Source organism: Rutilus rutilus, assembly GCF_951802725.1.
Source record: "Rutilus rutilus genome assembly, chromosome: 4".
In the NCBI taxonomy this organism is placed as follows: Eukaryota; Metazoa; Chordata; class Actinopteri; order Cypriniformes; family Leuciscidae; genus Rutilus; species Rutilus rutilus.
Genome location: NC_140212.1, coordinates 2,209,909 through 2,281,997, shown reverse-complemented (window position 1 = coordinate 2,281,997; position 72,089 = coordinate 2,209,909). Strand labels below are relative to the sequence as shown.

Here is a 72,089-nt window from a genome sequence, read left to right as displayed (position 1 = left end):
AACCTCATAAACGTATCATAAAAATCTTGAACTGGTAGAGCAGATATTTTCCACTTTTAGCAGTGCTGTGGAGGCTACTTTAAAACTGTTGCTATAAGCGGCTCATAATTTTAAGTTTATGCCATTTTAGCATTAACTAGCCTACTTTTCATCCCAGATTTAACCCTTTCACGCTACAGAGAACAGCTAATTAAAAAGACATTCTTTCGTATGCATGGGTTCTAATGTCATCAGGGCAGTAGCTAGAAGATTCGGGCCACCTGAAAAAATATTGATGTGGGCCCTCTCCACCCTCCACCAATATCATATAGGCTACTGTACAATATATGAGCATGGAGGCCCACATATAACAGAGGATGGTGATGTTGTTGTAAAACCTTTATTTTAAAAGTTAAATGTTTATGTAAAAATTACAACTAAAAACTAACAAAAAGCAAGAAATTGTTAAATAATAATAAAACCAATTTTTTTTAAAATAACAGCAAAATAATGTTTGTTTTTTTTCCACATCAGTCTGTTATAATTCATAAATCAAAAAGTAAACATTTAGAAATTGACACGAATGCAGTCAAATTTTAAAAATAAAATCATTTATTGTCTTATTTTTTAATAAAGATAATATGGAACTGGTAATATATTATTAAATAAAGCTAATAAATGTATTCATCAAAGTGCAGTGTGTTAGGCTATTGGTGTTTTCTTGATGTAATAAAATACATCATCAGCCGGCAGGTCAGGTGCATAATGCAATGCGTCGTGACTCGTCTCAGTTATTTAACTCTATTTACAATAGAGTAAAAAGACAGGGATTGTGGAAACCGATAATGAAAAGTGACAGAACCCGGCAGGCTGTAGACTCTAGTTTTCTTATTCCCAGCGAAAAAAAACAATAGAACCGGTCTTTAAGAACGTCTTGCTCAACTGGGATACAACAACTTTCCCTCTCCTTCTTTTCATGCTGTTTCTGGTACCCTGATTTATGTTTTCTTTTCCCCAACATTTTTCAGTCAGTCAGTCTCTCCAAGTCTCCTGCTCTTCCACCAAGTTCATCGTTAACTTCAGGCACTCAACTCTGATTGGTTCTGTTCACGAGCTGGGGTGGGACGTACAATTGTATTGGGTCCATCTGATGTTTGTCACTGACTGAATAATTAATAAATACTTTAAATCGGACTAAACCATTTTTAGGGAGGTAAGAGAAGCAGATATTTGAAAAAAAAAATATATTTAACCAAATTGCATGTTTTTGTGGTTTTCATTTAAATCTCAGGCATACAACTAAAATAAATATTAGAATTAATCACACAACAGGGGCCTATATAGTATAACTGCTAGATTTTGTCTATAATTGTCACCACCTTTCACCCCACTAGCGACGGCCCTGAATGTGGACTCTAGTGCATCATCTTAAACACTGCCATCAAGTGGCAAGCCTTTGGATGGGGATTTTTTGTTTTCTCCAAACCAAGATGGCCGACGGCTTGTTGGAAATGCCAAGTTGCTCCCGAATATCCATTCCTTCTATTCAATGAGACTCTTGCAGGTAAACAATTTATTTTTATTTTTTGTAAAATCAAGTGACATCTAAGGAGTCATATGTTAAATTCTCCAAGTATTGGTTTTAGATTGGGAGGAAATTCTGATTAATCTGTCCACTAAATTGGACATCATGCATCCCTAGCTATATTTCTGCTACGATTTACTATTACTGTGACTGTATTAAATACTTTTTTGGCTGTAAATAAATGTATTTGTATTGTAATTCGCAGTAACATCAAAAAAGTAATCTGATTACGTAATGCATGTTACTTGTAATGCGTAACTTGAATATATGTTAGACCTTTACTGTCTTTTTTGTGTACAAAAGATTGTGGTCAGTAAAAAAAAAAAATTAACAACACTTTTATTTAGGAAGGATACATTAAATGATCAAAAGTGACAGTAAAGATGTTTATAATGTTACGAAAGATTTCTATTCCAAATAAATGCTGTTCCTTTCGATTCATCAAAGAATCCTGAAAAAAGTATCACTGTTTCCACAAAATTATGAAGCAGCACGACTGTTTTTAACACAATATCATACATAATAAATACATAATCATCAGAAATATTTATTGAGCAGCAAATCATCATATCAGAATGATTTCTGAAGGCTCATGTGACACTGAAGACTGGAGTAATGATGCTGAAAATAGGAATAAATTACATTTTAAAATAATCATATTCATTTTTATTTATATTAAAATGGCTTAATGCTCCTGAAGCATGCAGCAAATGCATGAACGTCGACAGAGCTGCGGTTATGTTCCTAATTAATGCCACGCACTGAATAAGTTCAGGGTCCGCGTTGGTGACGGTCACTCAGAGTTTGGCATTGGATCAATCCCCGAATAATGAGGTGCTCACTAGTTCTGGTGACTTCTGTGGTTCATGTTCGATGCTGCCTAAAGCTCAGAAAGGTCACCTAGCGAGTGTGGACACGGACCCTGAGGAATATCAACTCCCGGGAACATTTACAGTGTCCTTTTCCCAGAGGTTTGTCTGAAATGTCACACTGTGAAATTAACAATTAAGACATAGAAAAGCTATCATGAAGGGCTGGAGCTCCACTCATTTGAAACGTAATTAGAGCTTTTCTCAAGTGGTTTTGCAAGAAAAGGGCGTGTCGCAATTTTAAATCGTGTCATTGATAGCCTATGTGTTGAAAATAAACCCCCGGTAAGATGATAATTCACTTCACACAGAGCAAAAAAAACTGTTCAACCAGATGGTCACAAGCAGAATGTGTATTTATTAGATTTTCACATGTAGAATAGTATATTCTGAATCTTTTCAGTCTGACATTTTTTTTATTCATTTTTTTATTTTATATCAGTTTATGCACTATTTGTGATTTCAGATTGTCTTGTGCTACACCTCAAATAAAAACAAAGCAACGAAGCAGAACAAAAAACTTTCTCTCTCTGTCTGTATTTGTTTCTGTCATTCAATCATATAGTAAAATGTAGAAAGTTACATTGCACTGTTTTTTTTTTTTTTTTTGCACTTTTATTTATTATTTGACCACTTGAAGCAGTATTGATACTGAATGAAATAATTCACAACTTGTAAGTGTTTTAAATTTACATTACGTTTATTTCATCACATTGTTTTTAGAAATTACTAAAATTATTCTCTCTATAATTTGTGTCACATAAGACAATAAAATTAGATCTGCAGTCTTTATCAACCCATTTGTATTGACCGTCCACCTTCTCTATGGCACCACAGTGCTCGGAAATCTGATGTTCTGGTGGACTTCCCCCTTTCCAGTTGCTATAGTTTCCCACATGAAGCCCGTTGATCCAAATCCAGAATCCGAAAAGTCGACTCTGTCTGAGTCCCACCCAAACTGGCCCGGAGATATTCCTTCTTCTAAGCTCTCGCTCCGTTTCTTTCTGATCGTTCTCAGAGTGAATGGTCAGGGGTCCAGTTGTATTCGTGTGATTGTCGCAGTGATCCAGAGCTTCTTCCCAGGACATTTTCTTCTCACTGACATGAATGAAGCTCTCTGAGGAAAATAATTATAATAATACAAATAAAATAAAATTAGTTGCTTGTTTTGATTTATTGAAGCATATGGTAGACTCGGAAATGTTGGATATTAAAGCATAAAATATTTTGTTAACTTACTGTAGCACAGAGCAGAATATTCACCCGCGTTACCTTTGGACCAAGATCCTTTTGAAGGTTTTGAGAGATATGTAAAGCATCCTTTAGATGAACTATTCGGTTTGTAATCAGAATGTCCGCCATCAAACCAATAAAGGCTGTCACTGTATTGGAGGCCGATCCAGAAAGAGTTTCTCCCATTTCCTGCTTTCTTCACCTGATCATTTTCCGTCTCATTTCTGATAATGACTAAATCAATGTGATTCTCTCTACAGTAAAGCTGAGCCTCAAACCAGGTTCTGTTTTCACGGATTAAACTGTAGTTGTATGATTCTTTCCCTGTATGGATACAGACAATAATTTCACTTGGACATTTAGATATTTATAAGATATAAACAGCTCAGGGATCATTACCTTGACACATGAAGTACATTTTTGTTGAACTACAATTGAAACACTCCCATCTTCCACCAGTGTTTACGGCACCACAGCATTCTTCCTCAGTAATTCTGGTGATGTTGATGAATGTGGCAGGATCACCATTTGACCATTTACAGCTGCTGGCACCAATCCAACCACTCACACTAGTCATACTATTGAGAATTTTAACTAACTCCATATTCTCTTCTTCATCATAGATTGTGACGAGATCAGTGTAGTCTCTTCTGCAAACATTTAGTGCTTCACTTATAAGCATTTTTTTATCGATCCAGTAGAATTGTCTCAGTCGACCTGTAGCACTTGAAAGGGGAACACCTGAGAACAGATATTCAGTTTTTAGTGAAATACTCTTGACATCTTGACTGGAAAAGCATTCATATCTTTCAAAAACATTTACATGTGAAACTTAAAAAAAAAAACAAAGCGTAATAATTGGAGACTGTAGTGCCTTGCCTAGGACCTCATTTTGACTCGTAAAATTAAAAAGATGTATAATTTCTCAATAAAATAATGAGAAAAATACATAATATACTGCTACATTTTTAACATGCATAAACATTTGACCTTGCATGAACTTTTTTTTTCAAAGCTGCTCAAAAAATAATAAAGACCAGATTAAATACTCACCCCAGAGGAGAAGCAGGACACATAGAAGTACCATGAAGACTTTTGTTCATCTTCAGAACACAAATGAAGATCTTTTTGATGAAATCTGAGTGATTTCTGTCTCTCTATTGACAAACTACCACTTTGACGCTTCAAAAAGTTCTTAAAGAGATCGTAAAACTAATCCATATGAATTCAGTCCAACGTTTTGTCCAAATTCTCTGAAGAGACTCGATTGCTTTATATAATGAACAGATTTAATTTAGGCTTTTATTCACATAAAAACATTCACCAACTCATACATCAGTTGTGGTAATGATCAAATCATTTTAAAATCACCTTGATAAATCATTTTAGATGTAAAAATAAACCCACCTATATCAGCTCAAAAAGTGTACAATGCACAATTTAAGCGATCTCTATCTTAATTACACAGAGAATGTCATTAATATAAAAAAGCACTTTCACATTTTCACATGCAAAACATGCATAAAAAGCCTAAATTCAATCTGTTCATAATATAAAGCGATCTTCAAAAAAACAAAAAAATTGGATTAAACTGCTCAATTCATATGGATTAGTTTTACAATTTCTTTATGAACTTTCTGAAGCGTCAAAGTGGTAGTTTGTCGATAGAGAGACAGAAATCACTCAGATTTCATCAAAAGATCTTCATTTGTGTTCAGAAGATGAACGAAAGTCTTACGGGTTTGGAACGACATGAGGATGAGTGAATGATGACGACATTTTAATTTTGGGGTGAATTAATGCTTTAAGGGGGGCACATTCCCTCACATGTGCTATGTGAAATATGAACTTTAATATATGGACATTATAGACATGCGCCTGTCCATGACCTTGATGATAAAATCATTTAACCTGTTAATCGATCTCTTTCTTAATTACACAGAGAATGTCATTTACATGAACAAATACTGTTACATTTTCACATGCAAAACAGCTGTTGTTTTTTTTGTAGTTTTTTTTTTTTTCGCAAACTTGCTCAGCAATATATTATGTAATCATGGTTTAATACTCACCCCAGAATATGAGCAGGGCAGATAGAAATACCAGAGCAATGTTTGACATATTGGAAACCAGAATCTGATATTTTATCAAATGGTCTGAATCTCTTTCTTGTGATCTGATGAAAGAAAAATGAGAATTTGAGAAATCAAAATTGGCTCAATAATTACTTGTGTTCTTCAAATACACTGCAAAAAAAATGATTTGTTGAAATTAATCCATTTTTTTTATCGTAAGTGCTTGCATTCAATTGATTTGATCTACATTTAAACAAATGCATTAAGTTGAACTTAATCAATTTAAGTATAAATGTAGATAAAATCAATTGAATGCAAGCACTTACGATAAAAACATTGATTAATTTCAACGAATCATTTTTTCCAGTGTATGTACAGTACAGTATTTCCTTCATCTGTATGCTGACCTGAGAAAACAAGAGATTAAAAATATTCTGCTTTTACATAAAATGCATTCTTGACTGAAGGCAAACAGAGGTAGTAAAGTCCGTTCAGTCTTACCTGGTGAGAAGATGATTTCAGCTGATAATGTGCTGAAGAAAACCCGATACTTTTATAGATGACTTTATAGTGGGCTGGAGCAGTAGTTAATCAGTAGCTTCACTTGGGTGTTATACATCATATCAGTAATATTCAGTAATGTGTATGCATGTTCGGGGACATCACCATTAATCACTGATCAGTTTATTCATTTGATTAAGCTCAGTGTTTAGAGAAAATAAAATGGTGGTCAGAAAAGGAGCAAAATGGTAAAAGTTGTTTGTGTCATTTACGCAATAGGATGGTCCTAATGTGATGTGGTTGTGGTGTGAATGTTACATTCTCAGAACTGCTATAAAAAAAGTAAAAGACAATGATGTGTACAGTAAATAAACCCTGACCTCATCTGTGCATGTGTACTGTGCACTCCATGCATTATGAGTATTGCAGCCACTGCTTCTTCCATTTCACAATAAATTCAAATGTGCGGTTTGAATTAATAAAAATAAAAAAAGTTCCTTCCTCCTGATCCTCAGAGCCTGCTTTCATTCATTCAGTGTTTGCATAAATAACATTGCCTTAGTCAAATATCATGTATAATGTGTCCATATTCAAACTCACTGGGCTCTGCAATGTCCTGTTCTGATGTGCCTCAACTAACTAACAGTGTTAAGTTCACATTTGAGGCATGTGTATACAGTGGGTACGGAAAGTATTCAGACCCCCTTACATTTTTCACTCTTTGTTATATTGCAGCCATTTGCTAAAATCATTTGTTCATTTTTTTTCCTCGTTATTGTACACACAGCACCCCATATTGACAGAAAAACACAGAATTGTTGACATTTTTGCACATTTATTAAAAAAGAAAAACTGAAATATCACATGGTCCTAAGTATTCAGACCCTTTGCTCAGCATTTAGTAGAAGCACCCTTTTGATCTAATACAGACATGAGTCTTTTTGGGAAAGATGCAACAAGTTTTTCACACCTGGATTTGGGTATCCTCTGCCATTCCTCCTTGCAGATCCTCTCCAGTTCTGTCAGGTTGGATGGTAAACGTTGGTGGACAGCCATTTTCAGGTCTCTCCAGAGATGCTCAATTGGGTTTAAGTCAGGGCTCTGGCTGGGCCATTCAAGAACAGTCACGGAGTTGTTGTGAAGCCACTCCTTCGTTATTTTAGCTGTGTGCTTAGGGTCATTGTCTTGTTGGAAGGTGAATCTTCGGCCCAGTCTGAGGTCCAGAGCACTCTGGAGAAGGTTTTCATCCAGGATATCCCTGTACTTGGCCGCATTCATCTTTCCCTCGATTGCAACCAGTCGTCCTGTCCCTGCAGCTGAAAAACACCCCCACAGCATGATGCTGCCACCACCATGCTTCACTGTTGAGACTGTATTGGACAGGTGATGAGCAGTGCCTGGTTCTCTCCACACATACCGCTTAGAATTAAGGCCAAAAAGTTCTATCTTGGTCTCATCAGACCAGAGAATCTTAGGCCATGTCCACACGAAGCCGGTGCGTTCCCTATCCGATCATTTTTTTTCCTCGTTCTAAAAAAAAATTCTGTAAACACGGCGTCGTCTCAAGAAATATCTGCGTACACACGAAAACACTGAAACGGACTTAAAACGGTGTAATATATATGCCAGACCAGTATGGGGCGCTGTAATTCTGCCACAGATATACACTATACACGGAGAAGAAGACTTTGAGCATGCGCATAACCTTGCGCGCTGTAAACGAACCAGCTTAGTAGCTTAGTAGCTTCTGCAGCACGAACACAATCATGTAGAACCGCCATTATTGTTGTTGCTGTTACGTGTGACGCAGCCGACACGTGATGTGATGACATCATCGTTTCACAAAATATACGGATTGGCTGTACACACGAAACCGCAAGGGTGTCGTTTTCAGATTTATCCACTTTAGGACCCGGTTTAAAAAAATAGCGGTTTCAGTCTCCCAAAATGCCGGATCCGTGTGGACGAAACGCCAATACGATAAAAAATGTATACGTATACAGCGAAACGCGTCTCCGTGTGGACGGGGCCTTATTTATCACCATCTTGGAGTCATTCAGGTGTGCTTTCATGTGTCTTGCACTGAGGAGAGGCTTCCGTCGGGCCACTCTGCCATAAAGCCCCGACTGGTGGATGGCTGCAGTGATGGTTGACTTACTACAACTTTCTCCCATCTCCCGACTGCATCTCTGGAGCTCAGCCATAGTGATCTTTGGGTTCTTCTTTACCTCTCTCACCAAGGCTCTTCTCCCCCGATAGCTCAGTTTGGCCGGACGGCCAGCTCTAGGAAGGGTTCTGGTCGTCCCAAACGTCTTCCATTTAAGGATTATGGAGGCCACTGTGCTCTTAGGAACCTTAAGTGCAGCAGAAATTTTTTTGTAACCTTGGCCAGATCTGTGCCTTGCCACAATTCTGTCTCTGAGCTCTTCAGGCAGTTCCTTTGACCTCATGATTCTCATTTGCTCTGACATGCACTGTGAGCTGTAAGGTCTTATATAGACTGGTGTGTGGCTTTCCTAATCAAGTCCAATCAGTATAATCAAACACAGCTGGACTCAAATGAAGGTGTAGAACCATCTCAAGGATGATCAGAAGAAATGGACAGCACCTGAGTTAAATATATGAGTGTCACAGCAAAGGGTCTGAATACTTAGGACCATGTGATATTTCAGTTTTTCTTTTTTAATAAATGTGCAAAAATGTCAACAATTCTGTGTTTTTCTGTCAATATGGGGTGCTGTGTGTACAATAATGAGGAAAAAAAAAAGAACTTAAATGATTTTAGCAAATGGCTGCAATATAACAAAGAGTGAAAAATTTAAGGGGGTCTGAATACTTTCCGTACCCACTGTATATATGACAACTTCTTTATTCTTTCTAAACACTAAACTGAAGCTTATTCTCTGATTTCACAGCTAACAGGGAACGTTCTGGCAATGTTCTCTCAAAGTTATGGATAAACATTATTCCAGTAACGTTAATAGAATGTTCACTCAAAGTTATCTGGTCTTTAATAAAGCTCTCAAAACGCTCAGAAACATTATCAATATCTATACATCATTCATGGTGTTTTTTTTTTTTGTTTTTTTTTTGTCCTGAAATGTTTTAGGTGGATGTTTGTCCAGTTTTGTAAAAAAAAATTCTACTTGTTTTAGAACGTTCAGAGAACATTTAAATGTAACGTTCCCATAATGTTTGTCAAATGTAATGTTCCTTTAACGTTCGTAAGGGTTAAAATATAAAAAAAAAACTTTGAATCACGCGTGTTGCATTTAAAACACATTTTCATGACTTAATGAGAACGTTAGCAAAACCAACGGCAATTCGTAAGTATTTTATGAGGTGGCTAATTCGTACGAATTCATACGACCTCACTGGTACGAATTCGTAAGATTTTTGCTAAATCGTGTTATTTAATCACAGTGATCAAAGTGCATCTTTCCTACAGCCTCAGCGCTATATAGGATTGTCAATAAGTGCAGCGCTGAGTCTGCATTATGTGATTTAGGGTTTCTGTCACACAGACCAGCATCACATACGCCCAACTTCTCTCCCTACAGCGGTTTTTCTAACTTTATAAAGCATCTAAAAGTGTGACACTGATGTATAATGTCCCTTTTTGCACTGTAATGTGATTCAAATGCAATTTGTTGCATTTGTGATGTGTGTGTGTACCATGCATTTCTGTACGTTTAGAGACTGAGATCTACACAATATCATGTTGACATCATTTAAAATATAACATTTTATAAATCCTCTGACTGAAATTGTACCTGAATATGCACAATCACGTATATATGATATGCTTATAATATACTCTCATTTATCAGAAGTGGAACTTTGTCTCACAAAGACCTTTTTAATGGCAAATGTATCATCAAAGCACAACAAGTATGTGTAAGAAAAATGTTTTTACAGTGTAATGTTATAGTGTTTGAAAATGTCTAAAATATGTAAATGTGTTAACCAACAATCTCATTTATTATAAATACTATCAAAATGCAAAATCATTTGAATTCAGTATTCACTGAACGTCAAGAATTCTTAAACATTTTGTAAGTCTCTAAACTTGTTCATATAAATGGGTTTATGTTTTGGATCAACATGTCCAATTTTCAATGTCTATCCATCCATAGGAATAAAATGTGTGTTAAAATCACATTTGTGATTTAAGTTTCATTAACCACTTTTTCTGATTGTATTTTATAAAACTTCTCCAAACCCTTAAAAATCCTATCCTAAAAATACATTCCATGATTCATAATACATTCTTATGAGTCATAAATAGCCAATGTATTAAATTATAATACAGTTCTCTATTGTTACTTTGCCAAGTACAAAGGCCTATCAACACAATAAAAAGACTCAATGATATAATATGCACTCATAAACAACTTTTAATGTTATTTTTTTAGTATACGACATAAAGGTTTACAAAAGTAAAATGATCAAATAAATGAAATTAAAATCAAACAGGCAACAGGATAGCATTAGCTTTATAGGCTTTATTACACAAGAAATGAAGATAGAGCTGTTTACTGTTGAGCACATTAACTCTTTTTCCTCTTGTTTGGGAGGGGAAATGAAAACCGCATATGATAAACCAAAGGGCCTATATTATATCATCTCACATAAAACCCTATATGTTTTTCTGCAGTCTTTATCAACCCATTTGTATTGACCGTCCACCTTCTCTATGGCACCGCAGTGGAGGGAAATCTGATGTTCTGGTGGACTTCCTTCTTTCCAGTTGCTATAGTTTCCCACATGAAGCCCGTTGATCCAAATCCAGAATCCGAAAAGTGGACTCTGTCTGAGTCCCACCCAAACTGGCCCGGTGATATTCCTTCTTCTTAGCTCTCGCTCCGTTTCTTTCTGATTGTTCTCAGAGTGAATGGTCAGGGGTCCAGTTGTATTCGTGTGATTGTCGCAGTAATTCAGAGCTTCTTCCCAGGACATTTTATTCTCACTGACATGAATGAAGCTCTCTGAGGAAAATAAATATAATAATACAAATAAAATAAAATTAGTTGCTTGTTTTGATTTATTGAAGCATATGGTAGACTTGGAAATGTTGGATATTAAAGCATAAAATATTTTGTTAACTTACTGTAGCACAGAGCAGAATAGTTACCCGCGTTACTTTTGAACCAAGATCCTAAAGATTGTGTGAGATATGTAAAGCATGCTTTAGATAAACTATTCTGTTTGTAATCAGAATGTCCGCCATCAAACCAGCCAGGGCTGTCACTGTATTGGAGGCCGATCCAGAAAGAGTCTCTCCCATTTACTGCTTTCTTCACCTGATCATTTTCCGTCTCATCTCTGATACTGACTAAATCAGTGTGATTCTCTCTACAGTAAAGCTGAGCCTCAGACCAGGTTCTGTTTTCACGGATTAAACTGTAGTTGTATGATTCTTTCCCTGTATGGATACAGACAATAATTTTACTCATGTATGACATTTAGATATTTATAGGATATAAACAGCTCAGGGATCATTACCTTGATCATAACACATGAAGTACATTTTTGTTGAACTACAATTGAAACACTCCCATCTTCCACCAGTGTTTACGGCACCACAGCATTCTTCCTCAGTAATTCTGGTGATGTTGATGAATGTGGCAGGATCACCATTTGACCATTTACAGCTGCTGGCACCAATCCAACCAGTCAGACTATTCACACTTTTGAGAATTTTAACTAACTCATTATTCTCTTCTTCATCATAGATTGTGACGAGATCAGTGTAGTCTCTTCTGCAAACATTTTGTGCTTCACTTATATTCATTTTTTTATCGATCCAGTAGAATTTTCTCAGTCGACCTGTAGCACTTGAAAGGGGAACACCTGAGAACAGATATTCAGTTTTTAGTGAAATACTCTTGACATCTTGACTGGAAAAGCATTCATATCTTTCAAAAACATTTACATGTGAAACTTTGTTTAAAAACAAAGCGTAATAATTGGAGACTGTAGTGCCTTGCCTAGGACCTCATTTTGACTTGTAAAATTAAAAAGATCTATAATTTCTCAATAAAATAATGAGAAAAATACATAATATACTGCTACATTTTTAACATGCATAAACATTTGACCTTGCATGAACTTTTTTTTTTCAAAGCTGCTCAAAAAATAATAAAGACCAGATTAAATACTCACCCCAGAGGAGAAGCAGGACACATAGAAGTACCATGAAGACTTTTGTTCATCTTCTGAACACAAATGAAGATCTTTTTGATGAAATCTGAGTGATTTCTGTCTCTCTATTGACAAACTACCACTTTGACGCTTCAAAAAGTTCTTAAAGAGATCGTAAAACTAATCCATATGAATTGAGTCCAACATTTTGTCCAAATTTTCTGAAGAGACTCGATTGCTTTATATAATGAACAGATTTAATTTAGGCTTTTATTCGCATAAAAACATTCACCAACTCATACATCAGTTGTGGTAATGATCAAATCATTTTAAAATCACCTTGATAAATCATTTTAGATATAAAAATAAACCCACCTATATCAGCTCAAAAAGTGTACAATGCACAATTTAAGCGATCTCTATCTTAATTACACAGAGAATGTCATTAATATAAAAAAGCACTTTTACATTTTCACATGCAAAACATGCATAAAAAGCCTAAATTCAATCTGTTCATAATATAAAGCGATCTTCAAAAAAACAATTTCTTTATGAACTTTCTGAAGCGTCAAAGTGGTAGTTTGTCGATAGAGAGACAGAAATCACTCAGATTTCATCAAAGATCTTCATTTGTGTTCAGAAGATGAACGAAAGTCTTACGGGTTTGGAACGACATGAGGATGAGTGAATGATGACGACATTTTAATTTTGGGGTGAATTAATGCTTTAAGGGGGGCACATTCCCTCACATGTGCTATGTGAAATATGAACTTTAATATATGGACATTATAGACATGCGCCTATCCATGACCTTGATGATAAAATCATTTAACCTGTTAATCGATCTCTTTCTTAATTACACAGAGTATGTCATTTACATGAACAAATACTGTTACATTTTCACATGCAAAACAGCTGGTTTTTTTTTTTTTTTTTTTTTTTTTCGCAAACTTGCTCAGCAATATATTATGTAATCATGGTTTAATACTCACCCCAGAATATGAGCAGGGCAGACAGAAATACCAGAGCAATGTTTGACATATTGAAAACCAGAATCTGATATTTTATCAAACGGTCTGAATCTCTTTCTTGTGATCTGATGAAAGAAAAATGAGAATTTGAGAAATCAAAATTGGCTCAATAATTACTTGTGTTCTTCAAATACACTGGAAAAAAATGATTTGTTGAAATTAATCCATTTTTTTTATCGTAAGTGCTTGCATTCAATTGATTTGATCTACATTTAAACAAATGCATTAAGTTGAACTTAATCAATTTAAGTATAAATGTAGATAAAATCAATTGAATGCAAGCACTTACGATAAAAACATTGATTGATTTCAACGAATCATTTTTTTCAGTGTATGTACAGTACAGTATTTCCTTCATCTGTATGCTGACCTGAGAAAACAAGAGATTAAAAATATTCTGCTTTTACATAAAATGCATTCTTGACTGAAGGCAAACAGAGGTATTAAAGTTCGTTCAGTCTTACCTGGTGAGAAGATGATTTCAGCTGATAATGTGCTGAAGAAAACCCGATACTTTTATAGATGACTTTATAGTGGGCTGGAGCAGTAGTTAATCAGTAGCTTCACTTGGGTGTTATACATCATATCAGTAATATTCAGTAATGTGTATGCATGTTCGGGGACATCACCATTAATCACTGATCAGTTTATTCATTTGATTAAGCTCAGTGTTTAGAGAAAATAAAATGGTGGTCAGAAAAGGAGCAAAATGGTATTTCAGTATAGTGGTGCAAAAAGTTGTTTGTGTCATTTACGCAATAGGATGGTCCTAATGTGATGTGGTTGTGGTGTGAATGTTACATTCTCAGAGCTGCTATAAAAAAAAGTAAAAGACAATGATGTGTACAGTAAATAAACCCTGACCTCATCTGTGCATGTGTACTGTGCACTCCACGCATATATTGCCTTAGTCAAATATCATGTATAATGTGTCCATATTCAAACTCACTGGGCTCTGCAATGTCCTGTTCTGATGTGCCTCAACTAACTAACAGTGTTAAGTTCACATTTGAGGCATGTGTATACAGTGGGTACGGAAAGTATTCAGACCCCCTTACATTTTTCACTCTTTGTTATATTGCAGCCATTTGCTAAAATCATTTAAGTTCATTTTTTTTTCCTCATTATTGTACACACAGCACCCCATATTGACAGAAAAACACAGAATTGTTGACATTTTTGCACATTTATTAAAAAAGAAAAACTGAAATATCACATGGTCCTAAGTATTCAGACCCTTTGCTCAGTATTTAGTAGAAGCACCCTTTTGATCTAATGCAGCCATGAGTCTTTTTGGGAAAGATGCAACAAGTTTTTCACACCTGGATTTGGGTATCCTCTGCCATTCCTCCTTGCAGATCCTCTCCAGTTCTGTCAGGTTGGATGGTAAACGTTGGTGGACAGCCATTTTCAGGTCTCTCCAGAGATGCTCAATTGGGTTTAAGTCAGGGCTCTGGCTGGGCCATTCAAGAACAGTCACGGAGTTGTTGTGAAGCCACTCACTTCGTTATTTTAGCTGTGTGCTTAGGGTCATTGTCTTGTTGGAAGGTGAACCTTCGGCCCAGTCTGAGGTCCAGAGCACTCTGGAGAAGGTTTTCGTCCAGGATATCCCTGTACTTGGCCGCATTCATCTTTCCCTCGATTGCAACCAGTCGTCCTGTCCCTGCAGCTGAAAAACACCCCCACAGCATGATGCTGCCACCACCATGCTTCACTGTTGAGACTGTATTGGACAGGTGATGAGCAGTGCCTGGTTCTTTCCACACATACCGCTTAGAATTAAGGCCAAAAAGTTCTATCTTGGTCTCATCAGACCAGAGAATCTTAGGCCATGTCCACACGAAGCCGGTGCGTTCCCTATCCGATCATTTTTTTTTCCTCGTTCTAAAAAAAAATTCTGTAAACACGGCGTCGTCTCAAGAAATATCTGCGTACACACGAAAACACTGAAACGGACTTAAAACGGTGTAATATATATGCCAGACCAGTATGGGGCGCTGTAATTCTGCCACAGATATACACTATACACGGAGAAGAAGACTTTGAGCATGCGCATAACCTTGCGCGCTGTAAACGAACCAGCTTAGTAGCTTAGTAGCTTCTGCAGCACGAACACAATCATGTAGAACCGCCATTATTGTTGTTGCTGTTACGTGTGACGCAGCCGACACGTGATGTGATGACATCATCGTTTCACAAAATATACGGATTGGCTGTACACACGAAACCGCAAGGGTGTCGTTTTCAGATTTATCCACTTTAGGACCCGGTTTCAAAAAATAGCGGTTTCAGTCTCCCAAAACGCCGGATCCGTGTGGACGAAACGCCAATACGATAAAAAATGTATACGTATACAGCGAAACGCGTCTCCGTGTGGACGGGGCCTTATTTATCACCATCTTGGAGTCATTCAGGTGTGCTTTCATGTGTCTTGCACTGAGGAGAGGCTTCCGTCGGGCCACTCTGCCATAAAGCCCTGACTGGTGGATGGCTGCAGTGATGGTTGACTTACTACAACTTTCTCCCATCTCCCGACTGCATCTCTGGAGCTCAGCCACAGTGATCTTTGGGTTCTTCTTTACCTCTCTCACCAAGGCTCTTCTCCCCCGATAGCTCAGTTTGGCCGGACGGCCAGCTCTAGGAAGGGTTCTGGTCGTCCCAAACGTCTTCCATTTAAGGATTATGGAGGCCACTGTGCTCTTAGGAACCTTAAGTGCAGCAGACATTTTTTTTGTAACCTTGGCCAGATCTGTGCCTTGCCACAATTCTGTCTCTGAGCTCTTCAGGCAGTTCCTTTGACCTCATGATTCTCATTTGCTCTGACATGCACTGTGAGCTGTAAGGTCTTATATAGACAGGTGTGTGGCTTTCCTAATCAAGTCCAATCAGTATAATCAAACACAGCTGGACTCAAATGAAGGTGTAGAACCATCTCAAGGATGATCAGAAGAAATGGACAGCACCTGAGTTAAATATATGAGTGTCACAGCAAAGGGTCTGAATACTTAGGACCATGTGATATTTCAGTTTTTCTTTTTTAATAAATGTGCAAAAATGTCAACAATTCTGTGTTTTTCTGTCAATATGGGGTGCTGTGTGTACAATAATGAGGAAAAAAAATGAACTTAAATGATTTTAGCAAATGGCTGCAATATAACAAAGAGTGGAAAATTGAAGGGGGTCTGAATACTTTCCGTACCCACTGTACTGTATATATGACAACTTCTTTATTCTTTCTAAACACTAAACTGAAGCTTATTCTCTGATTTCACAGCTAACAGGGAACGTTCTGGCAATGTTCTCTCAAAGTTATGGATAAACATTATTCCAGTAACGTTAATAGAATGTTCACTCAAAGTTATCTGGTCTTTAATAAAGCTCTCAAAACGCTCAGAAACATTATCTATACATCATTCATGGTGTTTTTTTTTTGTTTTTTTTTTTGTCCTGAAATGTTTTAGGTGGATGTTTGTCCAGTTTTGTAAAAAAAAAAATTCTACTTGTTTTAGAACGTTCAGAGAACATTTAAATGTAACGTTCCCATAATGTTTGTCAAATGTAATGTTCCTTTAACGTTCGTAAGGGTTAAAATATACAAGTTATATGAGTTATATATAACTTTGAATCACGCGTGTTGCATTTAAAACACATTTTCATGACTTAATGAGAACGTTAGCAAAACCAACGGCACTTCGTAAGTATTTTATGAGGTGGCTAATTCGTACGAATTCATACGACCTCACTGGTACGAATTCGTACGATTTTTGCTAAATCGTGTTATTTAATCACAGTGATCAAAGTGCATCTTTCCTACAGCCTCAGCGCTATATAGGATTGTCAATAAGTGCAGCACTGAGTCTGCATTATGTGATTTAGGGTTTCTGTCACACAGACCAGCATCACATACGCCCAACTTCTCTCCCTACAGCGGTTTTTCTAACTTTATAAAGCATCTAAAAGTGTGACACTGATGTATAATGTCCCTTTTTGCACTGTAATGTGATTCAAATGCAATTTGTTGCATTTGTGATGTGTGTGTGTACCATGCATTTCTGTACGTTTAGAGACTGAGATCTACACAATATCATGTTGACATCATTTAAAATATAACATTTTATAAATCTTTACAAATCCTCTGACTGAAATATGCACAATCACGTATATATGATATACTTATGATATACTCTCATTTATCAGAAGTGGAACTTTGTCTCACAAAGACCTTTTTAATGGCAAATTTATCATCAAAGCACAACAAGTATGTGTAAGAAAAATGTTTTTACAGTGTAATGTTATAGTGTTTGAAAATCTATATGTCTAAAATATGTAAATGTGTTAACCAACAATCTCATTTATTATAAATACTATCAAAATGCAAAATCATCTGAATTCAGTATTCACTGAACGTCAAGAATTCTTAAACATTTTGTAAGTCTCTAAACTTGTTCATATAAATAAATGGGTTTATGTTTTGGATCAACATGTCCAATTTTCAGTGTCTATCCATCCATAGGAATAAAATGTGTGTTAAAATCACATTTGTGATTTAAGTTTCATTAACCACTTTTTCTGATTTGTATTTTATAAAACTTCTCCAAACCCTTAAAAATCCTATCCTGAAAATACATTCCATGATTCATAATACATTCTTATGAGTCATAAATAGCCAATGTATTAAATTATAATACAGTTCTCTATTGTTACTTTGCCAAGTACAAAGGCCTATCAACACAATAAAAAGACTCAATGATATAATATGCACTCATAAACAACTTTTAATGTTATTTTTTAGTATACGACATAAAGGTTTACAAAAGTAAAATGATCAAATAAATGAAATTGAAATCAAACAGGCAACAGGATAGCATTAGTTTTATAGGCTTTATTATACAAGACATGAAGATAGAGCTGTTTACTGTTGTTTGGGAGGAGAAATGAAAACCGCATATGATAAACCAAAGGGCCTATATTATATCATCTCACATAAAACCCTATATTTTTTTCTGCAGTCTTTATCAATCCATTTGTATTGACCGTCCACCTTCTCTATGGCACAGCAGTGGAGGGAAATCTGATGTTCTGGTGGACTTCCCCCTTTCCAGTTGCTATAGTTTCCCACATGAAGCCCGTTGATCCAAATCCAGAATCCGAAAAGTGGACTCTGTCTGAGTCCCACCCAAACTGGCCCGGTGATATTATGAACTGTTCTTCTAAGCTCTCGCTCTATTTCTATCTGATCGTTCTCAGAGTGAATGGTCAGGGGTCCAGTTGTATTCGTGCGATAGTCGCAGTAATCCATAGCTTCTTCCCAGGACATGTTATTCTCACTGACATGAATGAAGCTCTCTGAGGAAAATAATTATAATAATACAAATAAAATAAAATTAGTTGCTTGTTTTGATTTATTGAAGCATATGGTAGACTTGGAAATGTTGGATATTAAAGCATAAAATATTTTGTTAACTTACTGTAGCACAGAGCAGAATAGGTACCCGCGTTAATTTTGGACCAAGATCCATTTGAATATTTTGAGAGAAATGTAAAGCATCCTTTAGATGAACTATTCTGTTTGTAAGCAGAATGTCCACCATCAAACCAGTCAAGTCTGTCACTGTATTGGAGGCCGATCCAGAAAGAGTTTCTCCCATTTACTGCTACTTTCACTCGTTCATTTTCCGTCTCATTTCTGATAATGACTAAATCAGTGTGATTCTCTCTACAGTAAAGCTGAGCCTCAAACCAGGTTCTGTTTTCATGGATTAACCTGTAGTTGTATGATTCTTTCCCTGTATGGATACAGATAATAATTTTACTCATGTATGACATTTAGATATTTATAGGATATAAACAGCTCAGGGATCATTACCTTGACACATGAAGTACATTTTTGTTGAACTACACTTGAAACACTCCCAGCTTCCATCAGTGTTTACGGCACCACAGCATTTTTCCTCAGTAAAAGCTCTGCTGTATTTGATGAATGTGGCAGGATCACCATTTGACCATTTACAGCTGCTGGCACCAATCCAACCTCTCGGACTATTTGTACTATTAAGAATTTTAACTAACTCATTATTCTCTTCTTCATCATAGATTGTGACGAGATCAGTGTAGTCTCTTCTGCAAGCATTTAGTGCTTCACTTATAAGCATTTTTTTATCGATCAAGTAGAATTTTCTCAGTCGACCTGTAGCACTTGAAAGGGGAACACCTGAGAACAGATATTCAGTTTTTAGTGAATTACTCTTGACATCTTGACTGGAAAAGCATTCATATCTCTCAAAAACATTTACATGTGAAACTTTTTAAAAAAACAAAGCATAATAATTGGAGACTGTAGTGCCTTGCCTAGGACCTAAAATAATGAGAAAAATACATAATATACTGCTACATTTTTAACATGCCTAAACATTTGAACTTGCATGAACTTTTTTTTTCAAAGCTGCTCAAAATATAATATAGACCAGATTAAATACTCACCCCAGAGGAGAAGCAGGACACATAGAAGTACCATGAAGACTTTTGTTCATCTTCAGAACACAAATGAAGATCTTTTCTGATTTCTGTCTCTCTATTGACAAACTACCACTTTGACGCTTCAAAAAGTTCTTAAAGAGATCGTAGAACTAATCCATATGAATTGAGTCCAACATTTTGTCCAAATTTTCTGAAGAGACTCGATTGCTTAATATAATGAACAGATTTAATTTAGGCTTTTATTCACATAAAAACATTCACCAACTCATACATCAGTTGTGGTAATGATCAAAGCATTTTAAAATCACCTTGATAAATCATTTTAGATATAAAAATAAACCCACCTATATCAGCTCAAAAAGTGTACAATGCACAATTTAAGCGATCTCTATCTTAATTACACAGAGAATGTCATTAATATAAAAAAGCACTTTTACATTTTCACATGCAAAACATGCATAAAAAGCCTAAATTCAATCTGTTCATAATATAAAGCGATCTTCAAAAAAACAAAAAAATTGGATTAAACCGCTCAATTCATATGGATTAGTTTTACAATTTCTTTATGAACTTTCTGAAGCGTCAAAGTGGTAGTTTGTCGACAGAGAGACAGAAATCACTCAGATTTCATCAAAAGATCTTCATTTGTGTTCAGAAGATGAACAAAAGTCTTACGGGTTTGGAACGACATGAGGATGAGTGAATGATGATGACATTTTAATTTTGGGGTGAATTAATGCTTTAAGGGGGGCACATTCCCTCATCTTACCCTACACATGTGCTATGTGAAATATGAACTTTAATATATGGACATTATAGACATGCGCCTGTCCATGACCTTGATGATAAAATCATTTAACCTGTTAATCGATCTCTTTCTTAATTACACAGAGAATGCCATTAACATGAACAAATACTGTTACATTTTCACATGCAAAACAGCAGGTTTTTTTTCTTTCTTTTTTTTTTTTTTTTTTTCGCAAACTTGCTCAGCAATATATTATGTAATCATGGTTTAATACTCACCCCAGAATATGAGCAGGGCAGACAGAAATACCAGAGCAATGTTTGACATATTGAAAACCAGAATCTGATATTTTATCAAATGGTCTGAATCTCTTTCTTGTGATCTGATGAAAGAAAAATGAGAATTTAAGAAATCAAAATTGGCTCAATAATTACTTGTGTTCTTCAAATACACTGGAAAAAAAAATATTTGTTGAAATTAATCCTTTTTTTTTATCGTAAGTGGTTGCATTCAATTGATTTGATCTACATTTAAACAAATGCATTAAGTTGAACTTAATTAATTTAAGTATAAATGTAGATAAAATCAATTGAATGCAAGCACTTACTATAAAAACATTGATTAATTTCAACGAATCATTTTTTTCCAGTGTATGTACAGTACAGTATTTCCTACATCTGTATGCTGACCTGAGAAAACAAGAGATTAAAAATATTCTGCTTTTACATAAAATGCATTCTTGACTGAAGGCAAACAGAGGTAGTAAAGTCCGTTCAGTCTTACCTGGTGAGAAGATGATCTCAGCTGATAATGTGCTGAAGAAAACCCGATACTTTTATAGATGACTTTATAGTGGGCTGGAGCAGTAGTTAATCAGTAGCTTCACTTGGGTGTTATACATCATATCAGTAATATTCAGTAATGTGTATGCATGTTCGGGGACATCACCATTAATCACTGATCAGTTTATTCATTTGATTAAGCTCAGTGTTTAGAGAAAATAAAATGGTGGTCAGAAAAGGAGCAAAATGGTATTTCAGTATAGTGGTGCAAAAAGTTGTTTGTGTCATTTACGCAATAGGATGGTCCTAATGTGATGTGGTTGTGGTGTGAATGTTACATTCTCAGAGCTGCTATAAAAAAAAGTAAAAGACAATGATGTGTACAGTAAATAAACCCTGACCTCATCTGTGCATGTGTACTGTGCACTCCACGCATATATTGCCTTAGTCAAATATCATGTATAATGTGTCCATATTCAAACTCACTGGGCTCTGCAATGTCCTGTTCTGATGTGCCTCAACTAACTAACAGTGTTAAGTTCACATTTGAGGCATGTGTATACAGTGGGTACGGAAAGTATTCAGACCCCCTTACATTTTTCACTCTTTGATATATTGCAGCCATTTGCTAAAATCATTTAAGTTCATTTTTTTTCCTCGTTATTGTACACACAGCACCCCATATTGACAGAAAAACACAGAATTGTTGACATTTTTGCACATTTATTAAAAAAGAAAAACTGAAATATCACATGGTCCTAAGTATTCAGACCCTTTGCTCAGCATTTAGTAGAAGCACCCTTTTGATCTAATACAGCCATGAGTCTTTTTGGGAAAGATGCAACAAGTTTTTCACACCTGGATTTGGGTATCCTCTGCCATTCCTCCTTGCAGATCCTCTCCAGTTCTGTCAGGTTGGATGGTAAACGTTGGTGGACAGCCATTTTCAGGTCTCTCCAGAGATGCTCAATTGGGTTTAAGTCAGGGCTCTGGCTGGGCCATTCAAGAACAGTCACGGAGTTGTTGTGAAGCCATTCGTTATTTTAGCTGTGTGCTTAGGGTCATTGTCTTGTTGGAAGGTGAACCTTCGGCCCAGTCTGAGGTCCAGAGCACTCTGGAGAAGGTTTTCGTCCAGGATATCCCTGTACTTGGCCGCATTCATCTTTCCCTCGATTGCAACCAGTCGTCCTGTCCCTGCAGCTGAAAAACACCCCCACAGCATGATGCTGCCACCACCATGCTTCACTGTTGAGACTGTATTGGACAGGTGATGAGCAGTGCCTGCTTTTCTCCAAACGTACCGCTTAGAATTAAGGCCAAAAAGTTCTATCTTGGTCTCATCAGACCAGAGAATCTTATTTATCACCATCTTGGAGTCCTTCAGGTGTGCTTTCATGTGTCTTGCACTGAGGAGAGGCTTCCGTCGGGCCACTCTGCCATAAAGCCCCGACTGGTGGATGGCTGCAGTGATGGTTGACTTACTACAACTTTCTCCCATCTCCCGACTGCATCTCTGGAGCTCAGCCACAGTGATCTTTGGGTTCTTCTTTACCTCTCTCACCAAGGCTCTTCTCCCCCGATAGCTCAGTTTGGCCGGACGGCCAGCTCTAGGAAGGGTTCTGGTCGTCCCAAACGTCTTCCATTTAAGGATTATGGAGGCCACTGTGCTCTTAGGAACCTTAAGTGCAGCAGAAATTTTTTTGTAACCTTGGCCAGATCTGTGCCTTGCCACAATTCTGCCTCTGAGCTCTTCAGGCAGTTCCTTTGACCTCATGATTCTCATTTGCTCTGACATGCACTGTGAGCTGTAAGGTCTTATATAGACAGGTGTGTGGCTTTCCTAATCAAGTCCAATCAGTATAATCAAACACAGCTGGACTCAAATGAAGGTGTAGAACCATCTCAAGAATGATCAGAAGAAATGGACAGCACCTGAGTTAAATATATGAGTGTCACAGCAAAGGGTCTGAACACTTAGGACCATGTGATATTTCAGTTTTTCTTTTTTAATAAATGTGCAAAAATGTCAACAATTCTGTGTTTTTCTGTCAATATGGGGTGCTGTGTGTACAATAATGAGGAAAAAAAATGAACTTAAATGATTTTAGCAAATGGCTGCAATATAACAAAGAGTGAAAAATGTAAGGGGGTCTGAATACTTTCCGTACCCACTGTATATGACAACTTCTTTATTCTTTCTAAACACTAAACTGAAGCTTATTCTCTGATTTCACAGCTAACAGGGAACGTTCTGGCAATGTTCTCTCAAAGTTATGGATAAACATTATTCCAGTAACGTTAATAGAATGTTCACTCAAAGTTATCTGGTCTTTAATAAAGCTCTCAAAACGCTCAGAAACATTATCTATACATCATTCATGTTTTTTTTGGGTTTTTTTTGTCCTGAAATGTTTTAGGTGGATGTTTGTCCAGTTTTGTAAAAAATGTTTCTACTTGTTTTAGAACGTTCAGAGAACATTTAAATGTAACGTTCCCATAATGTTTGTCAAATGTAATGTTCCCTTAATGTTCGTAAGGGTTAAAATATTTTTAAAAACTTTGAATCACGCGTGTTGCATTTAAATCACATTTTCATGACTTAATGAGAACGTTAGCAAAACCAACGGCAATTCGTACGTATTTTATGAGGTGGCTAATTTGTACGAATTCATACGACCTCACTGGTACGAATTCGCACGATTTTTGCTGAATCGTACATGTTACCCCTGACCCCACCCCCATCAATCCTACGAATTCGTACGAATTAGCCACCTCGTACCCACTTGTACGGATTCGTACGAATTGGTCGTGCGATAACGTTGGCAAAACATTCTTAGAACATTTTTTGGTAACACTTTATATTTTTGTGTCTTTAACATGTACTTACATAAAAAAATAAGTACAATGTACTTATTGTCTCCATGTTGTATTGCAAAACACTACTGACGTGGAATACATGTAAGTTTAGGACACTGCAAATATAGATGTAATTACACTTACAGATATTCATTACATATGGAATTTTTTTAAATATATAAGTACAATGTAAAAACATGTATGTACACAATAAGTGCATTGTATCAAATTATTAATTTAAATGTAAGAACTAGTTAAATACACCTAATAAAGTGGGACCCTTTGTTATAGGTAAATAAAAAAACAGAAAGAAAGAAATAATTCCTTTTTTCTATCTGATCATCCTCAGAATCAATACACAGTAATGCATAAAAGTAATGACTGCAGTCAGATTATCAGATTATTCTGATAAGACATGTTTTATGCATAAATTGTCTGCGTTTGGATGGTTAGCATGCTCTAATTGGCCCCTGCTGGCAGATGGTGAAACTTTCTATTTCTATATTTGTATATTTGGATTGAACATTTTTGAAAGCAACATAACAATCCCAAATATTTCATTATATGCTTTTATATTTCAACATGCTCTTAAAAATGTGAAACTGGCTTGTTTATGTGTAAAGTAGTTTCTAGTGAAAGGCTGTTCGTTCAGCCATTAAGATGATTCTGAATGCTACACTCTCAGAAAAAAAGGTACAAAAGCTGTCACTGTGCCGGTACCTTTTCAAAAGGTACACCTTTGTACCTAAAGAGTGCATTTAAGTCCCTCAAAGGTACATATTGGTACCAAACGTGTACATATTAGTACCTGAATGGTAAATATTAGAACCCTTTCGAAGGGTACTGTCCCAGTGACAGCTTTTGTACCTTTTTTTCTGAGAGTGATAGATAGCTCACTCCAGAATTATAATATAAACCTTCTGGGCTCTCCATTTAATGGTATCAGTGCTCATAATTCATTTGTAAGTGGTTTTTTTTTTTAGGATTTTGGGCCCATTGGGAACTACAGATGAAGGCGTGTTGAGATAGTCACTGTCCTGCAGCTTCTGTGCTGTGATTTAGAGAAAGAATAAAGCGAAGCTCATGAAAGGGTCTGGATCAGAGTTCAGAGTTGTGATGGATCACAGACGCTGGCCGGGTTTGTTCTCTACATGACTGATGCTTCTGTATTTGCTCACACAGGAAACTTGTGCTGGTTGTAAACTGTGTTGCTCGTATTATTTAATCACAGTGATCAAAGTGCATCTTTCCTACAGCCTCAGCGCTATATAGGATTGTCAATAAGTGCAGCGCTGAGTCTGCATTATGTGATTTAGGGTTTCTGTCACACAGACCAGCATCACATACGCCCAACTTCTCTCCCTACAGCGGTTTTTCTAACTTTATAAAGCATCTAAAAGTGTGACACTGATGTATTTGGTCCCTTTTTGCACTGTAATGTGATTCAAATGCAATTTGTTGCATTTGTGATGTGTGTGTGTACCATGCATTTCTGTACGTTTAGAGACTGAGATCTACACAATATCATGTTGACATCATTTAAAATATAACATTTTATAAATCTTTACAAATCCTCTGACTGAAATATGCACAATCACGTATATATGATATACTTATGATATACTCTCATTTATCAGAAGTGGAACTTTGTCTCACAAAGACCTTTTTAATGGCAAATTTATCATCAAAGCACAAGAAGTATATGTAAGAAAAACGTTTTTACAGTGTAATGTTATAGTGTTTGAAAATCTATATGTCTAAAATATGTAAATGTGTTAACCAACAATCTCATTTATTATAAATACTATCAAAATGCAACATTATTTGACTTCAGTATTCACTGAACGTCAAGAATTCTTAAACATTTTGTAAAGTCTCTAAACTTGTTCATATAAATGGGTTTATGTTTTGGATCAACATGTCCAATTTTCAATGTTCCTATCCATAGGAATAAAATGTGTGTTAAAATCACATTTGTGATTTAAGTTTCATTAACCACTTTTTCTGATTTGTATTTTATAAAACCTCTCCAAACCCTTAAAAATCCTATCCTAAAAATACATTCCATGATTCATAATACATTCTTATGAGTCATAAATAGCCAATGTATTAAATTACAATACAGTTCTCTATTGTTACTTTGCCAAGTACAAAGGCCTATCAACACAATAAAAAGACTCAATGATATAATATGCACTCATAAACAACTTTTAATGTTATTTTTTAGTATACGACATAAAGGTTTACAAAAGTAAAATGATCAAATAAATGAGATAAAAATCAAAATCAAACAGGCAACAGGATAGCATTAGCTTTATAGGCTTTATTACACAAGAAATGAAGATAGAGCTGTTTACTGTTGAACACATTAACTCTTTTTCCTCTTGTTTGGGAGGGGAAATGAAAACCGCATATGATAAACCAAAGGGCCTATATTACTTCCTCTCACATAAAAAATGATATTTGTTTCTGCAGTCTTTATCAACCCATTTGTATTGACCGTCCACCTTCTCTATGGCACCGCAGTGCTCGGAAATCTGATGTTCTGGTGGACTTCCCCCTTTCCAGTTGCTATAGTTTCCCACATGAAGCCCGTTGATCCAAATCCAGAATCCGAAAAGTCGACTCTGTCTGAGTCCCACCCAAACTGGCCCGGAGATTTTCCTCCTTCTAAGCTCTCGCTCCGTTTCTTTCTGATCGTTCTCAGAGTGAATGGTCAGGGGTCCAGCTGTATTCGTGTGATTGTCGCAGTGATCCATAGCTTCTTCCCAGGACATATTCTTCTCACTGACATGAATGAAGCTCTCTGAGGAAAATAATTATAATAATACAAATAAAATAAAATTAGTTGCATGTTTTGATTTATTGAAGCATATGGTAGACTTGGAAATGTTGGATATTAAAGCATAAAATAGTTTGTTAACTTACTGTAGCACAGAGCAGAATAGGTACCCGCGTTACTTTTGGACCAAGATCCATTTGAGAAGAGAAATGTAAAGCATCCTTTAGATGAACTATTCTGTTTGTAATCAGAATGTCCGCCATCAAGCCAATAAAGGCTGTAATTGTATTGGAGGCCGATCCAGAAAGAGTTTCTCCCATTTGCTTCTTTCTTCACCTGATCATTTTCCGTCTCATTTCTGATAATGGCTAAATTAGTGTGATTCTTTCTACAGTAAAGCTGAGCCTCAAACCAGGTTCTGTCTTCACGGATTAAACTGTAGTTGTATGATTCTTTCCCTGTATGGATACAGACAATAATTTTACTCATGTATGACATTTAGATATTTATAGGATATAAACAGCTCAGGGATCATTACCTTGACACATGAAGTACATTTTTGTTGAATTACAATTGAAATACTCCCATCTTCCATCAGTGTTTATGGCACCACAGCATTTTTCCTCATTAAAAGTGCCGCTGTAGTTGGTGAATGTGGCAGGATCACCATTTGACCATTTACAGCTGCTGGCACCAATCCAACCACTCACACTATTCGCACTTTTGAGAATTTTAACTAACTCATTATTCTCTTCTTTATCATAGATTGTGACGAGGTCAGTGTAGTCTCTTCTGCAAGCATTTAGTGCTTCACTTATATTCATTGTTTGATTATTTTTCATGTAGAATTTTCTCAGTCGACCTGTAGCACTTGAAAGGGGAACACCTGAGAACAGATATTCAGTTTTTAGTGAAATACTCTTGACATCTTGACTGGAAAAGCATTCATATCTTTCAAAAACATTTACATGTGAAACTTTAAAAAAAAACAAAGCGTAATAATTGGAGACTGTAGTGCCTTGCCTAGGACCTCATTTTGACTTGTAAAATTAAAAAGATCTATAATTTCTCAATAAAATAATAAGAAAAATACATAATATAACTTTTTCAAAGCTGCTCAAAATATAATAAAGACCGGATTAAATACTCACCCCAGAGGAGAAGCAGGACACATAGAAGTACCATGGTAATGCTCAGGTAATTTTAAACCAGAATCTTATATTTAATTGAATGATCTCATGTAGTGTAATGAAAATTTTTGTTGTTTGGTCTGTTGATTCAATGAGGAGTTTGACTGATCAATGTATTGGAGGAAATAGAAAACAGAAAAATATTAGAGAATATAAGAAATCAAAAATGTCTCAATAATTACTTATTCATTATGATTCTCTGTTATTAATACAAAGGCTAAAGACTTCTGGTATGACATACCAAAACAGTACCATAAATTCCTACTGTACATGTCTAAATGTGCATCGCATAAATAAACAAAGAATGACAGGCAATGCAATCAGATTTGCTTATAGGCCTACAAAAGTATGTTAGTATAATTTACAGGGTAAGTAATAAACACTGATCATAAAACAGAGAAAGAAAAGATCCTTCTTACCTGTGGAGTAGGTCGTTTGCTTGTGCGGAAGGAAGGAAACTGCAGACTTATTTAAATCATGTCATAATTTTGGGATGGACAGAGACAGTCAGACAGACAGGCAAATTGAGTCTGATAACACATGGGCTATTGAGGATTTGCCGTATCATTACAGTATGCAAAAGGTGTAACACAAAATTTCTTAAGTTTATGTGTAATATCACAAAAGGACTGTTCTTACTTTAGCTCATGTTCTCTTTCGAAAGGGAACTCGCACTGCACCAGAACGCTATGGGGAACGCCTTCGCGTGAACCGGTGTCTGAAACCTTGCGAAAGGGACTCTCAGAAACACTCCCCCTTCGGGTCACAAACAGGCTGTCAGTGACAGTATTCTCTATGGCCACTGCCCAAACTATAAGCCTCAAAGAGGCCTCTGATAAAATGAAGGCCTACCAAGGCTGCTCAAAGGCTTTGGAACCAACAACCGTGGAAGGGATTAGATTAGATAAGCGTTTCAGACACCGGTTCACGCGAAGGCGTTCCCCAAAGCGTTCTGACGCAGTGTCTCGTTCCCTTTTCTCAGGGAACATAGGTTACAGTCGTAACCTGAGATGTGTTCTGTGTTACTCAAAGTAGACCTATGCATTTTTTCATAAAAAAAAATGTAACTGAAAATGTAGAGTTACTGTTATATAAAGCAAACTGCACTGCAAACACAATGATTTTATGAAGAGTTCACGGACATTGAAGGAAGAAAGGCAAAGAGAAAATATTCAGCTTTTGACTTTTAAATGCTTTTGAAAAGAAACCGTTTTCATTTGCAGAACGTGAAGTCCTCCACATGTTAGTAGAGAATAATGATCCTGATACTTTATAGCTCAGAGCCGGCCTTCATTCTCTTTTGGAAATATTGGCATAAACTTGCTGCTTTAGTCAAATATTAATAACATCCATAATGTTTTCTTATTCAAACATCTAGTCCTACAATGTCCCACTCTGATGTGTCACATTCACGGAAGCACTATTTATATTACACATTTTGTAACATTTAAAAAAACAAATAAAAGGGAAATGGCACTCTGGTTTGTGAAAAAAATATGTTTTTGTTGCTTATTAAATGTAAATGGTGAAAAAAACAAGTCAAGTCATCTTCATTTATATAGCGCTTTTAACAATGTAGATTGTTCCAAAGCAGCTTTACAATAATAATAGGAAATTAAAGTAAAGTATTTTGGCTTTATAGCAGCTCTAGAATAAAGTTATTGTCCAGCTAAAGTTAGTTTGATTGATTCACTTCCGTCGCAACGATGATTGGTTATTAACTTAGGGGCCGCTAACACGACACCGTTTTAACAGAAAACTCTTAAGTTCTTTCTGCGCAAACTTCAAAAACGTGAACCAGTGAGAACACTGATGGCGTGCATATGCACATTACAAGTTCAGTCTATAGATATGTGCGCATGCTTGTAGTCCTTCCCTTCAAATCAACCCTCAACAAACTACTTGTCTGGCCTTAAAATTAATAATACAGAATTTGTATCGCTTCCACGTAGCCACGCGAACCGGAATTATCCCAACAATGCTTTATCTGTGGAGAGGTAAAGGGAGGGGAGGGAGGCCTTCACAGGGAAGAGCCTAGTTGACATTTCAGGACTGTGCTGTCGTCGCGTCCAGGCTAGGGTGACCACCTGTTAATAAGCCCAAGGGGGGACAAGGGGTATGTTTCTGAGGGACAATGTGGGACACTGCCTGGCACGGTGGTGCCCCCAGCCCACGGGCAGACTCACTGATAGTGGTTTACCCATTTCTAGCACATACCACCTTACATGGTATATTAATAATGCCCTATTCTCCTAAACGTGTAATTGCTGATGTATGCTCATGAATAGGCCAACCAATGTGTATTTTTTTTCTAAATAAAGACTCATAATATTTTGAACATTCAATGAATTAACAGATGTACTTCCACTTAAGATTTACTACTTAATTTTATTTATTTTTCATTACAATTTATTCACTTTAAATAAATTATAATATAAAATTATAGGATTAACAGGAATTGTAGTTGCTCAACACCACAGGAACAGTAAAAAAAAAAAAAGTATTTAAAAAAAAAATACGATTGACATCGTATTCCCCTCCATGTCCGATTGAGAAGGACGTTTTGCAAAGGTCACAAAAAGCCCTCTCGGTATCCCCCTCAACACCTTTCAGCCACAAATATTCATTTCCCCAGTCTTTCTTGTACCCACACCTTCTCTTTTTAATTAATGATGGCGTTGCCTCTCAGACTCAGTCTATTTCTCGAATTTTTCGAATTGGAAAGCGCGCATCTAAAAGTTCCTTCCCAGTGTGTCTGGTATGCACGTGCGTGCGCTGTCATGACAACAACGAAAAAGTTGACAACAACCTAGTCAGCAGTTCAACTTAGGGGTTTGTGTGGCAACAATACGCTGATTTCACGCAGCCGTTATTTTGAAATCGAAAGCGAGGCTCCGGTGGGAAGAAAACCGGAAGTGTCGCCTTTAATCATGGGAGAGTCGTGAATGCGATGGCGTATTGTTGTGTTTAATGATGTTGTGTCAATTCTAAAACTGTACATACATTTCTTTCATACTTTAGACTACAGTGAAATTTGTTTATAAATAAAATATTTTTTTTATATATAATTCAGAGAGTAAAAAATGAAGCAGGAATGAACTATACATATCCTATATTAGATATTATCTTCCAATAGTGTAAATCGCGGCAGCAGCTTCAGGTTGGTAGTCCAAGGCATTGTTGTTTATCTGTACTTCCGGGGTTCTTCCCACCGGAGCCTCACTTTCAAGTTCAAAATGGCGGCTGCGTGAAATCAGCGTATAGCGTGCTAAAATGTCAAGTAATGTTCGTTTGTCTGCTTGGGGCTCGAGGATATAGCGCGACCAACTTTTTTTGAGCAAGCATAGATTATGCGTGACACGGTCTCAATTTGCGGGACGCGTGAATTGGGCTTCAAACGCTGTGCGCGCACGCGCTACGCGGGACGGGTGGTCACCCTAGTCCAGGCGCAGGTCCTTCATCAGATCTGGATACAGCCTGGATCCGGCAGACTGCGGTAAACCTCGGGATAAACAGAGAGACTAATATTAGCATAGACGCCATTCTTCTTATGATGTAACGAGTACATCAGGATTTATGGGAAGTGTTTCCGGTTCCGGCTGACCTGATCTATGCAGCCTAACATTGAATTATAAAAGTCTATAATGTGTTATGCTAGGTCAAAGAGATATGTTCTCTTACGAGAGTTCTCTCGCACTGCGTCTTAGCTAAGACGCTGCGGGAAAAGTCTCTTTTCACGAATATTGAAGCAAAAAATTATCCTTAATTTTAATATTTGTAAAACGCATTTGCAACAGTATGCAGCCATAGGCAAGACGGCTCGTTTGCTCATTGGCTGTTCTACTAGCAAATGCATAAGCCTATCGAGCGCAGGCTGATGCAACATCAGACCAATGAGGCCACTTCCCGCCGACGCGGGCGTGGCCTCGCCCTATAAAGGTAGCTCGAAAAGGCTGACTCACTTGATTTTTCACCTCTTCAGCGAACCTCTCACATCGCTGGATCTCGGATAGAAGCAAGCGTCGTCTGAGTGCAAGCACATCAGCGGGACGAGCCATCTGAAGTCGCTGGCCTTCGCCGCCTTCCACTGCCGTACCTGCTGCGCTTTCCGGCGCTCATATCCTTTTCTGTTCCTCTGTGTGTGTGTGTGTTCGCCCTGCGACACACACTCGTAAAAGAGCTCACGTCTTTTTAAAGATGCCATCCTGCGGCTCGTGCCGAGCCCCACTCAGCGAGGGAGACCGTCATGTCATCTGTGTCTCCTGCCTGGGTGAAGATCATGCAGCGCTCGCGCTCGCTGACGGCGGCTGCCCTCACTGCGAGCTTATGCCTATGGTGACTCTGCGGACTCGCCTGGCAGTTTTCTCCGAGCCTGCACTCCCCGCCGCGTTGCCGCGCCGTAAAAAGCGCCGCTCCCAGCGGATTCCGGAGCCCTCTACAGCCCGACCGAGCTCGCCGGAGCGCCCGCTCGCTTCGCCGGCCTCGCCTGTATCACTTCCTGATGCTCAGCGCCCGCAGTCTGCCGCCGCTTCATCAGAGGAAGTCGATTTCAAAGCCGCGTCGGGGGATGAGGACACGTGCTCTCTGTTAGCTTCGGGCAGCGGCGATTGGTCGAGCTCTGAGGATCTCGCGCTCGCTGCTCGTAAGCCTAGCAGACGAGCTAACATCGAGAAGGAGTTGATGCGAGTGCTCTCGCTGGCCGCGACGAGTCTCGGCCTCGAGTGGTTTGCACCAGCACCTCCCTCTCGTACCCGGCTGGATGGTAGCTTCCTTCCCGGTGAGCATGCTTCTCCTGAGTCTAAGCCCGCCCCCTTTCTTCCTGAGCTTCATGAAGAAGTGGCAAAGGCCTGGAACGCTCCCTTCTCAGCACGAACTCGTTCGTCTGTTTCTCCAGCATTCTCCGCCCTGGACGATGCTAAAAACAGAGGCTACCAGTCACTTCCGCCGGTGGAACAGGCGATAGCGACGCACCTTTGCCCGCCCTCTGCTGGACGGCGGACGAAACCAGTGTTGCCATCCAAAGCCTGCCGCACGACGTCATCGCTGCTCGCGCGAATCTTTTCCGCTGCTGGGCAGGCTGCGTCTGCACTACACACCATGGCCACGCTGCAGATTTTCCAGGGAGATCTCCTCCGTAAATTGGACGAGATGGGACCTGATGCAATCTGCCTCGCGGATTTGAGAAGCGCTTCGGATCTCACCCTTCGCGCTACTAAGTCTGCCGCTCAAGCTATGGGACGTGTTATGGCTTCCGCCACTGTGGCTGAAAGACATCTGTGGCTGACGTTTTCAGACATGGCCGAGTCTGAGCGCACCGCGTTCCTCGACGCCCCGCTGAATCCCACTGGCCTCTTCGGATCCTCTGTCAATGAGTTCATAGAGAGATTCGCAGAGGACCAGAAAGCGTCGCAAGCCTTCAAGCACTTCCTGCCGAAGCGCTCCAGTTCTGCAGCGAGTCGTGCTAAGCCGACCCAGCGGAGCTCTCAGCCACAGCCCCCTCCTCCTGCTGCGTCATCACGACAGCAACGCAGCGCGAGACCTCGCTCTCGCTCTACCAGCCGTCGCCCCGCGCCGCGTGGTCCACGGCAGAGGATTGTGGTGAAACCGGAAGCCCCGAACACATCCTAGCACGCCTAGGAAAGCGCCGGTGTACGAGTCCCGCTGCGGCCGGGCTCACACCCAAGCGCGCCGCTGTTTCAGTTCCAGGTATTGCGACTGTCTCAGCGTCTTATGCAACGCGCAAGCCCGTACAGTTGCCCGCTTGCCTGCACACAAAAGCCGTTTTCACGGCTACCCAGATATATCCCATAAAGAGTGTATTTTCTGGTGTCCCGGCCACGGCCGATGGTGCTATAAATGTAACGCTAATGCCCACTATTCAGTGCCCATCCGTACACACAAGCACAGCCCTTCACACAGGGCTCGCGCCCATAAAATCGACTCAAGTCGATCGCGCGCACTGCATAGTAGACGTGCCCACTCCTCAGTGCACACGAACACTATGTCACGCACGTCTGACGGTTTCTGTAAAAACGAAACCTGTGCACGTTCGCTCTGCTCAGACAGACAACGCGCCAAAAGTAGTAAAGGTGCGCGCTTCCAGCCCACATTTACTCACAGACGATATGAGTCCCACGGGACCCGCTCAGCCCTCCCTCACTCAGCTAAGCGCCATAGCGGGGTCGAGGACGAGCGCTCTGCCCGCTGTCATCAGCGCGCCCCACGCCTCGAATGCCACAGACATAACGCCTGTGTTACAGCACACCGAAGCGCTTCCGTTGCTCAGCCAACAGAGTGCGCTTCGCATCCAACCCTTAGCCATCCATGCAGATGCATGGGCAGCGCTTCCAGGGGTTTCGGAATGGGTGCTAAGCATTATAAAGAGAGGCTACTCGCTACAGTTTTATCGACGCCCTCCCCGCTTTACGGCGCGTGTCGAAACTACGGTGAATTCGGAAGTAGCACACCTACTCCGAGCCGAAATTTCAAAACTGATGAGCAAAGGGGCTATAGAGCCTGTATCTCATGCTCAAAGCGAACGGGGCTGTACAGCAGATACTTTCTGGTTCCCAAAAAAGACGGGGGCTGCAGACCCATACTGGATCTGAGACAGCTGAACAAAGCATTAGTGAAACGCAGTTTCAGAATGCTTACGACCAGGAAAATCCTCGCGCATATTCGCGAAGGAGACTGGTTCATGTCAATAGATCTGAAGGACGCGTATTTTCAAATACAGATAGCGTCACGTCACAGGCAATACTTGAGATTCGCCTTCGACGGTCAGACATACCAGTATACAGTCCTGCCATTCGGTCTGTCCCTAGCACCTCGCACATTTACGAAGTGCATGGACGCAGCGCTCGCCCCTCTCAGGCTCAGAGGCATGCGAGTGCTGAACTATTTGGACGACGCTGATTCTGGCTCATTCACGATCAGAGCTCGTGGAGCACAGGACCATGTTACTCGATCACCTCGAGAAACTCGGTCTCAGAGTCAATTGGACGAAGAGTTCACTGAACCCCAGTCAAACGATTTCGTTTTTGGGCATAGTTCTGGACTCACAGTCTATGACGGCGCGGCTGTCGCCACAGCGCGCGCTCGGCATTCAGCGCGCAGCGAGATCTCTCCGCTGCGACGCGTCCTTCCCGCTCAAGACGTTTCAGAAGATGCTAGGTCTCATGGCCTCAGCATCGCCAGTTCTTCAGCTGGGCCTGCTCCGCATGCGCCCCCTACAGTTCTGGCTGAAAGCGCGGGTACCACGCAGAGCGTGGACTTCTGGTCGATTGCGCCTCAAGGTCAACCAGAGCTGCGTTACAGCTCTAGAACCTTGGACGGTGAACGACTGGTACCAAACAGGTGCAAGCCTGGGGACTTCCTCGAGAGTGAGAGTGGTGTCTACGGACGCCTCCACCTCGGGATGGGGAGCGCTGCTCGAGGGCAGACCGTTATATGGCCTGTGGTCAGAACGGGAAAAGCTCCGACACATCAACTGTCTGGAAATGCTGGCAGTAGAAAACGCGCTGACACGTTTTCGTCCCCATATCAAGGGCCATCACGTCTTAGTCCGTTCGGACAACATGTCTGTGGTGTCCTACATAAATCGCCAGGGCGGTCTCAGATCCCGAGATCTGTACAGGTTGGCGGAACGCCTCCTGGTATGGGCTCAGCACAACTTGCGCTCGCTGAAAGCAGCTCATGTGCCTGGGATACAGAATGTGGGTCCAGACAGGCTGTCCAGGAACAACATTCCCGCGGGCGAATGGTCTCTACACCCACAAACAGTCCAGCTGCTGTGGGAGAGATTTGGCAGAGCGGAAGTGGACCTCTTCGCGTCCAGCGAAAACGCTCACTGCCCCGCGTTCTTTTCCAAGAGCGAAAGCGCGCTGTCCCAGAGGTGGCCGCGCTGCCCGCTCTATGCTTTTCCCCCCGTCTCCCTCCTTCCAGAGGTGATAGAACGAGTGAGGGAAACGAAATGCTCAGTGCTGCTTGTAGCACCACTCTGGAGGAACCAACCTTGGTTTCCAGAGCTGATGCAGTTGGCAGACACTGCCCCATGGCCGGTGCCATTGAGAAGGGACCTTCTCTCGCAGGCCAGGGGCTCGATTTGGCACCCTCAACCGAAGTTGTGGGCCCTACACGTGTGGGCTCTCAACGGTTACCCGCTGATTTCTCAGTAGGAGTGCTAAATACTATCACTCAGGCTAGAGCACCGTCGACTCGACGGCTCTATGCCTCAAAGTGGTCGGTATTCTCCAGTTGGTGTGTGGCTCGGGGATGCTCACCCCTCGACTGTGAGGTAACGGAGGTTCTCTCCTTCCTTCAAGAGCTGTTGGATAAGGGCAGAGCCCCATCCACGCTCAAAGTATATGTGGCGGCTATCGCAGCGTTCGCTGAGACAACGCTCGGTCAGTCGATAGGAAGGAACGATTTGGTCATCCGCTTCCTCAGGGGAGCTAGGAGACTGAACCCTCCCAGACCCCCGTCGGTCCCTGTTTGGGACCTCTCTACGGTCCTGGAGGCCATGAAAGGTCCCCCTTTCGAGCCCATCCAGACGATTAGTCTCAAACATCTGTCATTTAAGACAGTGTTTTTGCTGGCCCTTGCTTCAGTGAAGCGCATAGGGGACCTGCACGCGCTCTCGGTGAGCCCGTCGTGTCTGGAGTTTGGGCCTAGTGACTCGAGAGTCATACTCAAACCTAGGCACGGCTATGTGCCGAAATCCCTCAACACGCCGTTTCGGGCTCAGGTTATATCCCTGTCCGCCCTGCCGGTGTTAGAAGAGGAAGGAGACTTGAGCTCTCTCTGCCCTGTCAGGGTTTTAAGAGCCTATGTGTCTCGCTCTGCTGCCTTTAGACAGACTGAGCAACTATTTGTCTCGTTCAGTGGACGTTCCAAGGGAATGGCTGTTTCGAAACAAAGCCTATCCAGATGGATAGTTGACGCCATAGCGTTAGCATACACCTCCAGAGGTCTTCAGTGCCCGCTGGGTGTCAGAGCGCACTCCACGAGAGGCGTTGCCTCGTCGTGGGCCTGGTCTAGTGGGATATCTCTACAGGATATTTGTATGGCGGCAGGCTGGGCCTCGCCGTCTACATTTATCAGGTTTTATAACCTCGAGGTTCCCGCTTTGCAGGCTAAGCTGTTATCGGTGTAATTGAACACTGAGAATGCAAGCACAGTGCGTTACTACTATCTTACGGGCAGTTTTACGTAAGACCCATATTCCCACTTTAGTCAAGGGTGTCTTGTCTAAGTGATGTCTTATATTGCGTCTGCGGACGCAGCCACGTATCAGAACGGAGAGTTCCTCCTCTTGTTCTAGGACTCTATGTGAGTCCCTCTGGTGATTGTGCACTGTAAATCCTGGGTCCGCCTCCAGGTTTATGGTTGTTAATCCCTGCACGCACGGCGTCTTACATTGGGTTCCCGCAGCGTCTTAGCTAAGACGCAGTACGAGAGAACTCTCGTAAGAGAACGTACTCGGTTACTAACGTAACCTCGGTTCTCTCTAGTAGAGGGAACGAGTACTGCGTTCCTTGCCGTGCGAACGATTCACTTTGGTTCGCTTCTTCGTTGAAATAAATCAAGTGAGTCAGCCTTTTCGAGCTACCTTTATAGGGCGAGGCCACGCCCGCGTCGGCGGGAAGTGGCCTCATTGGTCTGATGTTGCATCAGCCTGCGCTCGATAGGCTTATGCATTTGCTAGTAGAACAGCCAATGAGCAAACGAGCCGTCTTGCCTATGGCTGCATACTGTTGCAAATGCGTTTTACAAATATTAAAATTAAGGATAATTTTTTGCTTCAATATTCGTGAAAAGAGACTTTTCCCGCAGCGTCTTAGCTAAGACGCAGTACTCGTTCCCTCTACTAGAGAGAACCGAGGTTACGTTAGTAACCGAGTACGTTTTTAGTCTAGCTTTGAACTGACAGAGAATGTCTGCTTCCCGGACAATGTTAGGAAGACTGTTCCAAAGTTTTGGTGCTAAATAGGAAAAGGATCTACCGCCAGCAGTTGATTTTGATATTCTAGGTATTATCAACTGGCTGGAATTGTGAGATTGCAATAGACGTGAAGGACTATAATGCATTAAGAGCTCGCTCAAGTACTGCGGAGCTAAACCATTTAGTGCTTTGTAAGTAATCAGCAATATTTTAAAATGTATACAATGTTTAATAGGGAGCCATTGCAGTGTTGACAGAACTGGGCTAATATGGTCATACTTCCTGGTTCTGGTAAGAACTTGAGCTGCTGCATTTTGGACCAGCTGTAGTTTGTTTATTAAGCGTGCAGGGCAACCACCCAGTAGAGCATTACAATAATCTAGCCTTGAGGTCATGAACGCATGGACTAATTGTTCCACCAGAACAATTAGTCCATGTCCCAGATTGTCATGTTTGAGCTCTAAGACTATGTGCCATATTACTAGAGAGAAGAGCATAACAAACATACATAATTTGTAGAGTATGAGAATATGTTATCAGTCATTAATGAGTTTAACCAGAGCATTTAACAGCAGCATTTAAGTAAGAAATGTATTCTTATTAAAGCTACTAAAGTTATTCAGTCAAGAGCAGTGAGTGATTTAGTTTTTCTTTTGATGTTTGATTCATATTAACAGCATATTTAATGGTAGGTACTGTATATTACACTGTAAATTATGCTGCTTTCACTTTTAATACACAGATCTAATACATGCAATTTCTTTACTTGCTGTTTAAGTTCCCAGGAAAAAGAGTATATCAAAACTCGAGAGCACGTAGATGTGAATTTGAAAACTTGTACAATAAATAGCAAAAGGACTCAATGATATAATATGCATTCTTGAACGACTTTTAATATTCATTTTTAGAATGAGACATAATGGTTTATAAAGGTTAAAAAAAATGACAGAAACATCAAAACCAAAAAGGCAACAGGAGGACTAAGGATAGCATTAACTCTTTTTCCTCTTGTTTGGGAGGGGAAATGAAAACCGCATATGATAAACCAAAGGGCCTATATTATATCATCTCACATAAAACCCTATATTTTTTTCTGCAGTCTTTATCAACCCATTTGTATTCATCCACCTTCTCTATGGCACCGCAGTGGAGGGAAATCTGATGTTCTGGTGGACTTCCTTCTTTCCAATTGCTATAGTTTCCCACATGAAGCCCGTTGATCCAAATCCAGAATCCGAAAAGTCGACTCTGTCTGAGTCCCACCCAAACTGGCCCGATGATATTCCTTCTTCTAAGCTCTCGCTCCGTTTCCATCTGATCGTTCTCAGAGTGAATGGTCAGGGGTCCAGCTGTATTCACGTGATTGTCGCAGTAATCCAGAGATTCTTCCCAGGACATTTTCTTCTCACTGACATGAATGAAGCTCTCTGAGGAAAATAAATATAATAATACAAATAAAATAAAATTAGTTGCTTGTTTTGATTTATTGAAGCATATGGTAGACTTGGAAATGTTGGATATTAAAGCATAAAATATTTTGTTAACTTACTGTAGCACAGAGCATAACAGTTATTCGCATTACTTTTGGACCAAGATCCTAAAAATTTGGAGAGAAATGTAAAGCATCCTTTAGATGACCTATTCTGTTTGTAATCAGAATGTCCGCCATCAAACCAGTCAAGTCTGTCACTGTATTGGAGGCCGATCCAGAAAGAGTCTCTCCCATTTACTGCTTTCTTCACTTGTTCATTTTCCGTCTCATTTCTGATAATGACTAAATCAGTGTGATTCTCTCTACAGTAAAGCTGAGCCTCAAACCAGGTTCTGTTTTCACGGATTAAACTGTAGTTGTACGGTTCTTTCCCTGTATGAATACAGACAATAATTTTACTCATATATGACATTTAGACATTTATAGGATATAAACAGCTCAGGGATCATTACCTTGATCATAACACATGAAGTACATTTTTGTTGAACTACAATTGAAACACTCCCAGCTTCCATCAGTGTTTACGGCACCACAGCATTTTTCCTCAGTAATTCTGGTGATGTTGATGAATGTGGCAGGATCACCATTTGACCATTTACAGCTGCTGGCACCAATCCAACCACTCACACTAGTCGTACTATTGAGAATTTTAACTAACTCATTATTCTCTTCTTTATCATAGATTGTGACGAGATCAGTGTAGTCTCTTCTGCAAACATTTAGTGCGTCATTTATAAGCATTCTTTTATCGATCAAGTAGAATTTTCTCAGTCGACCTCTAGCACTTGAAAGGGGAACACCTGAGAACAGATATTCAGTTTTTAGTGAAATACTCTTGACATCTTGACTGGAAAAACATTAATATCTCTCAAAAACATTTACATGTGAAACTTTTAAAAAACAAAGCGTAATAATTGGAGACTGTAGTGCCTTGCCTAGGACCTCATTTTGACATGTAAAATTAAAAATATCTATAATTTCTCAATAAAATAATAAGAAAAATACATACAAACTTTTTCAAAGCTGCTCAAAATATAATAAAGACCGGATTAAATACTCACCCCAGAGGAGAAGCAGGACACATAGAAGTACCATGGTAATGCTCAGGTAATTTTAAACCAGAATCTTATATTTTATTGAATGATCTCAATCTTATTCATGTAGTGTAATGAAAAATTGTGTTGTTTGGTCTGTTGATTCAATGAGGAGTTTGACTGATCAATGTATTGGAGGAAATAGAACACACGAGAAATATTAGAGAATATAAGAAATCAAAAATGTCTCAATAATTACTTATTCATTATGATTCTCTGTTATGAATACAAAGGCTAAAGACTTCTTGTATGACATACCAAAACAGTACCATAAATTCATACACGTCTAAATGTGCATCGCATCAATAAACAAACAATAATAGGCAATGCAATCAGATTTGCTTATAGGCCTACAAACAGTATGTTAGTATAATTTACAGGGTAAGTAATAAAATCTGATCATAAAACAGAGAAAGAAAAGATCCTTCTTACCTGTGGAGTAGGTTGTTTGTTTGTGCTGAAGGAAGGAAATGCCAGAATTATTCAAATCATGCCATAATTTTAGGATGGACAGAGACAGACAGACAGGCAAATTGAGTCTGATAACACATGGGCTATTGTTGATTTGCTGTATCATTGCATACAGTATGCAAAAGTGTAACAGAAAATGTTCTCATGTTTACGTGTCATATCACAAAAGGACTGTTCTTACTGTAGCTCATGTTTTCTGTCTTACTCATAAAGTAGACCTATAAAAAAGTTTAACTGAAAATGTAGAGTTGCTGTTATATTAAGCAAACTGCACTGCAAACATAATGATTTTATGAAGAGTTAACGGACATTGAAGGAAGAAAGGCAGAGAGAAAATATTCAGCTTTTGACTTTTAAATGCTTTTGAAAAGAAACCGTTTTCATTTGCAGAATGTGAAGTCCTCCACATGTTAGTAGAGAATAATTATCCTGATACTTTATAGCTCAGAGCCGTCCTTCATTCTCTTTTGGAAATATTGGCATAAACTTGCTGCTTTAGTCAAACTAGTGCAAAATGCCCGTGCAAAATCAGTTCTTGTGTGTGTTTTTAGTAATTGTTGGTTTGGTGTGATTGAATGCTCATTGTTACAATTACACAGCAAAAGTTCAGTGACATTTTTATTTGTGCATGGTAGAAAGCACACAGTGAATTCCGAGAAAACGCTATTTTTGAGCAAACAGTTTGTGAAAAGGCAGCTACAAATGATGCCCGTGAAAGAGACTGTGAACGCATTGAATAGGATATGTTTAGTTGGTGAATAGCATAGGCTACTATTACACAGTAGCGATAACGTTAAGCGCACCAGAATGAAATATAATATTCAGAAGTAAACAGCATAGCTGACATATAGATTCAGTTAACATCCACAAATGAATAAGCACGTCGCGATTCAGGGAGCAGTGCAAAGTGCCCGTGCAAAATCAGTTTTTGTAAGCTGATCGCCGTCAAAAAAGTTCAGGAGATATTTCTTAGCGACGGCTGATTTCAACAGTTTCAATATGATAGCATTTTGAAGAAAAAAGTGTCATGAATTTATTGCATTTTTGGGGAAAAATAATAAGTTTTTATAATAAATCTTTGAAAATCCAAATCTGGATTTGAATTTTTTTATGATATTATAACCTAAAGATGCTATGTGAAAGTTTGAAACAGAAAATAGTGGTTTTCATCTTGCCACTTTCTTGGTAAAGAAAACACATTTTTACTCAAATTAATCAAAATGGATTTATCACGTTTTGGAACCAAACTATAATATTCAGAAGTGAACAGTGTAGCTGACAGAGTGTTTATGTCAGAATGTTTATTTTTAAACCACAACCTTCTCGGGGCTTCTTTGACCGATACAACTCTCTAGTGTCAGAATGTTTATTTTTAAACCACAACCTTTTAAAAATGATATATTTAACGATATCTTTTGCATTTCTCATCCAAACAATGTCAAACTTGGCACTGCACTTACTCGTGCCCGTGGCGAGACACCTGTCGAGTTTGAAATCAATCGGACTAACGGTTCGAGAGATATGCGAGGAACAGACACACACACACACAGACAGACAGACAGACAGACGTTTCTGTAATTTATAGATAGATATTAATAACATCCATAATGTTTCCTTATTCAAACATCTAGTCCTACAATGTCCCACTCTGATGTGTCACATTCACAGAAGCACTATTTATTTTACACATTTTGTAACATTTAAAAAAACAAATAAAAGGGAAATGGCACTCTGGTTTGTGAAAAAATTATGTTTTTGTTTCTTATTAAATGTAAATGGTGAAAAAAAAACAAGTCAAGTCATCTTCATTTATATAGCGCTTTTAACAATGTAGATTGTTCCAAAGCAGCTTTACAATAATAATAGGAAATTAAAGTAAAGTATTTTGGCTTTATAGCAGCTCTAGAATAAAGTTATTGTCCAGCTAAAGTTAGTTTGATTGATTCACTTCCGTCGCAACCAGGGCTTGACATTAACTTTTTTGCTCACTAGCCAATGTGGCTAGTGGTTTTCCAAAGTTACTAGCCACACAGCATTTTTACTAGCCACATTTTTGTTGTTGTGAAATTACCTGATAAAAGTTGACTATGGCGTGCTAAAATTTACTTGAATTAGATTTACAACCCTTTTAAATGTAAAACCACTGTACACACCCAAATCAAGACTACATAAATATATAACAATACAGGTCATTATCATTAGCTCTGATAAGGTTGTGTGTAAAGCTCCTTTTTTTATTACCATGTATTATGTAGGCTATTATATGTCGCCACATTGCTCCACCGGCATACGACGTAACTCCAGCAGGGCAGCTAGCTGTCTCTTTGATTCTTTGTTGTCGGTCACTAGCGACAATACTCATTAGGGCTGTCAAAATTGCTCAAAAATGACCTTCGAATATTCCCTCTAAAAAAAAACACATAGCTTATATTCGAACTATTCGAACATCTGGTTGCCATTTTGTCAATGACGCGCATTACGTCAATAACAGGACAAATTAATACAAAGAGACATAACTACTTGTATAGGTAGTTTATTTAAGTTTAAACATATTTGACAACGTATTACCTACACGAAAACAAGTAAATCAACTAATGGCCAAGACCGCAGACCTCAATCACTCTCGCTCGCTCACTCGCAGGCACTCTTTCGCGAATAGAGCGTCTGGCGCGAGTGTAAAGACGCGTTTACGCGCGTCTGGAGGTCTTGAGGCGTCACGCGCTCTGTGCATAACAGTTTAAATGAACAACAACAATAAGCAAATGTTGAGTGCTGATCAAGAGTTTTGTGCAAGCAATTTAAGGTCGCGACTCTTATATAGCAAGCTTCATTCAGTGATTGAAACAAATATTATTAACATTAATTGAAGTTTTACAGTATCTATATAACCGACAATGAACGCTCCGAGCGAGCTGTGCTGTGGTAAACATGGAACTTTTCCTTGACATGAAACGGTAAATAATCAAACCAGTGGAAGCCTGCAGTGCATGAAACTGTTGTATCTAACCTAGGCCTACCTTATTCATGCAATATCTATTCAGTCAGTACAGTAGCCTACACTTCAGTAATGTTTCTGTTTAACGTTAAATAAAATAACCCCTCAGGCAGCGCTCCCACTCGCAAAGCAGACAGCCGCGCCTCTGCTACCGCGGGCGTTTTTCCACATTCGAAAATTAATTTTCACCTTCGAAATTATGTTTTTTAAAACTATTCGAATATATATTCGAATTTAGAATATTCGTTCACAGCACTATGGGAGTTGTAGTGTCGTAGTGTCACACTTATTTCAGATGCCTTTTGAAAAGACTACAATTATTCAACCCGCCAAAGTGGCTAGTTGGAGTGACTGTGTTACCCGCCACGAGCAAAATCCACCCGCATTTGGCGGGTTGGCGGGTGTTAATGTCAAGCCCTGGTCGCAACGATGATTGGTTATTAACTTAGGGCCCGCTAACATGACACCGTTTTAACAGAAAACTCTTAAGTTCTTTCTGCGCAAACTTCAAAAACGTGAACCAGTGAGAACGCGATGGCGTGCATATGCACATTACGAGTTCAGTCTATAGGTACTGTATGTGCGTTTGAATATATGTGCGCAGGCGTCAACCCTCAGCATACTACTTGTCTGGCCTTAAAATTAATAATACAGAATTTGTATCGCTTCCACGTAGCCACGCAAACCGGAATTATCCCGACAACGCTTTATCTGTAGAGAGGTAAAGGGAGGGGAGGGAGGCCTTCACAGGGAAGAGCCTAGTTGACATTTCAGGACTGCACTGTCGTCGCGTCCAGGCGCAGGTCCTTCATCAGATCTGGATACAGCCTGGATCCGGCAGACTGCGGTAAACCTCGGGATAAACAGAGAGACTAATATTATCATAGACGCCATTCTTCTTATGATGTAACGAGTACATCAGGATTTATGGGAAGTGTTTCCAGTTCCGGCTGACCTGATCTATGCAGCCTAACATTGAATTATAAAAGTCTATAATGTGTGCTAGGTCAAAGAGATATGTTTTTAGTCTAGCTTTGAACTGACAGAGAATGTCTGCTTCCCGGACAATGTTAGGAAGACTGTTCCAAAGTTTTGGTGCTAAATAGGAAAAGGATCTACCGCCAGCAGTTGATTTTGATATTCTAGGTATTATCAACTGGCTGGAATTGTGAGATTGCAATAGACGTGAAGGACTATAATGCATTAAGAGCTCGCTCAAGTACTGCGGAGCTAAACCATTTAGTGCTTTGTAAGTAATCAGCAATATTTTAAAATGTATACAATGTTTAATAGGGAGCCATTGCAGTGTTGACAGAACTGGGCTAATATGGTCATACTTCCTGGTTCTGGTAAGAACTCGAGCTGCTGCATTTTGGACCAGCTGTAGTTTGTTTATTAAGCGTGCAGGGCAACCACCCAGTAGAGCATTACAATAATCTAGCCTTGAGGTCATGAACGCATGGACTAATTGTTCCACCAGAACAATTAGTCCATGTCCCAGATTGACATGTTTGAGCTCTAAGACTATGTGCCATATTACTAGAGAGAAGAGCATAACAAACATACATAATTTGTAGAGTATGAGAATATGTTATCAGTCATTAATGAGTTTAACTAGAGCATTTAACAGCAGCATTTAAGTAAGAAATGTATTCTTATTAAAGCTACTAAAGTTATTCAGTCAAGAGCAGCGAGTGATTTTGTTTTTCTTTTGTTGTTTGATTCATATTAACAGCATATTTAATGGTAGGTACTGTATATTACACTGCTTTCACTTTTAATACACAGATCTAATACATGCAATTTCCCAGACATAACTATTAAGGATAAAGAGTAGCAAAACTCGAGAGCACGTAGATGTGAATTTGAGAACATGTACAATAAATAGCAAAAGGACTCAATGATATAATATGCATTCATGAACAACTTTTAATATTCATTTTTAGAATGAGACATAAGGGTTTATAAAGGTAAAATAAATGAGAGAAACATAAAAACCAAAAAGGCAACAGGACGACTAAGGATAGCATTACCAAGTAGCAACTAGCGGTTAGTTAGTGCTAACTGAGAGCTTTATTATACAAGACATGAAGATAGAGCTGTTTACTGTTGAACACATTAACTCTTTTTCCTCTTGTTTGGGAGGGGAAATGAAAACCGCATATGATAAACCAAAGGGCCTATATTATATCATCTCACATAAAACCCTATATTTTTTTCTACAGTCTTTATCAATCCATTTGTATTGACCGTCCACCTTCTCTATGGCACCGCAGTGCTCGGAAATCTGATGTTCTGGTGGACTTCCTTCTTTCCAGTTGCTATAGTTTCCCACATGAAGCCCGTTGATCCAAATCCAGAATCCGAAAAGTCGACTCTGTCTGAGTCCCACCCAAACTGGCCCGATGATATTATGAACTGTTCTTCTTAGCTCTCGCTCCGTTTCTTTCTGATCGTTCTCAGAGTGAATGGTCAGGGGTCCAGTTGTATTCATGCGTTTGTCGCAGTAATCCATAGCTTTTTCCCAGGACATTTTCTTCTCACTGACATGAATGAAGCTCTCTGAGGAAAATAAATATAATAATACAAATAAAATAAAATAGTTGCTTATTTTGATTTATTGAAGCATATGGTAGACTTGGAAATGTTGGATATTAAAGCATAAAATATTTTGTTAACTTACTGTAGCACAGAGCAGAATCGGTACTCATGTTACTTTTGGACCAAGATCCATTTGATAAGAGAAATGTAAAGCATGCTTTAGATGAACTATTCTGTTTGTAAGCAGAATGTCCGCCATCAAACCAGTCAAGTCTGTCACTGTATTGGAGGCCGATCCAGAAAGAGTCACTCCCATTTACTGCTTTCTTCACCTGATCATTTTCCGTCTCATTTCTGATACTGACTAAATCAGTGTGATTCTCTCTACAGTAAAGCTGAGCCTCAAACCAGGTTCTGTTTTCACGGATTAACCTGTAGTTGTATGATTTTTGCCCTGTATGAATACAGACAATAATTTTACTCATGTATGACATTTAGACATTTATAAGATATAAACAGCTCAGAAATCATTACCTTGATCATAACACATGAAGTACATTTTTGTTGAACTACAATTGAAACACTCCCAGCTTCCATCAGTGTTTACGGCACCACAGCATTCTTCCTCATTAAAAGTGCCGTTGTAGTTGGTGAATGTGGCAGGATCACCATTTGACCATTTACAGCTGCTGGCACCAATCCAACCACTCACACTATTCGTACTATTATTGAGAATATCAACTAACTCCATATTCTCTTCTTCATCATAGATTGTGACGAGGTCAGTGTAGTCTCTTCTGCAAACATTTAGTGCTTCACTTATATTCATTGTTTGATTATTGTTCAAGTAGAATTGTCTCAGTCGACCTGTAGCACTTGAAAGGGGAAGACCTGAGAACAGATATTCAGTTTTTAGTGAAATACTCTTGACATCTTGACTGGAAAAGCATTCATATCTTTCAAAAACATTTACATGTGAAACTAAAACAAATTTGTAGTGCCTTGCCTAGGACCTCATTTTGACTTTATTTAATTAAAAAGATCTATAATTTCTCAGTAAAATAATAAGAAAAATACATAATATACTACTGCATTTTCAACATGCATAAACATATATTGTGAGAGGAACTTTTTTTTTTCAAAGCTGCTCAAAATATAATAAAGACCGGATTAAATACTCACCCCAGAGGAGAAGCAGGACACATAGAAGTACCATGGTAATGCTCAGGTAATTTTAAACCAGAATCTTATATTTAATTGAATGATCTCATGTAGTGTAATGAAAATTTTTGTTGTTTGGTCTGTTGATTCAATGAGGAGTTTGACTGATCAATGTATTGGAGGAAATAGAAAACAGAAAAATATTAGAGAATATAAGAAATCAAAAATGTCTCAATAATTTCTTATTATGATTCTCTGTTATTAATACAAAGGCTAAAGACTTCTTATATGACATATCCAAACAGTATCATAAAATCATACACATCTAAATGTGCATCGCATAAATAAACAAACAATGACAGGCAATGCAATCAGATTTGCTTATAGGCCTACAAACAGTATGTTAGTATAATCTATAGTGTAGGCTAAGTAATAAAAACTGATCATAAAACAGAGAAAGAAAAGATCCTTCTTACCTGTGGAGTAGGTTGTTTGTTTGTGCTGTGCTGAAGGAAATGCCAGAATTATTCAAATCATGCCATAATTTTGGGATGGACAGAGACAGTCAGACAGACAGGCAAATTGAGTCTGATAACACATGGGCTATTGTTGATTTGCCGTATCATTACAGTATGCAAAAGGTGTAACACAAAATTTCTTACGTTTACGTGTAAAATCACAAAAGGACTGTTCTTACTGTAGCTCATGTTCTCTTTCGAAAGGGAACTCGCACTGCACCAGAACGCTATGGGGAACGCCTTCGCGTGAACCGGTGTCTGAAACGCTTATCTAATCACGGAAATCCTATTGGCCGGCGACAGCCTATGACATCATCACTAGTGCGACCCGGAAGTATAAAAGGGGAGCCTGGAGAACATGTCAACAACTTTTTCGTCTTCAGGGACTGTTTTGTTTGTACGCTTCAACCTGAAACTTCAAAAAGGTAATCATGGCTTGTGAAAAACGCTTCAGGAAGTGTGTGCATCCGTGTCTAAGATATTGATACTTGATGACACACAACCTGTGTGTTTATTGTTTGGGCTCGTAGCATGCACGATCAGTTCCTGAGGGATCTGCTTGTGCCACTGTGAGTTTTTTTCCCTTGAGAAAACTCCACTCTCGTCTGCTCTCTTCTCGAGGGAAGAGGGACAGACATCTGTACCAGGCGATTCCGGTCCCGCTCGCGCTGAGGCTTTTTCAGACGGAGCTCGCTGAGGAGGTTGAGAGAGTTGTTAATCTCTCACGCCTTTCAGAGACTCGCGAGAGTGAGCTGCAGGATGAGGATGTGTATTGTCTCTAACATCCTCTGATCCAGCAGCGAGTGCTCTGCTGTGTATAAAAACAACCAGCCCAAAAGAACAGGAGATGGCTGATGAGGGTGAAGAGGATATACAACCCAAACCCTCACAGCCACCCTGCACCGCGTATGTCGATGTCCTCCATTTCCTTGGGTTTAGTAGAGTATGTAAAATCTGTCTAGTAAAAAATACAAGACAATAGGCCTCGACCCTGATACGTTTCTCAGGGTCATGCTGATAGTACTCCCCTTGTTAGGGTCTTTATTTAGAGTACTTTGCTACCCATAGCTCGTATGATATCACCCCTCACCACTCAGGCTCAGGTAGAGACAGATTAGTTACTCCTTCCCACTTGCGATTGTTGAGTATGCTTCCGTAGATCCGAAGCACTGCCTGGGCTGATGCCCGTGACATTCGAAGCTGTAGGCCTTACTGTAGGCCTCCTCGATAGTCCGGTAGCGTAAGATTGTATTCCCCTTGCTTTAAAGGGTTGATAGCACTTCTGCTGAGTACACTGCCTGTTGGAAATGTAAACCTTAGACCTAGAGGCACTCCCCTTATTAGGGTCCCTTTCAGAGTGGCCAGCCTCCACGGGGCTCTGAAGCACTGTGTAGATCCAGGATCGAGTAGAGTCACTCCCCTCGTTTGCAAGGGTTAGGAAGCGTTATGCTGAGTTCTACTCTCCAGGATGCCCGTCTCTATGATCCAGTCTGTGAGTGCTTACTGCCACTATCTGCAGTCCTCCTTATCGGATGCCTCCACTAGTGAGGCAAATAGTGTTAGAGACTCTATTGCTCGGGCTGACGTCCGTGAAAGTCGAAGCTGTAGGCCTTACTGTAGGCCTCCTCAATAATCCGGTAGCGTAAGATTGTACTCCCCTTGCTTGAAGGGTCGACAGCACTTTTGCTGAGTACACTGCCTGTTGGCAATGTGAAATAAGTATAACCAGGCCCACAGACATGTCTGTGAGAGCACCTGACCTCTGTGACTAGCTCTGCTAACAATCCCGCTATCAAGTAGTTAGGCCTTGACAGGCCTCCTTGAAGGCGGCTCCCCAACGAGTTGGATGCTTAGCATTGCAAAGGCAAAACCTAGCCAAGAGCCTGGCCAATACTTATCAGATTATGAGTATAGTGTTCCAGAATCTCGTTCTGCATGAATACTTGGCTCCCTGAGTCTGGTCGGAAGGTCGAAGGACTCTCACAAGGCCTCCCTGTTAGATCAACTTCTGGAGGCGCTCGCCTGATTAGGGCCTCTTTTTTTAGATTGCCTAGCCTCCACAGGGCTCTGAAGCACTGTGTAGATCCAGGATCGAGTAGAGTTACTCCCCTCGTTCGCAAGGGTTAGAAAGCGATATGCTGAGTTCTCTTCTCCAGGATAACCGTCTCTATGATCCGGTCTGTGAGCGATCACTGCCACTATCTGCAGTCCTCCGTATCAGATGCCTCCACAAGTGAGGCAAAATATGTTAGAGACTCTGTTTAGGAAACAGATAGGTTGTTGGCAAGACTAGGTCATTAAATTAGACCAGGTCAGCCTCCCTGGTGGCATGTGGGGTTGACTTCATGTCCCCCTCAGAAAGTGACTGGACGGGACTCCTTTGGACCCCCTGGCCATATTCCCTTAAAGGAACCCCTTCCACGGTTGTTGGTTCCAAAGCCTTTGCGCAGCCTTGGTAGGCCTTCATTGTATCGGAGGCCTCTTTGAGGCTTATAGCTTGGGCAGTAGCCATAGGGAATACTGTCACTGACAGCCTGTATGTGACCCGAAGGGGGAGTGTTTTTGGCATTTCAGTGAAACGTTTTTTACGTTTTTTGTCACAGCCATAATTTGACATGCACTCCCCTCAGCATGGCAGCGTGGGTAGATCGTTCCCCATAGCGTTCTGACGCAGCGCGAGTTCCCTTTCGAAAGGGAACGTCTCAGGTTACGACTGTAACCTATGTTCCCTGAGAACAGGGAATGAGACACTGCGTCTTCCCGCCATGCCTCGGGGATGCCTGCTGAACAGTCCCATCAGACGATAAGTTGTTGACATGTTCTCCAGGCTCCCCTTTTATACTTCCGGGTCGCACTAGTGATGATGTCATAGGTTGTCGCCGGCCAATAGGATTGCCGTGATTAGAAAAGCGTTTCAGACACCGGTTCACGCGAAGGTGTTCTGACTAGGGCTGAACGATTAATCGCACTTTCCATGTAATCGCACTTAAATCGAGATGGCTTATTGCGATTTTAAAATCGCAAAGGCTGCGATTTTATTTTTTTATGTGCAGTTTGTCATTGATGTACGGCTCTGTAAACGTTGCTCCATCTGAAAGCACTGTGAGTATGAGTCACTTATAACGTGCATTTGAAAAAACAACACGCGTCAAACATCTTTCCAAAACATGAGAAGCATTTATGAACCTCTTGTCCAACAACAGACAACATTTAATAACATGCATTTACTCCAAACTCACTTCATAACGACAGTTGAGCTCCTCCTTCTGTGAGATGATGTGCACAGAATAAGGCAGTCATGTATTTATAAGTCATGTTTAATCAAAGCGTTTCAATCTTCTGTTTATTCAGCTACAGCGATAGGGATTTCCTGGAATGATGTGCATTATTGTACTTCTGCGGTGGGGCATATTTATCGTGTTTGCGTGAGAGCGCCCTCTGGAGTTCAAATGGGGCAGTATTTACTACCAATCAGCTGCACTCCACTGACAAGCTGCACATAAGATAATCGCAAATCGCGTGCGGTTTTGTTGCGATTAATCGTTAAGCCCTAGTTCTGACGCAGTGTCTCGTTCCCTGTTCTCAGGGAACATAGGTTACAGTCGTAACCTGAGATGTGTTCTGCGTTACTCATAAAGTAGACCTATGCATTTTTTCATTTAAAAAAAATTTACTGAAAATGTAGAGTTACTGTTATATAAAGCAAACTGCACTGCAAACACAATGATTTTATGAAGAGTTCACGGACATTGAAGGAAGAAAGGCAAAGAGAAAATATTCAGCTTTTGACTTTTAAATGCTTTTGAAAAGAAAACGTTTTTATTTGCAGAATGTCAAGTCCTCCACATGTTAGTAGAGAATAATTATCCTGATACTTTATAGCTTATAGCCGGCCTTCATTCTCTTTTGGAAATATTGGCATAAACTTGCTGCTTTAGTCAAATATTAATAACATCCATAATGTTTCCTTATTCAAACATCTAGTCCTACAATGTTCCACTCTGATGTGTCACATTCACGGAAGCACTATTTATATTACACATTTTGTAACATTTAAAAAAACAAATAAAAGGGAAATGGCACTCTGGTTTGTGAAAAAATTATGTTTTTGTTGCTTATTAAATGTAAATGGTGAAAAAACCAAGTCAAGTCATCTTCATTTATATAGCGCTTTTAACAATGTAGATTGTTCCAAAGCAGCTTTACAATAATAATAGGAAATTAAAGTAAAGTATTTTGGCTTTATAGCAGCTCTAGAATAAAGTTATTTCCCAGCTAAAGTTAGTTTGATTGATTCACTTCCGTCGCAACGATGATTGGTTATTAACTTAGGGGCCGCTAACACGACACCGTTTTAACAGAAAACTCTTAAGTTCTTTCTGCGCAAACTTCAAAAATGTGAACCAGTGAGAACGCTGATGGCGTGCATATGCACATTACAAGTTCAGTCTATAGGGATGTGCGTTTGAATATATGTGCACATGCTTGTAGTCCTTCCCTTCAAATCAACCCTCAACAAACTACTTGTCTGGCCTTAAAATTAATAGTACAGAATTTGTATCGCTTCCACGTAGCCACGCAAACCGGAATTATCCCGACAATGCTTTATCTGTAGAGAGGTGGGGAGGGAGGCCTTCACAGGGAAGAGCCTAGTTGACATTTCAGGACTGCACTGTCGTTGCGTCCAGGCGCAGGTCCTTCATCAGATCTGGATACAGCCTGGATCCGGCAGACTGCGGTAAACCTCGGGATAAACAGAGAGACTAATATTAGCATAGACGCCATTCTTCTTATGATGTAACGAGTACATCAGGATTTATGGAAAGTGTTCCTGGTTCCGACTGACCTGATCTATGCAGCCTAACATTGAATTATAAAAGTCTATAATGTGTTATGTGTATGCTAGGTCAAAGAGATATGTTTTTTGTCTAGCTTTGAACTGACAGAGTGTGTCTGCTTCCGGGACAATGTTAGGAAGACTGTTCCAAAGTTTTGGTGGTAAATACGAAAAGGATCTACCGCCAGCAGTCGATTTTGATATTCTAGGTATTATCAACTGGCCGGAATTGTGAGATTGCAATAGACGTGAAGGACTATAATGCGTTAAGAGCTCGCTCAAGTACTGCGGAGCTAAACCATTTAGTGCTTTATAAGTAATCAGCAATATTTAAAAATGTATACAATGTTTAATAGGGAGCCAATGCAGTGTTGACAGAACCGGGCTCATGGTCATACTTCCTGGTTCTGGTAAGAACTCGAGCTGCTGCATTTTGGACCAGCTGTAGTTTGTTTATTAAGCGTGCAGGGCAACCACCCAGGAGAGCATTACAATAATCTAGCCTTGAGGTCATGAACGCATGGACTAATTGTTCCGCATTTGTCAATGAGAACATATGGCATAATTAAGATATATTTTTAAGATGGTAAAATGCAGTTTTACAGATACTAGACACATGACTTTCAAATGAAAGATTGGTATCAAAGAGCACATCCAGGTTCCTAACCGACGACGAAGACTTGACAGAACAGCCATCAAGTGTTAGACAGTATTCTAGGTTATTACGTGAGGAAGTTTTTTGTCCAATAATTAGAATCTCTGTTTTTTCAGAATTAAGTAGTAGGAAATTACTAGTCATCCAATTTTTTTATATCAGCTATACATTCCGTTAATTTTGTGAATTGGTAAGTTTTGTCAGGGCGTGAAGAAATATAGAGCTGAGTATCATCGGCATAACAGTGAAAACTAATTCCATGCTTCCTAATGATATTTCCCAAGGGTAGCATGTACAGAGTGAACAGCAGCGGTCCTAGTACTGAGCCTTGTTGTACGCCATACTGAACTTGTGATCGATGAGACATCTCTTCATTTACTGCTACAAACTGATAACAGATAGTCAGATAAGTATGATTTAAACCATGTTAATGCAATTCCACTAATGCCAATATCATTTTCGAGTCTATTTAAAAGAATGTTGTGGTCAATAGTATCAAATGCAGCACTAAGATCGAGTAACACTAATAGAGAGATACAACCACGATCGGATGATAAGAGCAAATCATTTGTGACTCTAATGAGAGCTGTCTCAGTACTATGGTACAGTCTAAATCCTGACTGAAAATCCTTGCAGATAACATTTCTTTCTAAAAAGGAACACAGCTGTGAGGATACAGCCTTTTCTAGTATCTTTGACAGAAAAGGTAGATTCGAGATCTGCCTGTAATTGACTAATTCTGTACGATCAGGTTACGTTTTTTTAACAAGCGGTTTAATCATAGCCAGCTTAAAAGTTTTTGGTACGTATCCCAATGACAAAGATGAATTAATGATATTAAGAAGAGGATCTATGACCTCTGGAAGCATCTCTTTCAGTAGCTTAGTCGGTATAGGGTCTAACATACATGTTGTCGATTTAGATGATTTAACGAGTTTAACGAATTCATCCTCTTCTATAGCAATGAATGAATCAAATTTTTCCATAGGGAGACTACAATGCACTGCCTGATGCGATACTGTAGTAGACGGTTGCATAGTTATAATTTTCTCCCTGATATTATCAATCTTATAAGTGAAGAAGTTCATAAAGTCATTACTGCTGTGCTGCTTGGAAACTTCTTGGGCTTGAAGATTTATTTTTCGTTAGTTTAGCCACTGTTTCAAATAAATACCTAGGGTTTTGTTTATTTTCTTCTAATAGGGTTGAAAAATAAGCAGATCTAGCAGCTTTTAAGGCCTCTCTGTATGCATTCGAGCTCTCTTTCCATGAAATGCGAAATACCTCTAGTTTTGTTTTCTTCCAGTTGCGCTCCTTTTTTCTGGCTGCTCTCTTAAGGGCCCGAGTGTGCTCGTTGTACCACGGCGTTGGACTATTTTCTTTAATCTTCTTTAAGCGCAATGGAGCAACTGTGTCTAAAGTGCTGGAAAAGAGAGAGTTAAAAGTTTCTGTCGCAATATCGAGTTCTTCTAAGCTATCTGGGATGCTGAGATGATGAAACTGATCAGGAAGATTATTAATAAAGCAATCTTTAGTGGCAGAAGTGACAGGTCTAACATATTTGTAACACAGAGTCGGCTTTGCAGCCTTGGCTAAATGAAGTTTACACGAGACTAGATAATGATCTGAGATGCCATCGCTCTGCTGCAGAATTTCAACGGCATCAACACTGATTCCATGTGATAATATTAGATCTAGAGTATGATTACGACAATGAGTAGGTCCTGACACGTGTTGTCTAACTTCAATAGAGTTAAGAATGTCTTTAAATGCCAATCCCAATGCATCTTTTTCATTATCTACATGTATATTAAAATCACCAACAATTATGATTTTATCTGCAACCAGTACTAACTCTGATAGAAAGTCAGCAAATTCTTTGATAAAGTCTGTATGGTGCCCTGGTGGCCTGTATACAGTAGCCAGCACAAATCTCAAACGTGATTTATCATTTACACTATATACTGCTATATTAAGCACCAACACTTCAAAAGAATTATATTTGAAACTAGATTTCTTAGTAATTCTAAAAATATTACTATAAATTACAGCAACACCTCCCCCTTTGCCTTTCAGACGAGGTTCATGTTTATAACAGTAATCTTGCGGGGTGGTCTCATTTAAAGTAATGTAATCGTTTGGTTATAGCCAGGTTTCTGTCAAACACAGCACATCTAGATTATAGTCTGTAATCATATCATTAACAATAAATGCTTTTGAAGTAAGGTATCGAATATTCAGCAACCCAAGCTTTATCATTTGCTCATTTGTATCTGTTTTTTATTTGTTGGAGATCAATTACATTTTTACCCTTAGATGGGTTTGGAAATTTGTTGTATGTCCTAATTCGGTTAACAGACACAGTCTCTATATGATGATATCTAGGTGAAAGAGGCTCTGTGTGATGGGATTTATGTGACCTTGGTGACGCGAGACAGCTAGCAGACGGTCGGTTTAGCCAGTCTGTCTGCTTCCTGACCTGAGCCCCAGATTGACATGTTTGAGCTCTAAGACTATGTGTCATATTACTAGAGAGAAGAGCATAACAAACATACATAATTTGTAGAGTATGAGAATATGTTATCAGTCATTAATGAGTTTAACCAGAGCATTTAACAGCAGCATTTAAGTAAGAAATGTATTCTTATTAAAGCTACTAAAGTTATTCAGTCAAGAGCAGCGAGTGATTTTGTTTTTCTTTTGTTGTTTGATTCATATTAACAGCATATTTAATGGTAGGTACTGTATATTACACTGCTTTCACTTTTAATACACAGATCTAATACATGCAATTTCCCAGACATAACTATTAAGGATAAAGAGTAGCAAAACTCGAGAGCACGTAGATGTGAATTTGAGAACATGTACAATAAATAGCAAAAGGACTCAATGATATAATATGCATTCATGAACAACTTTTAATATTCATTTTTAGAATGAGACATAAGGGTTTATAAAGGTAAAATAAATGAGAGAAACATAAAAACCAAAAAGGCAACAGGACGACTAAGGATAGCATTACCAAGTAGCAACTAGCGGTTAGTTAGTGCTAACTGAGAGCTTTATTATACAAGAAATGAAGATAGAGCTGTTTACTGTTGAGCACATTAACTCTTTTTCCTCTTGTTTGGGAGGGGAAATGAAAACCGCATATGATAAACCAAAGGGCCTATATTATATCATCTCACATAAAACTCTATATTTTTTTCTGCAGTCTTTATCAACCCATTTGTATTGACCGTCCACCTTCTCTATGGCACCGCAGTGGAGGGAAATCTGATGTTCTGGTGGACTTCCCCCTTTCCAGTTGCTATAGTTTCCCACATGAAGCCCGTTGATCCAAATCCAGAATCCGAAAAGTCGACTCTGTCTGAGTCCCACCCAAACTGGCCCGATGATATTATGAACTGTTCTTCTTAGCTCTCGCTCCGTTTCTATCTGATCGTTCTCAGAGTGAATGGTCAGGGGTCCAGTTGTATTAGTTTGATTGTTGCAGTAATCCATAGCTTTTTCCCAGGACATGTTATTCTCACTGACATGAATGAAGCTCTCTGATGAAAAGTATACAAAAAAAGAGTTAAATACTTTCACTATGAATTACAAAAGCATGCGATGCTAGACCAGAACTTATTTGAATTTCAAAGCAAGTGTTGCGTTGTCTTACTATAGCATAGAGGAAAGGAGGTACTACCAGTATTTTTGTACCAATTCCCTTTTGAATCCATGTAAGCTCCAGGATAACTGGATGTGCGAGAGTTAAGGGACCAGTTTCTGTAAGCAGATTGTCCTCCACCAGCCCATACCACCGAGTCCTCCAGCAGGCCGATCCAGAAAGGATTGTTATGCTCTCCTTTTGCCTTCATCACTCGTTCATTTTCCGTCTCATCTCTGATACTGACTAAATCAGTGTGATACTGTCTACAGTAAAGCTGAGCCTCAGACCAGTTTCTGTTTTCACGGATTAACCTGTAGTTGTATTGGTTTCGCCCAACATCTATAGGTACAAGAAAATTATACTGTTTTAATTCATTTTAAAATTAAATATTAAAATAAGGTAATATTTTGTTACCTTGTTCATAACACATAAAGTGTTTTTTCTCCCTGCATTGGAGAGATGCCCAGTTTCCATCAGCGTTTATAGCAGCACAGCACATTTCCCCACTACATGTAAGACTTCTGTTAAATGTGACATCATCACCATTCGACCATTTCATACTGCGATTTCCTCCATAAGTACCAATCCAGGCACTAGACGCGTTTGGAGTTTTGCTGATCAGTTTAGATAAATTCATATTGTCCTGTTGGTCATAAACTGTGACGAGGCCAGTGTAGCTTGTGTTGCATTCTTCCTCAGCAGTTTCTCTATTAGTTTTGATTGGTTCTATTATGTGGAATGTTCTTAGTCGACTCTCAGCAGTTGGAGGAGGAAATGCTGAGGAGAAATATTCAGTTTTTAGAATTTACTGGAAAAACTGGGAGAACATGTGTGCGTACAGTATGTTATGTACATAATGAAATAATGAATAACTTTACATATGAAAACTTTAGATATGCAATCAAAATTAAATCCACCTATATCAATTTTAAAAGTTTACTTCCGTTGACGCCTTACATTTTCAAGTATAATCAAATTGGCTGTACAAGTAATTTCAACTTTGAAATTATATGAAACTGACTTATCAAATTGGATCTCTTATAACTTAAAAAGTTGAAATTACTCTCAATATTTTGATGAGTTAAAGTAATGTAAAAACATAAGTTGCCATGCCTTATTGATCATATTCATTTTTACAGTTTCGTCATAATGTGGAAATGCTATTTATCGTTTATAACACATTACCAGAAATATACTGCTTTTTGATGACCAGTGCGATACAGATAATTTGTCCAATGAACTGTTCGATACCCATTGTGCAGAAACGATTATTAATTGTTTTAATTCTGATTATTATTGACACATTACTGTATCTAAATCATCATAAGACTGTCATGGTCCAGCTGCCTCGTTGAGTTTATTTGTGCGATTTTTGTGTTTTGTGGCTGAGTACATGATTTTGGCATGTTTTCTGGCCATATACTGTTGTCTGTATGATTTTTTTTAATGTTCGGGGCATGGTGTCTGGATCTTCTTTCGGTCCTGCATGCTATGTTTTCTGTTTGAGAACATGGCTGATGCTTCTTTTGCCATATTCTCTTTGTCCTTTCATTAGTTTTCTTTTTTAAATTTACATAAAAAGCTTACAGTTCAGTCCTCGTCATCTCTTACCCTTAGCTAACGCAGACAACAGCAATATGCATTATAAATAATTTATAGTATTAATGCCATTATATGCATTTTGCAGAAGAACATTGTTTTGGTTGTGCTTTAGCTCTGTGTGACTGTGTGGATGAATACGGTTATCTTACTGCTCATAAAACACGAGGCTTAAAGGGATAGTTTGCCCAAAAATGAAAATTATGTCATTAATTACTCACCCTCGTGTCGTTCCAAACCCGCAAGACTTTCGTTCATCTTCTGAACACAAATGAAGATCTTTTTGATGAAATCTGATAAATTTACGTCCTTCCTTTGACAGCGACGCAACTACACACTTTGTTGCTTCAAAAAGTTCATAAAGAGATCGTAAAACTAATTCATATGAATTGAGCCTATTCAATCTGTCCATAATATAAAGCGATCGAAAAAATTTGGAGTGAGCCGCTCAATTCATATGAATTCGTTTTATGATCTCTTTATGAACTTTTTGAAGCGTCAAAGTGGTAGATGCGTCGCTGTCAATGGAAGGACAGAAATCTCTCAGATTTCATTAAAAGATCTTCATTTGTGTTTCGAAGATGAAGGAAAGTCTTACGGGTTTGAAACCTGAGGGTGAGTAAATGATGACATAAATTACATTTTTGGGTAAATTAACGCTTTAAGGGGGGCATCTTCCTTCATCTTATCCTACACACGTGTAAACTCACACTCGACTGGCCCAAAGTCCGGCATCCGACCAGAGCAGAAGGTCTACGTGTTACTGTCTTTTCTCGTGGCGACGCATTTTTGATTAAATGCAATACATTTTCTCATATGCATTTTCTCGTTATTTCATCCGACTCCATAAATGAAAAGGTTTTAATGATAAAAGGCATCATTAAAAGTGAGCGAATGTTTGACTATTCTTTTTAACTCTTTAATGAAAATATCAAAGTCAGTTAGAATAATCAAATGTAACAACTTATGTCAGATAAATGTATCATGCCGATTTCATAATCAGTTCAAGAATAATCAATGCAATAACATCGAATGCTCTAGAATAAAGAGAAAAGGTGTGAACCTAACATTAAAATACATGATGCTAAGAGCTTTGGTCACTCTTAGCATCATGGGATGAACTTTAATATATGGGCATTATAGACATGCGCCTGTCCAGGACCTTGATGATAAAATCATTTTAACGTGTGGCACAAGTTAAACGATTTATATCTTAACATGAAAAAACACTGTTACAATTTCACATGCAAAACAGCTGTTCTCCCCCCTTATTTTGTTTTCTTTTGCAAATTTGCCCAGCAACTTATTATATAATCATGGTTTAATACTCACCCCAGAATATGAGCAGGGCAGACAGAAATACCAGAGCAGTGTTTGACATATTGGAAACCAGAATCTGATATTTTATCAAACGGTCTGAATCTCTTTCTTGTGATCTGATGAAAGAAAAATGAGAATTTGAGAAATCAAAATGCCTCAATAATTACTTGTGTTCTTTTTATTAAAACACCTTCAAATATGTACAGTATTTCCTTCATCTGTATGCTGACTTGAGAAAACAACCTTATCTAAAGGTTAAAAATATTCAGCTTTTACATACACTGTATTATTGACTGAAGATAAACAGAGGTAGTAGAATTCATCTCCCAGAATCTGGCAGTAAGTTTTGGGAGTTCATTTTGAGTCCATCTCTGTAAAACGGACTTCAGGGTAGGAGATGGACTAAAAATGGACTCCCAAAACTTACTGCCAGATTCTGGAAGATAAATCCTTCAAACAGTGGTAGAAGAGGATGTGTTGCTGGTCCTTCAAGAGTCACTCTCAATCTGTCTGTCTATAAAGCCTATAAAAACAGTCTTCATGTATTTTACTACACTTCAGATTGTGATTCTTATTAAGTGGAGGTCAACCTAAGTCTCTGAGATCTTGACACCTTGCTCTTCTGGAGACTCCAGGTAGGTTGCAGTTCTGGAAAAAGATGGTGCTGGAGACTAAAGGGTTACTGATGGTTTCACACTTAATTCTTAATTATGTTGCAGTTAACATGTGTCTTTTCTTCTCCACCTGTTTTTGTCTGTCCCTGCCAGACCCTAAGCCAGTTAGCCTACACTGTAAAAAAAAAAAAAAAGTAAAATAACGGTAAAAGGTCTGGCAGTAAAGTTGCCAACCACTTACCGTAAAATTAAAGTAAAATATCTTAATTCCAATAAAGTGCAAAACCTATAATTTTACAGAATTTTTCATTAAAAGTAAAAAAAAAAAAAAAAAAAAATTATTTTACAGGTTTTTCCTTGTTTGAATTAAGATATTTTACCTTAATTTTACGGTAAGTGGTTGGCAACTTTGCTGCCAGACTTTTTACCGTTATTTTACGATTTTTTTTTCGAAACTTTTATTTTATGGATTTTTCCACTATTATAATGACCAAACACCTTTAATAAAGTTATGGCACTAAAAGTTCTACTGAGAAACACTGTTATTTTACAGGTATTTCCTACATTATTACAATCAAACACCTTTAATAAAGTGACGGCACTAAAAGTTCTACTGAGAAACACTGTTATTTAACAGACCTTTCCTAAATTATAACGATCAAACACATTCAATAAATTGTCAAGACGTGCTCAAGAATGAACAGTAATTGTCCTGTAAAAAAAAAAAAAAAAAGATTCACTGTAATTTGTAATTAATGATATAATCCTTAAATTAACAGTCAATTAATTAATTTACAGATAGTGTTTGTAATTTTACAGAGTTTTGAATATAATTTAAAATAACAGAAAAATACTCTAAAAAATTTAGAGTTATTCTCTGTAAAATTAGGATTTTTTTTTACAGTGTTTTTTTAAAGTTTTGTCATTTCAGCCTGAGTTAAATCTCTTTTTTTGGCTTATTTTATCTGTAAAATAAAACGTGCCTAATAATTATGCACACCTGAATAGACGTTTTTTCATTTCCAGCCTTCATGAACAATTATATATCACTTATAAATGATTAAATACAAATTTAATAGTAGTTATTAATATTAATGTGGTTTGGAATTGGTAAAATGTGCCTATATAATTCTGCACGCACTGTAAATGTGTATCTCATCAACAAACAAACAATGACAGGCAATGCAATCAGATTTGCTTATAGGCCTACAAACAGTATGTTAGTATAGTTTACAGGGTAAGTAATAAACACTGATCATAAAACAGAGAAAGAAAAGATCCTTCTTACCTGTGGAGTAGGTCGTTTGTTTGTGCGGAAGGAAGGAAATGCCAGAATTATTCAAATCATGCCATAATTTTAGGATGGGCAGAGACAGACAGACAGACAGACAGGCAAATTGAGTCTGATAACACATGGGCTATTGTTGATTTGCTGTATCATTGCATACAGTATGCAAAAGGTGTAACAGAAAATGTTCTCATGTTTACGTGTCGTATCATAAAAGGACTGTTCTTACTGTAGCTCATGTTTTCTGTCTTACTCATAAAGTAGACCTATAAAAAAGTTTAACTGAAAATGTAGAGTTGCTGTTATATTAAGCAAACTGCACTGCAAACATAATGATTTTATGAAGAGTTCACGGACATTGAAGGAAGAAAGGCAGAGAGAAAATATTCAGCTTTTGACTTTTAAATGCTTTTGAAAAGAAACTACAGTTTTCATTTGCAGAACGTGAAGTCCTCCACATGTTAGTAGAGAATAATTATCCTGATACTTTATAGCTCAGAGCCGGCCTTCATTCTCTTTTGGAAATATTTGCATGAACTAGCTGCTTTAGTCAAATATTAATAACATCCATAATGTTTCCTTATTCAAACATCTAGTCCTACATTATTCCACTCTGATGTGTCACATTCACGGAAGCACTATTTATATTACACATTTGCAACATTTAAAAAACAAATAAAAGGGAAATGGCACTCTGGTTTGTGAAAAAATTGTCATGTTTTTGTTGCTTATTAAATGTAATTGGTGGAAAAAAACATTTGTACAGTATCAGAATGTTATCAGTCAGTAATGAGTTTAACCAGAGCATTTAACAGCAGCATTTAAGTAAGAAATGTATTCTTATTAAAGCTACTAAAGTTATTCAGTCAAGAGCAGCGAGTGATTTTGTTTTTCTTTTGATGTTTGATTCATATTAACAGCATATTTAATGGTAGGTACTGTATATTACACTGTATATTATGCTGCTTTCACTTTTAATACACAGATCTAATACATGCGATTTCTTTACTTTGCTGTTTAAGTTCCCAGGAAAAAGAGTATCAAAACTCGAGAGCACGTAGATGTGAATTTGAGAACTTGTAAAATAAATATTCATACTTGTACGCTAAACTTTACACTCAATGTGAAAACCTGTAAAATAAAAATCTGACGTTGAATGCTGAGATTTGCACTGGCAGACAATAGTCACAAACCTGTATTCTGAATTTGAAGCTGCAGACAAGTATGCATTCACAAAAATACAATGACAGACACGAACTTGTAGTACATAGTTCGACTTATTCTTTCATTAACATTGGCTGTACAACATCAATTAGGCACTTGCAACTTCTCAAATCTGTCACTGCAATTAAAAAAATTTCGCACCTTGACTTTTGACACCATTTTCGCGATATATTAGATGCATAACTAACTTGTGTACATGCAAACTCAGTGTCGCAGAGAGAAAGGCGAGGCAGAGGGAGGGCGCAAAGGAGTCGTTTTATTGGTTGGCGCCTAGCCAGGGGAGCAGCAGCTCATTTGCATTTAAAGATACAGTATATGCATGAAAACAGCATGTTTTTCCTTCAACTCAAAAATGGGCATTTACAACATGGTATAATAAATGATCTGTGGGGTATTTTGAGCTGAAACTTCACAGACACTGATCTGGAGACTTATATTACATCTTGTAAAAAGGGGTATAATTGGTTTCCTTTAAAGGATAAAGGCTGGCTTTTTTTTTTTTTTTTTTTGACAGGTCAACATTGCAACAATCACAGATAACACACTCATGACACTAATGAACTGTCTGTGTGTCTCAGTTTACTTATAGATATGCAGAGTACAAATGATATCAACACAATATTATCAGTAAAAGGACTCAATGATATAATATGCATTCATGAACAACTTTTAATATTCATTTTTAGAATGAGACATAAGGGTTTACAAAGGTAAAATAAATGAGAGAAACATCAAAACCAAAAAGGCAACAGGACCACTAAGGATAGCATTACCAAGTAACAACTAGCGGTTAATTAGTGCTAACTGAGAGCTTTATTATACAAGACATGAAGATAGAGCTGTTTACTGTTGAACACATTAACTCTTTTTCCTCTTGCAGAGAAATGAAAACTGCATTTGATAAACCAAAGGGCCTATATTACTTCCTCTCACATAAAACTCTATATTTATTTCCACAGTCTTTATCACACAATTTGTATTGATCGCCCACCTTCTCTATGGCACCGCAGTGTTCTGGTGGACTTCCTTCTTTCCAGTTGCTCCAGTTTCCCACATGAAGCCCGTTCATCCAAATCCGGAGTCGACTCTCTTTAAGTCCCACCCAAACTGGCCAGGTGATATTCCTTCTTTTTAGCTCTCGCTCCGTTTCTTTCTGATCGTTCTCAGACTCGATGCGCAGGAGTCCAAAAAAGTTACTGTTGCAGTAATCCAGAGCTTCATCCCAGGACATATTCTTATCACTGACATGAATGAAGCTTTCTGAAGAAAATAATAATAAAAATAAAATAAAATAAAATACAATTAGTTGCATGTTTTATTCCATATAGACTTGAATTTTAAAGCATAAAATATTTTGTTAACTTACTGTAGCACAGAGCAGAATAGTTACCCGCGTTAATTTTGAACCAAGATCCTGAAAATTTTAAGAGATATGTAAAGCATCCTTGAAATGAACTATTTTGTTTGTAATCAGAATGTCCGCCATCAAGCCAATAAAGGCTGTAATTGTATTGGAGGCCGATCCAGAAAGAGTTTCTCCCATTTACTGCTTTCTTCACCTGATCATTTTCCGTCTCATTTCTGATAATGACTAAATCAGTGTGATTCTCTCTACAGTAAAGCTGAGCCTCAAACCAGGTTCTGTTTTCACGGATTAAACTGTAGTTGTACGGTTCTTTCCCTGTATGAATACAGATAATAATTTTACTCATGTATGACATTTAGATATTTATAGGATATAAACAGCTCAGGGATCATTACCTTGACACATGAAGTACATTTTTGTTGAATTACAATTGAAAGACTCCCATCTTCCATCAGTGTTTACGGCACCACAGTATTTTTCCTCTTTAAAATTGGCGCTGTATTTGATGAATGTGGCAGGATCACCATTTGACCATTTACAGCTGCTGGCACCAATCCAACCACTCACACTATTCGTACTATTATTGAGAATTTTAACTAACTCCATATTCTCTTCTTTATCATAGATTGTGACGAGGTCAGTGTAGTTACTTCTGCAAACATTTTGTGCTTCACTTATAAGCATTCTTTTATCGATCAAGTAGAATTTTCTCAGTCGACCTGTAGCACTTGAAAGGGGAACACCTGAGAACAGATATTCAGTTTTTAGTGAAATACTATTTTACATCTAGACTGGAGGAGCATTCGTATCTTTCAAAAACATTTACTTGTGAAATACTGAAAAATAAAATGCAATAAATGGAGACTATAGACTAGTGATCACCTTGTAAAATTGATTAAAAATTCTTAATAAAATAATAAGAAAAATACGTAATATGGGCTACTACTACATTTTCAACATGCATAAACATATATTGTGAGAGGAACTTTTTTTTTCAAAGCTGCTCAAAATATAATAAAGACCGGATTAAATACTCACCCCAGAGGAGAAGCAGGACACATAGAAGTACCATCGTAATGCTCAGGTAATTTTTAAACCAGAATCTTATATTTAATTGAATGATCTCAATCTTATGTGGTATGATGAAAAATGTTTGTTGTTTGGTCTGTTGATTCAATGAGGAGTTTGACTGACAGTGGATTGGGGGAAATACAGTAGAAAACAGAAAAATATGAGAGAATACAAGAAATCAAAAATGTCTCAATAATTACTTATTCATTATGATTCTCTGTTATTAATACAAAGGCTAAAGACTTCTTGTATGACATACCAAAACAGTACCATAAATTCCTACATGTCTAAATGTGCATCGCATCAATAAACAAACAATGACAGGCAATGCAATCAAATTTGCTTATAGGCCTACAAAAGTATGTTAGTATAATTTACAGGGTAAGTAATAAAAACTGATCATAAAACAGAGAAAGAAAAGATCCTTCTTACCTGTGGAGTAGGTCGTTTGCTTGTGCGGAAGGAATGAAACTGCAGACTTATTTAAATCATGCCATAATTGTGGGACGGGCAAATTTAACCTGATAACGCATCGATTATTGATTTATATGCTGTCTCACAATCACAAAAGGGCTGTCCTTACTGTAGCTCATGTTGTAACTCGTAAAACAGACATGCTATGTTTCATTAAAACTGAAAAGGTTACTGTTATATAAAGTTACATAAAGCAAACTGCGCTGCAAACATAATGATTTTATGAAGAGTTCACGGACATTGAAGGAAGAAAGGCAGAGAGAAAATATTCAGCTTTTGACTTTTAAATGCTTTTGAAAAGAAACTACAGTTTTCATTTGCAGAAAGTGAAGTCCTCCACATGTTAGTAGAGAATAATTATCCTGAAAATATTTTGCTCAGATATTGATCTTTCATTATCTTTTGGAAATTTGTGCATAAACATGCTGCCTTAGTCAAATATTATCTAAAATATTTAACATCCGTAATGTGTCCTTATTCTAACGTCTAGTCCTGAAATATTCCACTCTGATGTGTAATGTTGTGCACTGAAGCACTATTTATTTTACACGTTTTGAACACTTAAAAAACTAATAAAATGGAAATGGCTCCCTGTTTTGTGAAAAAAAAAAAAAAAAAAAAATTTTTACCAGTCAGTTTACATTCGCACAGTTCAGTTATGACCAAATCGGATGTATAAGCTTCTTTATACCGCGTTATTGAGAGAAGCTGTGCTGCGTTGCGGTGGTTTGCATGATATCCGTCGCAATGGAAAGCATAAAGCATACACTGAGCCTGAAATCAGAGGTGTAAAGTTCAGGGGTCAGAAAGTAAAACTCCTTCCATATGTTTATTCCACCCACAAACTCAGCCAGCTGATTGTCATCTCCTGGCTGAAAAACTGCTAATTAGCAAATCCAGGTGATTGGAACAAAATACTGAGGAGGACTTTTACTTTCTGAACCTGGACTTTACACCTCTACCGGTGCGATACTCATTATATAGGAAATAGTGAACAAGTGAGCGATTTCGGAATCGGCTTTAGTCGGATGCAGTGTTTGTAATTTAAGTGGGAGGAACATTCTCGTTCCAGAAAGCATTTGATTGTTCGTTACTTCATAATTTTGCCTCTGTTTAGCCGGAAGTGAGAGACTGTTGTTTTTAAATTCGAATGTTCTGAAATATAATTTTGTGAATGTTTAGAAAGAATAACATGGATGACCTTAGAGCTAGTAGATAATGACTAAAACCAGCAAAACTTTTATTTATATTAGATTGTCTTTCAGGACTCACACCTGAATAAAAACTAGAGTTAAATTCACGTGTTTTATGAACACAACTGCACTGAACAGTGTTAACCGGTGCCAGATCAGGTTTTAGATGTAGATGATGCCTTTCTTTTTGACAAATATAAAAGTAATCAACTAGGCCTATGGAAATGTGCAGTGAGAACACATGCACTACAATCGATTGTCGAGTTCACGCGCGTGATCATAGGTACTAAACCTATGCGCGTGAACTCGACAATCGACTACTGTGGACTTCGACCGAAAACAGGATGTAAATACAGGTATGTGCGCTGGCTGAATAAACATCATTTTTATTAATATCTTTCACATCTACTGCAGTCAGATTCACCCGCGTTCACTCCGAAGGAATCACTCACATGACCTGTGCACTTGTAATGACACATCAAGGATGTTAAGAGGCTAAAAGCAGGTTTAAAACTTGCCCCATTGAAGTCAACAGGGTGCAAATTTTAAAACGAGGATAACACGTTGTAGGCAACACCGATTTTTGTCGTTGTTCTCTGTACTGACAGCACTCCAAATGTACAAAAAAATGAGCTCAATGTTAAAATTGACCGGAGTTCTCCTTTAAAGGGATAGTTCGGCCAAAAATGATATTTAACCCATGATTTACTCACCCTCAAGCCGTTCGAGATGTATATGTCAATCTTTTTTCAGACGAACACATTTTCAGTTATTTTAGAAAATGTCTTAGATTTCGTTGGCCTTCGTTTATCCCCCTGGAGCCGGATGGATTACTTTTGTTAAGGATGCATGCACATTTTGTGATTTATCAAAATATTCTAGTTAATCTAGTTAATATTAAAGCGGGGCTCAGTAGTTTCGGGATTTCTTCGCTGTATTCTCGCTTTTTGCTCGCAGGTTTCTCTCTAGAGCTCCCCCCACAGCTTCGGAATAGATATTTGACAACACTGTTGTAAAAACTCGTAGGCGATTCTCAGACACCAGAGGCTATAGATCAACGACATCAAAGCAGATGGGACATTCTTTAAAACGTCTTCTTCATTCGGGTTCGGACAGCGTGAGGGAGCGCAATAATGACAGCATTTTAGCAGATTTATTTTGGCCGTAAAGCAGTTGTTTACATCGCGAGACCTGATATCACGCGATACTCCCTGACGCGGCGGCCGGCGGCCCGCCGGCTCAAAGTTGCAAGTGCGGATTTTCCGCTCACGGGCACCAGGGGGGTGCGAAACGACCACCATTCAACCCGAAATAAGTAATATAACCATTCCAATGACTCCGAAGCTGTTCAGTTAAGGTAAAAAAGTTACTTAGTTCACCTTTAATGAGTTCCAGTGAATCTTATTTAGTGAATGATCAACTTTCAGACAGGTCTGTTTGCCGTAAATCACATAAACTTGCATGGGGCCTTACAGGAAATTTTCTCCCTAAAATCAAAAAATCCCATAAGGAATTTTGGATTTTATGGCACACTATTATGTTGCTTACGCCATTGGTTTTCTTTTAATGGTTTGAGGTCTGTCTGTTTCTGAACTTCAATTCTTTCTCAGCTCCCTTTATTATATCTCTGCCAGATCATTTTCTTTTAAAATTCATCAAGGTTTGGAATATGCTCCATTTGGCCAGGCCAAGGTTTCTCTCCCTGAAGAAGAAGTCTCAAACACACTTTCTGTTTTATGGAACCCAACCAAAGTCATTAATCCATGAATACATCAGATAATAAGGAAATCAGTTATGTGGAAAAAGAACTCTATTTTGTGTTCTGAAGTTTTGGAAGTTGGGATGTGCAGGGACAGTAAAGATGTGATGACTTATTTTTACCTGGTGGATTATAAAAATGCATTCAGCACCGTTAAATGTTCTTCACATATAGTTGTAGATGAAGTGTTGCAGATGTGAGGTGTTGTTTCAAGTGCACATTTGTTTGGTCACAGAAACACAAGGAGGATGGACAGTCAAAGAGGTAGGTGAAGAATTATCAGTCAACCTCTGTCCTCTCCCCGAACCATCCCAAGATCCTGAAAATCTTCTAAAGGAATCTAAGGAAGATCATCCCAAGGGATTCTCAGATGTTACCTGCCTCCCGCTGTCCAGGTGAGAACGTGCTGTTATCTTCTGAACAGACATGATCAAACCATCATGTTGGAGAATCAGACACTGATGTGAGTTTGAGTCTGTTATAGGTGTTTGTTTGGTGTCTCTGTTTGTGTTTCAGGGAGTTTTCGGGAGAATTTAGCTGGAACTGAAGAAAGACCAAGAAGACCATAACCACAAATCACATTCTCCCCATGTCTTTCATCTGTTTTTCTCACTTAGGCCTGTTTAAACCTGCTATTAAGAAGCGTTTTGGTCAATCGGATTAAGCCAATCTTGGGTCTTCAGCTGACAAAGTTTAAATCCCATTTGGCTAGCACGCTACCAGTAATGTTTACGCATTAGATCAGTAGGCGGAGAGTAGATGGTCTTTTTTTGGCTGTTTGAATGCATTCGACCACATAAGCGTTTACACTACGAAAGCAATCCGGTCAAATGTGTTTTCAACTACCTCTGGAAGTGGTCGAAAGTGGGCAAGCTAAAAACGTTCTAGACCCCGTTTACACCGGTATTTAGCGTCGTCCCCTTGGGATCCGATCTTAATACCAGGTGTAAACAGGGCCTTAATGGAAACATTTTCTTTAACATTTCAGCAAATCAGTCCAGATGCTTCCCAAAGATCTTCCAAGAACTCTCTGGAGCCTGATATTGCACATCAAGATGTTTTAAAGCATGAGTATTAGACATATATGAATAGACCTGGCGGATGATAATAGCATTATGAGAAATTATGACATCTAAAGAGAGAGTTCAACATGAAATTTCTGTTCAGATCTATTTGTTTATTGAACTGTACATTATAAATGCAGTTTATACTTGAACACAACTCTTCTTTGATTAATTTATGTAATTTCAGACATGAAGATACATCTCTCTGCTGGAACCTGGTGAGTGTGAGGAGATTTTACATGGTCATTATGATCATGTCGAGTACTTAGAAGAAAAAACACAAACCTATACACACTCTACCGCTGAGTGTCATGTCCACAGCGGCCTATGGATAAACAAATCTTTTTCTTTCAGTGTAACAGGAGCTGTTTGACTGGATTCACAGCTCTTGCCTGAGAGACCATTCTGTTCAAGATTTGCTAAAGCCTTTGACCTCTGACCTCTGCTCAATGGAGGAAAGGGAGTAGGATGTTTTGAGGCTCAGTAGAGCTTGAGGAACATCTCCTGTTTAGATTTACAGCATTTGAGTTCTTAAAATCAAACTCTGCCACGGACTGGAAAGCCTTGAGAGTTCTGGAGTCTAACTGTGGTGAAATTTCACACCAGAACCAAAACATCTGTGATATTTCACTTTTATGTTTCAATGCGACTGCATAAAATGGTCATTAAATATGTCTGATACTTTAAAATGGATGCTTGGTGCTTTTAAATGCTGTAAATCGGGTGTTTGTAATGTGTCATCAGTGCCACACCTGAAATGTTTGTATTACTTTATGCATTTGCCATGTCAAACAGATGATCAGGTGACACTGATTCTTCTGTGTGATTGGATGGTTATAAATTAGTCTTTCATAATCTGCTCCTGTTGTTCTAAGTACTGCAGTATTAAAGTCAACATGAGATCAAAATAGAAAAATGTAATATTCAGAAATATGTAATTATACTGATAGATACATTATACTATTATACCAGATGTCTATTTAACAAATGAAGTTTGAAAAATCCTTATATTAAACAGAATTGTATCACTATTTTATCTTTGAGGATTGATAAATGTCACTAAGTCCCAAACTGTAGGAGTCTGTGTTTTTAATAAATATAACATGATCATAAATGGTGTCTGAAAAAAATATCCATATCCATAAGATCTCACATGTCATTATATTAAAGACGTGAAACTCAAATATATCATCTCTCTGAGCTAATGGGATCTTCTGGTGTGTTTCTTTTGAGTGATTCTTGAATGAATAAATCATAACTCAGCTCAAATGAGTCTCTAAATAGTTACCTGAGAGAAATGAGCTGTAAGAGCAACAGCAGCAAACCAACAAAACTGAAGATCAATTCATGACACAGGTCAAAAAACTGTGAATATTAATCATCCTGAATAAATAAATGAGCTTTAAGGCTCATCAAACATCATGAGTTTCAGAGCAGATGAGAAGAGCTTCAGTCAGGAGTTCATGAGACTCTCTGAGGAGTTTGTAGCCATAGTCGTAACTG

The 72,089-nt window shown here is 38.5% G+C and overlaps 4 protein-coding genes across 4 annotated transcripts; all 4 read right to left on the bottom strand.

Moving 5' to 3' along the window:
• Nucleotides 1–26,473: 26,473 nt before the first annotated feature.
• Nucleotides 26,474–28,714, bottom strand: LOC311289410 (macrophage mannose receptor 1-like). The gene is made up of 5 exons (XM_084407412.1): nt 28,672–28,714; nt 28,214–28,356; nt 27,601–27,948; nt 27,209–27,520; nt 26,474–27,086 (listed from the first exon to the last, which is right to left on the bottom strand). The coding sequence occupies exons 2-5, from the start codon at nt 28,245–28,247 to the stop codon at nt 26,716–26,718; spliced, it is 1,065 nt and encodes a 354-aa protein (XP_084263538.1). The 5' UTR covers nt 28,248–28,356; nt 28,672–28,714; the 3' UTR covers nt 26,474–26,715.
• A 9,803-nt stretch (nt 28,715–38,517) lies between these two features.
• Nucleotides 38,518–41,237, bottom strand: LOC311290157 (macrophage mannose receptor 1-like). The gene is made up of 5 exons (XM_084408477.1): nt 41,214–41,237; nt 40,749–40,901; nt 40,140–40,487; nt 39,745–40,059; nt 38,518–39,622 (listed from the first exon to the last, which is right to left on the bottom strand). The coding sequence occupies exons 2-5, from the start codon at nt 40,780–40,782 to the stop codon at nt 39,255–39,257; spliced, it is 1,065 nt and encodes a 354-aa protein (XP_084264603.1). The 5' UTR covers nt 40,783–40,901; nt 41,214–41,237; the 3' UTR covers nt 38,518–39,254.
• Nucleotides 41,238–45,622: 4,385 nt separating this feature from the next.
• LOC311289971 (macrophage mannose receptor 1-like) lies at nt 45,623–48,449 on the bottom strand. Its single transcript, XM_084408245.1, has 5 exons — nt 48,426–48,449; nt 47,971–48,113; nt 47,323–47,679; nt 46,931–47,242; nt 45,623–46,809 (listed from the first exon to the last, which is right to left on the bottom strand). Exons 2-5 carry the CDS (start codon nt 48,002–48,004, stop codon nt 46,433–46,435), a joined length of 1,080 nt encoding a protein of 359 aa, XP_084264371.1. The 5' UTR covers nt 48,005–48,113; nt 48,426–48,449; the 3' UTR covers nt 45,623–46,432.
• Nucleotides 48,450–56,855: 8,406 nt separating this feature from the next.
• On the bottom strand, nt 56,856–62,453 carry LOC311289200 (macrophage mannose receptor 1-like). Its single transcript, XM_084407003.1, has 5 exons — nt 62,436–62,453; nt 60,546–60,649; nt 58,029–58,391; nt 57,651–57,953; nt 56,856–57,510 (listed from the first exon to the last, which is right to left on the bottom strand). The coding sequence occupies exons 2-5, from the start codon at nt 60,592–60,594 to the stop codon at nt 57,134–57,136; spliced, it is 1,092 nt and encodes a 363-aa protein (XP_084263129.1). The 5' UTR covers nt 60,595–60,649; nt 62,436–62,453; the 3' UTR covers nt 56,856–57,133.
• Nucleotides 62,454–72,089: the final 9,636 nt, after the last annotated feature.

Bases quoted from the DNA above. Each gene is read 5' to 3' on its own strand.
- LOC311289410 (XM_084407412.1), bottom strand. From the start codon at position 28,247: ATGGTACTTCTATGTGTCCTGCTTCTCCTCTGGG. The intron at 27,949-28,213 runs GTGAGTATTTAA...ATCTGTTCTCAG, and splicing joins TGTCCTGCTTCTCCTCTGGG to GTGTTCCCCTTTCAAGTGCT. The intron at 27,521-27,600 runs GTAATGATCCCT...GTATCCATACAG, and splicing joins AATGTACTTCATGTGTCAAG to GGAAAGAATCATACAACTAC.
- LOC311290157 (XM_084408477.1), bottom strand. From the start codon at position 40,782: ATGGTACTTCTATGTGTCCTGCTTCTCCTCTGGG. The intron at 40,488-40,748 runs GTGAGTATTTAA...ATCTGTTCTCAG, and splicing joins TGTCCTGCTTCTCCTCTGGG to GTGTTCCCCTTTCAAGTGCT. The intron at 39,623-39,744 runs GTAAGTTAACAA...TATTTTCCTCAG, and splicing joins CTGTTATGCTCTGTGCTACA to AGAGCTTCATTCATGTCAGT.
- LOC311289971 (XM_084408245.1), bottom strand. From the start codon at position 48,004: ATGGTACTTCTATGTGTCCTGCTTCTCCTCTGGG. The intron at 47,680-47,970 runs GTGAGTATTTAA...ATCTGTTCTCAG, and splicing joins TGTCCTGCTTCTCCTCTGGG to GTCTTCCCCTTTCAAGTGCT. The intron at 46,810-46,930 runs GTAAGTTAACAA...TATTTTCCTCAG, and splicing joins CGATTCTGCTCTGTGCTACA to AGAGCTTCATTCATGTCAGT.
- LOC311289200 (XM_084407003.1), bottom strand. From the start codon at position 60,594: ATGTCAAACACTGCTCTGGTATTTCTGTCTGCCCTGCTCATATTCTGG. The intron at 58,392-60,545 runs GTGAGTATTAAA...ATTTCTCCTCAG, and splicing joins TGCCCTGCTCATATTCTGGG to CATTTCCTCCTCCAACTGCT. The intron at 57,954-58,028 runs GTAACAAAATAT...TTGTACCTATAG, and splicing joins CTTTATGTGTTATGAACAAG to ATGTTGGGCGAAACCAATAC.